At 41.4% G+C, this 60,948-nt stretch overlaps 1 protein-coding gene across 1 annotated transcript; it reads left to right on the top strand.

The window, feature by feature from the left end:
• Positions 1–238: 238 nt before the first annotated feature.
• On the top strand, positions 239–31,054 carry INO80C (INO80 complex subunit C). Its single transcript, XM_031052996.2, has 5 exons — positions 239–468; positions 20,863–20,973; positions 23,785–23,896; positions 25,589–25,656; positions 30,452–31,054. Exons 1-5 carry the CDS (start codon positions 331–333, stop codon positions 30,581–30,583), a joined length of 561 nt encoding a protein of 186 aa, XP_030908856.1. The 5' UTR covers positions 239–330; the 3' UTR covers positions 30,584–31,054.
• The last annotated feature ends 29,894 nt before the right edge of the window (positions 31,055–60,948 follow it).

Here is a 60,948-nt window from a genome sequence, read left to right as displayed (position 1 = left end):
GCAGAGGTTGGCCAGAGGCTGGGCAGTGTTTGAGGCCAGGTTCGACGGGGCTTGAAGCAAGCTGGCCTAGTGGAAGGTGTCTCTGCCCATGGCAGGGGGCGGGGGTGGAACTGGAAGATCTTAAGATCCTTTCCAACCCAAACCACCCTATGATCCCCTCACGACTAGCACCTTCCCTCACACAGCCCAGACGGGAACGGAAAGGCGAAGGTCGCGCAGCGGTTACTGCGCATGCGCGTCCCGCCGCCCGGTACAGGGAACCGGCAAGCTCTCTTTCTCGCTTCCTCCCCTCCGGTGCGCTCAAGCCGGGCGCGGAGGAGGGGGGAAGAAATGGCGAATGTGATCCCAGCGGCCGCCTCCTCTCCCGCCGGAGGCCCATCCCGTACCAAGAAGCGCCCGGCGAGCCCGGGCACAGGCGGCGGCCCAGCCAAGAAAAAGAAAGCGACAGCGGGGCCCGGAGGCTCGCAGGTACTGAAGCTCGGGGCTGGCAGGGCGCGTGCGCGGGGGCAGCCCTTCCCTGCTGTCCCCATCGCGCATGCTCCTGTGCGATTGGCGTGCTGCGAGCGGGGCGGTGCGGTCGTTACCCTATGCTGAGGGCATCGCTGGCGCTCTCGGTAGTGCCACGGGCCCCCTGTCTCGGCCTGGGCTGGCCGGCAGCTACCAAGGACCGCCGGCTGGATGTCTACCGTTCCGTTATGGCCGTTTGGGCGCCGAATTTGAGGCTGCTTTCATCCTCCTTTAGTGAGGAAGCTGTGTGCCCTCCGTCTACTAGAGCTAGGGACTAGCGCTCGAATGAGCTGCTAATTCTCGTGTGTGCAGCTCAAATACAGTTTTGTATTATGGCCTTCTCTTCGTTAATCTCAGTAGACCTAAGAGTTAAATGTGAAATGAAGATGTAACGTCAGAGCCTGAGTTTTGGGGAACAGGGTCAGCGGAGAGCTGTTAATGTGCGTTTCTCCAGACAACTACTCCTGCATTGTGACACCACCGTACAGCTCCACAGACCCATCCCCACCCGATGACAGCTGCCCCTTGATCATGACAGAGCACCTCATGCTCTAAAATAAGTCCAGGAAGAGGGTCAGAGTTAGTGTGTATATGGCAATTGTACAGACTTTAGATGCAGTATGTCTTGGATTACTTTTAGAAAGATTTTGGTAGCTAAAAAAAGGGGTTGGAAAGAAAGTGGTTGTTTTTTTCTTGTTATTCCTTCCAGAACGATTATTCTCAGTAATGTTTTATGAACTACACTAGTAATATACCTACAAATATGCCCAACTGCCACTTAGGTTGCTCATTTTCACATGAGCCGTCAGATCAGGGAAGCATTGTTGCATTTTTCATCAGGTCTCTCCAGCCAATTAGAAGCCATTGTGCACACACTGGAGCACAGGCACAAACCTTTCCTCATTCTGAATGATGCTCTTGTAACACTTGGTTTTCACCTTGTTACATAGTTCATAGTCTGATTTCCTTTCCTCCTGGGCTTATCCCTACTAGAAGACTTGTGAACGGTAGGGCTGAATTTAACTAACAAACTGCACTGCAACCGTGAAAAGTTACTGCCTGGCATGATCAGCGTTGACAACTTTTGAAGGTCTGCTAGGGATAACAGTCTGGATTTTCCAGTATGGAGAGGACTGCTGTGTACATGTGTGTGTGTCTGTGTATACAGATATAAAATATAATATATATAATTTAAATATTTAATATACAATATTTTATATTTTAAATAAACCCTCCAAACCCTTTAGCCTCTAAAACTGTCTTCTTAAGTTCACACCAAACTTAAGCTTGTGGACAGCTTCCAGTATTCTGAGACAATCCATGATTTCTTACTCAAGCTGGGTTTTGGTAGTGTGTGATAAACAGTTTTTGTAATTCTTCTCACAAGTGATTTCAGTGGGGAAAGGAGTTCAGAGTTATGTCTGAGTATGTGTTCACTGACTTCAGCAGTGCAGATCAACCCCTAAGGAAAAGGAAAAAAAATGAGCCTCAGGAATGGGGCACGAAACAGCTCGTTGATCTTCTAGTAATCACATTCAGTGTTGCTGACTAGCTCTGGAGCGAGCCAGTTCAAACAGAAATTAAATGGGGACTTTGCATTTTTTGAGTGAGAAGCATTGATCATTGCGCAATTTCTTCTGCAGAAATCTTCAAAAGTCCTTATAAAGTCCTTAGCTAATTGCTGAGTAATGTACTCTTTCTGGATAAGGAAACCTGTGACACAATGAAGCACTCAATAATTCTGGTCTGCTGAGCTGTTCAGAACATAGACAGTCAACAAGCACTTAACACTATTTTATAACTTACCCAATCTTTAGGTGGCCAAGCCAGTGAGGGACTAGGTCATCCATGAATTTTAAATACTTTTCCTAAATATGTTACATACCAAGTATCCAGTCATTGTGGGATTTTTTATTTTCTTTTATTTTTTTAACTCCAAACAAGGAGTCTAATAGGTACACACCTTTAATACATACCCCTTTCAGCACAGGTTTGCAAGTAGCACTTGTTAGTCCTCCGACTGTTAACTTTCCTAATTAACCCTTTTAATATTTTTTAATCTTTTTAATATTTTTTATATTTTTTAACCTTTTTAATATTTTAATATTAATTTCAGCCTGTCAGAAGACATATAAATTGTGCTATTGCTCAGCACCAAATGGTTTCTGTTAGAAATAAACTAACATTGTGAAACAGAGAAATAGTGAATTACTTCCTTGGCTGACTAGCAAACTGTAGGCAAGAGGATTCCTGTGGAGAGTTTTGTGACTAATTTCGAGGGTCAGCTTGGGATCTGGGGACTCAGATAATATTCTCATGATATTAACTGGTAACCTGTGCTGAGGACCTAGTGCCTGGCGTACGTGAAAATACACTTCACATTGTGCCAGCTGTGAACTTACCCACATCTGTGGTTCCATCACTGTGAAATTACACAAAAAGGGGCTTTTGTGAGTTTCACAAATCACACAGTTTGTTTTTCTTTCGCATGCTTTATGTCACAAGTGGCTCTCTCAGTGTTCGCCCTGAAAGACATGTTGGTCTGGTAAAGCTGTAGATTTCAAAAATGTGTTTATTTTTTTATATATAACAAATTTGCTTAAGTATAGCCATGTAATCAAGTAGTTTGTGTAACTGTGTGTATCCTATAAGAAGCTGCAATTATCACACAGCATACAAATTTTTATAAACCCAATTTTGATTATGTTTCTCCAACAGATGAATTGCTACTTTCTCTAAGATACACTTTAGGAATGTTACCAAAAAACATTCTTCATCATTCGTATGAGTTACCAACCCAAAGGTATTGAGTCATGTTTGTTTTGGAAGCATATTGCACACAGGCCTTGTCAGTCATGTCTGCAGAAGGAGACACATGCTTTTTGGATATAATGCCTGTATTTGCCAAATGTAAAATCAAAAGCGAGTTTACAGGAAAGCATGATTGCAAATTGATTACATCATTTTCATTAGCATTACAGAATTATTCCTCCCATGCAGTTGTGTCACTGAAAAATACCTCAGTCTTTCCTGCAGGAGAAGATTTTAATGTTGAGGATTAGTATATATATATACTAAATGGTAATATTCCTGTATCAAAAACAATGCTGTTGAGTTGTTTATGTAGCACCCTTCAGTTAGAGGTCCTTGTCCAATGGTTCCCAACAGCTGCTGTGCTGGCTCAGCTCTGTCTCTGGCTCTTGTGCAGACTTGTCTCCCGGTCTCCTGTCTTTTTGATTACTATCACTTAACTTGGGACAGAATCTTGACACAGATCTTAAAATGCCAGCAATTCTTCTACTTTAATGTTCACACCATGGCTTTTATAGATTGTACAGCAACAGGAACCTTTTCAGAGTATATGCCACATCATGATGTAATTGATGAAACAGAATGCTTGCCCATGACAGACAGCAAGCTTTAAAGATAAAATTTGCAGTGAGATAAGACAGTGATTTGGAAAAAAAAAGAGGTCTCTTGATTTTGTTGGATGACAATTAAAGAGAGAAAATATGCTAAGTACTATAGTAAATATATATCTACTTGCATGATTTATGAAACAGCTTCAGAGTTCCGTGATGAAATGAGTGTCTCACTTTGAGAATGACACCATGTTTCATTTTACCTTTTGAATTGATATAATCTACCCTGTGGACTATGGAAATGCACAAAGAATACCTTCTGCTTCATTCTTCTCCGTCACTGTAGCAAGGGCAGGTGTTGGTACCATTTAGAAAACAAATTCTGAACTTGCAATGGGATTTAAGAGTTAAATTATCAAATATGCTGATTTTATCTGTAATTGTGAATATTGCAGTAGTACTACTGGTGACCTTCCATTTTATGTATCTGCTCGTGTGTATACTTAACACTTTATGTATTTCTTGTTGTATGCTTAAAAAACAGAAGCTATACAGCAATACTGGAAAATAAAGTCAAAATGGTTTTAAGTTATTGTCCTCTAAAATAAGCTTCTCTCAGTCACCACATGAAAATAAAAGGAGCTTAGAAATCCATTTTTATTTTAAATGTAACTGAACAATGAAGTTTTATGTCATAAACTGAAGAGTAGAGTTCAACAAGAATAATGAAATACATAGGCATTAAGCAAGGTTACTGTTAGGTATTCAAAAGCTGTCTGCCAAGACAGAGAGCTTACCCTAGTACATAAACAGCATGCAGTTGGACTGCAAACCATCAGTAAGTTTAATCAATTCTCCTCCTGTGCTGGTTTAACAAGCCTGTCCCTGTAAGTAGGAAACCATCAAACCGATTTAAAAAGAACTTCATTTTAAGGAGTCCATTTGATCTGGCTGTAATTTCCTGAAAAATGAGGTTAGGGGGAATGAGTGTAACTACAGAATCAGTGAGTACCACTACAGCTGCTGAGCTGAACTGCTGCTCTCACCATGTTCTGGGACAAGTACCTCCTCTTGTGCATCACAGTATAATAACTTTCCAATCTGAAATTAAAAATTGCCTGCTTAAGAATTCAGACCTTCTTTATTCCAATCATTATAACACTAAACCTATTCTAATTATTCTAACACTATTCCATATAAGACTGTCTGTAACAGAAAAGCATGATTTTACTTTGTAGTTGGAAATTTAATAAGTTGTGTTTCTTCCCAATCCACCTTCCTTGGAAGAGACATCAGGACGCTGATACAGCATGATAGTAAGCATATATAAGTGCATAAGTATTTGCCAGTTTATTAAAAAGCTACCATGTCATTATACTCTAGACTTCTATACTTCTATACACTACACTTCTTAGTTTTTTTAAACATCTCACAGCCCTTAAGGTTATGACAGTAACAGAAAATATATGAATTTAACCAATGCAGCAGTGCCAGTCTGAAGCTACTGCTTGCCTGGAATGATATCTTTCATAGGTGTAATGTGCTCCCAGGGGATGTTAACTCAAACCTAATTAAATTTACTTAAATGACACTTTCATTGGATAAAGTACAGATATCATAATACAGTGCAGTTGCTTGGTAGTTACTGATAAGAACTGCTGAGGTGAGCCCTTCAAGTTCAGCTGCTTACACACTTACATCCCAAGAGACTTGTCTCTGACAAAACTAGCAGCCAGTTTAGAACAAATTGCCATGTCTTAACAAGAGTTTTAGCAGGTAGTGTTTAAATTGGGGCATCTATCCCACAGATGGGTAACATACTCTGGCATCACGCTGCATGTCACCAGACCACAGAGCACAGAAAATCCTCCAGACTTGCAGTTCTCTGAATGTAGACTCAGAGGGTCATCACTTGGTCTCCTAATTCCTTCAAACAAGACCAGAAAGATACTTTCTGCAACAGAGCAGATAGTGAACAGCTGAAATATTAAGCGTCTTTTCTTCCATGGGTTTTTGTACTCTTCCAAAAACCAGTTTATATTTAGGCAGCCCACTAATGAGAGTCAGGATTATCCTCAGGTACCAGCTTTTGTATCTTGCACGTTTGAAATCAAACCTGTTAACGAACCAGAATCTCTTGAGTCCCTGATGGGGGAAAATGACAATTAAAAGACAATTAACAGATTTCATAGGGAAATCTGGTAAAATGTATGTGTGCCCTAAGTTTACCTTTATTTTAAAAAAAGGGAACTGCTGTTATAGAGAAGTCCAGATTGAAAGAGAAACTGTCAACACTGAGAGCTAAGAATTTACTTTGCTTGTCATTTATCACATACTGAAGACTTTAGATGATCTGTAATCATGAAAGTATGTGAATTTCCAAAACAGACTATGCCAGGCTCAGAGAATTACCAACCCCCCAACCAAATGTGATTAGATTTTAGATTTAGAGTAAACACAGATGTGTTCTGTTGTAGAAAGGCAAAAGCGTATGTCTATTGACTTCTACTTTGGGTGTCAATATGTTGGTGTCATGAGGGTTTTTACCCTTCTCCCCTTATCCTAGTAGAGAATTTTATTTTTTCCTTTAGCTAACAGAAAATAGAGAGTTCGACTTTTAAGTGATCGCACATAATTTCAGGATTCATAATAAACATGCAAGAAACTTAGGAGAGATAATAAAGATGGTTTACTGGTTCTATCATAAGGAGATAAAATAGGATGGGTTTTTTTTTGTGAAGTACTATACACATGTACTTTAGCATGAGAATTTGAGGCATAGTGCTCCTAAAAAGCAATCTCAGAATCCACTTAGCACATAAAAAGGCTCAGATTGACAAAAGAAAACTTGGAATAAATTAACTGTCTAGATATTGCAGATCTGAAGAGGTGTCAGACTGTGTTTATGTTTTTGTAAAGTGTAATGCTTATGTTAGGTAATAACTCCAGTTCTTGCTTTAGCAAGGCATTAGTAGTTCCGTAAATATATTAGTTTTGGATTAGAAAGGCTAATAGAAATATTAATTTGGTAGCCTGGAATGGTTTTAAACACATTTTTAACATTCCAAGAAAACAGAATGGTGAGATTGGCTATTTATGTAGACCTGCAGAAGAGCTATTGAAAGTTGTGACACTCCGTGTTGTGAAATATGCTTGATCCTCACAGAATTCATATCCATGAGCAGCATGTCTTGTCTCACTGTAAAGCATACCTGCAACTTCAAGAGGCTCAATTAGGCAATCTATAGAGTTCCAGTCTCCTGTCTTCTTCACTCTTACCCACCTTCACTAGTCTCAGCTGCATGCTCACAGCCAGCTCTGGTACTCACCAGATCTGCTCAGCCACTGATGGAGGGCAACTTCACACCTCTCCCAGGAAGCTGCATTGTCTCCTGCTGCTCTGTTGAACCCCACTGAATCACAAGGAGGTCTAACAGGTGTTGTAGGTAGTACAAGGAAGTAACAGGACCATGTGACAAGGAAAACCATTTCTCTACTACAGGCAACTTACTCTTCACTGCGATTTCATTAGTTTACTGTAGAAAAAGAAATGAGTCAATCTCTAAGTACCTGAACTGATTCTACAAACACCAGCAAGCCCTGTGAGATGCCACCAAAATAATCTAGCAGGAAATCCTATGGACTAGTCCTTCTTCTCCCCGAAGATTCAGGCAACTCTTTCCACTTAGGAAAGAACCATGAACATCTATCAGCCTTCTTGAAAATAGGTACTAAATTCCCTCTTTCAAAAATAGACCAGAAGGCACGCTTCTGGCACCGATACTTGCTTTTTATATCATGTATCCTTACGAGTGTTTGCTGTGTCCTCCACTTCAAGTTAGTCCTGTTCATGCCACTGCTTGAGGGCATTCCAGATCTCTTTTTGCCCCATGTGTACCCTAACCACCAGACGGAAGACAGTCTGGCATGGTGGGAGGGGAGCGTGGAAATGTTTTCTCGTATACAGCTAAGGATGGAAGTTCTGTCCGTTTCAAAGAGAATGACTCGTTAGTGTGGTATTGAACACCTATTGAACTGCTGTAGTTGTCAGAATAGTCTGCTTATGTATTTTAGACATTTATTTCTGTAGCACATTTTATCTAATAATTTTAATGCCAAATACACAGTTGTGCAAAGAGGGATCAGAAATATTTTCCATCCAAAACTGTAGCCAAAAAGCTACATATTCATGCCATCTAATAACACGCATTTATGTTGTAATGAAAATGCATCACTGTTAATTCAACAAATTTGAAATGGATAGAAGGAAACTATTTTGTGAGTAATAATGTAATTTAGCAGAGTCTATCATGCTGGGAGGGGTGAGTATCTATAGTTATGTTGTTTGTAACAATCCTGCTCTAGAAGAGCTGTTCTTGCTGATTATAAGACCCTGCTGTGGACAAGGAGCATTTAGGGAAAAAAAATCTTCACTCTGAGGATGGTGAGGCACTGAACAGGCTGCCCAGAGAAATTGTGGCTGCTCCATCCCTGGAAAAGTTCAAGCATGGCAGGGGGGTGGAACTATGTGGTCTTTAAGTGCCCTTGCAACCCAAACCAGCCTATGTTTCTATATGTCCTTAAATTTCATTAAACAGACAGAATGTTGCACTACCATGTGCTTCCTTGCACAACCTGCCAATATGTGAATTACATAAAAACTGATATAACTTATAAAACCCAAACCCAACTAATTTTGCAAATATACACAGACCTAGAGGTGAAAGCATCTATACAATTTTAAGCAAGTTAGTTGTTTTACTTTTCTACTCTTACAGTAGTGTTGGCATGCTTGTAGCATTGCTTACTCCTATGTTCATAAGGATGCAGTGTGCTAACAACTGCCTTGTTTACTGCTTCCTCAGATTTATGCTTTTCTGAGTTAGTGAAAGAATGAGAAGAAGGGTGGAGAAGGTTGAGAAGCTTATAGTTTCTGCATAAATTACACAAGATTTACAGGTATGGATAGTGTCATTTAAGTGGTACAGATGGAAAAATAATACAAGCTTGCAAGCATAGAAGTCTTTTTTTTTTTTTAATCTGAAAATGAAACAGCAACTTCCCAAGCTAAAAACAGAACTACTACTTAGCGTTTGTTTAGGTGTGTATCACGTAGACCAACTTTGAAGAAAAGGTTAGTGGTATTCCAGAAGTACAGGAATGTTAATCAGGGGAGAGAGTATTATGAAAATGCTCATCATCTAGGAGAAAGGAGCAGGGAGTAAAAACCCCATTGAAAGCTTCATGAAAGTTATGTAAAATAAAAAGTCTTTCTCTTTAGTCAGTAGTGTATTGATATGCAGTCCATCCAGAAGCTTCTCTTAATTTTCCAGGTAAACAGGTGCATTTAATAAAAGGTGACCCATCTACCTAGAAACTTTGTTACATTTATGCCCTGAAACCATCAGGACTACTGCAAAATACAGCTGAAATGGAACATGCAGAAATTAGGGCAGTAATTAACGTGAGTTATATGACTGCTCATGACCAGAAGAGCTTTTTGTTAATAAACCCAGTATTTTCTATTTTATAGGATATTGATTTCTAACTAGGGAGATGGAGAGTTGCCCAGAGAGCTGTGGAATCTCTGTCCTTGGAGGTGTTAAAAAGACCTGCTGGGACAAAGCCCTAAGCAGCCTCCTCCAAGGTCAGTTCTGATCATACTTTGAATAGGAAGTGGGCTAGTGACCTCCAAAGACACCTTCCAGCCACAATGATTCAGTGTTACCATGTCTCATTTCAGATGTCTGATTTATGTGATTAAGATGGGTGCGTCCTCTCCCTAGACAAGCAGTCAGGCACTCCTGCAGTAATAAAGCCCCAAATTCAATGGCTACATTCAGACAGTATGTAATTCTCCCTACACTGTAACAATGCTTCTGTTTTAGTAGAAAACTAAATAGTTTCTAATAATAGAAACTTCTTTCCCTGGAAGAACAGCATGATGTTCTTACAGCAAAATTAACTCTTAAAATCAACATATTTGAATAGGAGAACTTCATTTTTCCTTGATATATGCACAGTGTGTTCAGGCTTCTCAAACCAAGTGGTTTGCTGGGAAGTCCTTATTCCTTAAGTTGCTTATCTTTGTTTACACAGTCTAGAACAAGCAATGCAAGTTTGAGTCTCACATTAACAACTTTAAACTTTCTCAAGTCAGAAATTCCTTTTTCTCCTTAATTTTATTTGTTGCAGCCGGAATTGCCTTTTGTTGCAGCCTCAGAATTGCCCTTTTTACCCTCCTCCTTTCCATCTGTCCCAAAGTTATTTTATTTGCTAAATAATTCATTGAGGGAAACTTCTTTAAAAACCCTGTTAAAGCTATCACAAAATATTCAAATACTATGTTTCCCTCTCACCTACAACTGAGGATATGATACCAAAACTTCACTAATTCTAATGTAGTGGAAAAGTCAAGTCTTCTAATAGTTCTGTTCTAAGTCCAGCAAAAAAGGCAGTTGGGATACAAACTGATACGCAAAACACTGAACACACTTTTCAGATGTGCTGCAGTTTCTGAACTTCATTATATAGTATCAGGGCAAAATGTCTGGCCACGGAACTTACACAAGGTGATTAACCAGACACCTACTTGTACAAATGTTTCTGCAGAAATATTTCAGAAATGTGCTTTGAAATTAGTATCACTATACAACTCTGTCCCCCCTTTTCCTCCTGAGCAACCTCAAAATAGTCTACAATAGATACCTCTATTACCTTATTTTCATCTAAATTAGAATTTGCCACTCTTTATTTTGGTTCAGTCATCAGTTTTTTTCATTATCCAGTTAAATGTAGGTATCCATAGGATAGTGGACCTACAGTTTTGCTGACTTCAGGAGACTTGGTGTGCTATTCAAAACTCAATGGTTTTGTTGAGTTTGCTAGGTGAAGGAAAGTGAATGTAGTAGTGAGGGCATGCCAGACTTTTTTTGTGCCATGATGGGAGACAAACAGTAAAGATGACATTTGTAGTCTGAATATTTTTTAAAACTAAAGTCTAGTTTATTTTCTTGTCCTCTTTCAAAGACCTTTGGGGCATCTTATACAATTACTGCTCTCTGATATGTGATGCCTTTGATAACTTTTTGAAGATTTGCTGAGAGAACAGGTTTATTCTGAGTTGCTTTAGAAGTGAAATGTTCCATATGTCAGTGTACCTAACATTTATCTTTCTGACATGGTTTTTGGTCATGGCAGTCTTAGGTACCTGTACAAAAATGGAAAAACCTTCTGAGCAACTTTCAACTGCAATGCTAAGCCCTTGCAGTACAACTGCCAGTGTTAACTAATGCATAATGGCAGCACTAGGTGTAGTTAACAGAAACATAATAGAAATAGAATTTTTATCTACTTAAAATGACAATTAAGACAGAAGGAAGTGTTAAAATTTGCAAATGCTAAATGTACATTTGCAAATGCTAAAGTTAAGTTCTGTTTTCTATATCAGTTTACCAGTTCATAACATCCAAATGTAAAATTTGACTGTACTAATTCAGGTCTATTTTTCCTAAGAAAAAATAGGTAAAACAGGAGCACTGGAAGAAAGATACACCCTGTCTTTACTCAAAACTAATTGCTTTCCTTGAAGAGATGTTTTTTATGTTTTTGTTTGTTACTCAAATGTTGTTTCCTGTCAAAATGGTTAACATTTTACAGACTAAATTATAGAATCAGGAAACTGAGTATTTTTTTCAGAATGGAGTTGCTTTTGTTTCAGCCAGAGGAGAGGATATCTTTTTGCTTTCCTTGTTCCTGGTTCAGGCACGTTCAGATGAATGGACTTGGATCCTTCTCCTGGGTTGGCTGTTGTTCGACAGAAGGATTTTGATATACTCCCTGAGCAGCATTACAATGTTAACAGCACACGATCATGTTGTAATCCTCCAGTCTTTTCTCCAGAAATACTTTGACCTTAACTATTCTATATCAAATGATGTATTTTAAACTTTAAGATGCAGTTTAACCAAAGTCCTTGACTGAACTGAATTTTTCTGATAAAGAACGTGCTGATAGCTTGTATAAAAATTCAACTGTGATTTACTCTGGTCTTTTTTTGCCAGTATGCTTCCATCAATTTTCAGTCTTAAGGCCCATCAGTTTAGAAGACTTTTTTTCTCTTGGGTAATCAAAATATTTTGTTAGCTGGGCTCAGTTTTACCCTTTGTGAAAGTATGAACTAGCATGTGCTTTTTCATTGCATATATACTGAAATTGTTAGCTCCAGAGCTGCTTCAATGTGCCATTCAGCTCATGAATTCGTCCAAGTTACAATTTTATTAATAAAGAAAACTGTCAAATGTTATAAACAAGGAATAGTCCCAGTCCACCAAAAGAAATCTAAAAGTGAGAGATCGTTTGCAATTATTTAAGCAGAAGGGAGTTTTGTGGCAAATGCAAATTAAACCAAGCTTTTCTGGGATAGTGAGAAGCTATTCACAGTTGTGTCCCAATTACATTTTATTTGAGGCTTTTCCCCATAGAAAATAGTAATTTTTTTTTCCCTTGAAATATCTGTAAGTTATAAAACTTTGTCTATCACAGTTTTTAAATGGAAAAACATGTTTGGCATCTGAAATCTCTTGAGAAGAAATCAAAGCGTTTTACTGAAGCTTGTTAGTATCCTTCTCTGTTTGAAAGTTTAATAATTCTGAAGAGAACAAAGTAAACTTGAGTTTTTCTGGATTATTATTTTTTTTTTCTTAATTGAGCAGTATACCAGTAAGAAGGGAGTTCCTGTGTCATGAAATTCCTAGGTCTTTTTCCCCTAGGTTTTGAAGAAATGTTTGAGAGCTGGGGAATGTAATTAAAATCTTATTCTCCCTTTAGGCTGCATTTTTAATTTTGAATTCAGACCCTCACACAGTGTAATAGAGCTTTGCTTTAGGGTGTTTTATACCTCTATCAAAGTGTCTGAAGTAATTAGTATTTTATACATTTTGGTAAGTATTTTGCCACTGGACGCACCAGTGTGTGGGAATGATAATGGTTTGAAGCTCTGGCAGTGACAGGACCCTAAATGAGAATGTCGCCTTTTAATCAAGAGCACTTGGAGTCTATGGTATTGAAATGCCCTACAGAGAACATAGAAAAGCCATCCATCACTTTGTGACAGTCTAATCTTTTAGTGCATGAGTAAAATTTTATTCAGCCTTTCTAAGGCAGTTGGAATGTAAGATGTTTTTGCTTACCTCAGAACAGCAGTGTAAAAGTTCGAAAGCATAATGTACAGATTGCTTTCTGGACATCGTATGTGTCTTTATGCATTATCTTTATTTAGATTGCGGTCAAAGCGTTTTCCATGTCCTGCTTCAAACATCTCCTCCCTCCCTGTAATACACCCAACAGATGAGATTATGTCTAAACTTTGGTCATATATTTGGAGCTAATTTGCATAGTTGATTAACTCTTAATGCTCAGTGGAAATACTCAGCAAGTTAGAGGGAAAGAACTGCTGCTTTAGGAAGGGCAGATTTTGTAAGTCTCGCACAGAAAAGTGGTTTTACACATGTGTCAGAAGTCCTCTGGGGAATGCTTGGAAGAAGCTGAAGTACATTTAGCAACACACACATGGAATTATAAACTATTATTGTAATAATTCAGTGATCTGTTTCGAGCTTTGTGTTGTTATGTTTGTTTTCAACAGCCCTCCCTCAGCTTTCTTTGTAAGTGAAAGGAGCAGCATTTGAGAACAATGTCATAATTTTTATAAGCAAAAATATTTTTGATGTTAGGCATTTGGGAGATTAACTTTTGACGTCAATGGAAGCAGAAACCTGATCCAGGAACCCTGTCTTTTAAGATGAGTTGGCAATGACGAAACGATGAAATCCATTGACTTAAATGGATTTCCTCCGATTTACACTGTATGCATGCTTATCTTGCCCACCCTACTAGCTGCTTGAAATCAAGAACATTGATCTGCATATTATACTTAATGTCTTTTTTCAGGTGGCTACTACTCAGGTGTTTTGGTTAGTAAATTGAATTTTTCAGTATGCTGTGGAACAGAATTTGCAGTGAATATGCAAGTTTAGGGGTTTGTTCCTTTCATTTAAACATTTTCAAGCTGAAATAATATTTTTTTTTTTAATCCCAAAATAAGGCAGGGCCTTCTGTGAAGGGTGAATGTTCCTAAAATGCTACCATGTACCAGAGTGCTGAGAGAGAAAAAGCGGGGGAAATTATATTGGGCTTCATTTTAGTGAGTGGAAAGGAAGAGAGAAAAAGGTTTTCCTGCTGTATCCAAGAACCAGTAAAATGCAACCAGATGGGGAAGACATGTTCATACATGTTACAGAATAAGTCTTCCCAGCAAACCTTCCTTTCACCAACATGGAGAGAGTTAATCTTGTTCAAGAAAGTGCTATTTCTTCAGTCTTGCCTCCTTACCTTCAGTGAGTGTGCTTTCAGAAATACACTATGCTAATAACACTGGTGATGAGAAATTTTTTAGCCATCATATTTGCTTCAGCTTAAGCATCTCTAAGTCTGACACCTTTCTATGTGAATTTTTCCCAGTGATGTGAAGAGCTGCATTTTTGTCTGCTAGAGTGTACGTGTTCAAGTTGTAAGGGCTCCTGTCATCATGCAAAGTTAAATGAATTAAATATTCAGAATGTGCAAGCACCTATGCCAGGCTTGTTATACAGTCAAAGTTACTATATTAATCAAGTGGTGAATATATGTTCCAGTATGAGCAATATTAGCTGGGACTCTGTTAAAAAGCTGACATTCAAAGTCTACTCCAATTTTGAAAGTCTGCTCGTATCATTGCTGCTGTCATCTAGTGACATTCGTGCTATGTTTGCACATGGCATTTTCACTCACTGCAATTGGCTGCTAGTGAAAATACAGGTATTATCCATTGATTTTATAAATTACCATTTCCTTTCCTGGCTGCATGCCAGAGCTTCATCAGGATGTCACAGAACTTACAGCTAAAAGCTGAGAAAGTTGCTACAAGTTGGATATTGCTGCATTAGACGTAACCTACTACAGGAGTAATTAGACATATGCCATTAATGAGGCTGAGTTAAAATAACTGTGTCAATGAAATGAAGAATGTCATTGTAGTATTCTTGTAATTATGAAAATCAGCTGCCAAAAGTAAGTAGAAATAATTTAAAGTAGTTACTGAATTTCACATACAAAAGTTGGAGACAAGTGGGTTCCTCAGCAAGCCAAACTGGGATCTTGGGGCAAAGTTGCCACCAAGTGTGAGGGCTTGACTTAGAACCAGGATGCTTTTCTTACTTTTCAGTGGTCACATACAACCTCCTAATCATCACTGTAAGACATAGCAAGTGTATCAGAAATACTGAATACAGAAGCAAAACCAAACCAAAACCCTGCGTATGTAGTCACCTTCATCTACAACTGCTGTACTCAATATAGTGTTAAAACTCACTACTGACTGGTTTCCAGAAAACAAAACAGAGAAAATAAATACTTACAGTACTGGTTTTGTTCCTTTAAACTAGAAACTCCCTTTCCAGTTCTTCCAGAATTTATTTATGCATTTAAGTTTTCCTTTACCAACACACTGTTCAGTTTACCTTCTATTTGTAAATCCTGTTTTGCCATGTAAAACCATAACATCTACCAAAAAGAGCCTCTGACAAGCATAGTGTACTTTAAGTGATGTGCAAATGCATTCTTTTTTTATGCCATTGCATGCATGCTATGTAGTAGTAGGATGCCAGAAATGCACAAATTTACATCTCTGAGTTTTATATTTCGTATTTTTATGGTTTTGATACATTGTAAAATCCGATTAGTCTAAAACAATAAAAAAAAGGCTATAATCCAAAAGTAAACAGGTAAGAAATAATACTTCAGCATGTATTAGTTACTCAGTTATGCAGCTTTAACTCTTGCTGGGGAAAAAAAAAATCCATGGAAAAAAGTGAATGATGAATCAGACAAGCAGTTTCATAATCAGCTAATTCAACCTGGTATTTAGTCCCATCACAGACACCCATCCCAAACCCCACAGTGCTGATTCCACCTAGAAATAGCCAAAACAAAGAATTCAGCTTCCATGGTCTACAAGTTTTGCTTGTCCTCTCCCTAAATAAAACCAGACAGATGGAGCAATATTTGGAAATCCTGTGAAAACTGATACATCTGCGGTAGGGAATTTGGAACAGACTATATTTAGAAAAACTAATAGATCCACCAAAACCTAAGATTGAAAGTAGTACGTGAATAGGCCGCCTCGCAGTGTGTTTTCTCCCACTACAGAAAGCATATACAATAGGGTCCAAACGAAGCTCATTCCTGGGGTTTGGCTTTATTCAAAAGAAACCAGTGTTAAGGTAGCTAAGCTTTAGCTCAGGTCTCTTTCCCAGACGTGGCAGGTCTTATAACAAACCTCTCAGGACAACCAAGTGTTTGCTACAGGTCTTCACTCCCTCCAATTGTTGCTGTCTCTTCACCAAGTGAAGTCCTCAGCCAGCTTCCTTCCCTGATGACTGTCACCCAGGCCTACTGGATAACAGGGAGGACAGTGTCCCACCCACCAGGATACGCTGAGTACTTGATACGCGGTCTTGGGAAATTAAATGCAAAAAAGAAGCAGCTCCCATCACTGTTGCTCCTGTTAATCCCAGGAGTGGTAGAGGTTGCTAGTCTGTCACACTGTGGTTGTAGGTAAAATTCAGGTAAAGCACATAAACTCAGCTTTATAGAGGGAATAAAAGTGCACACATGGTCCTATAAGAAGCCTTTGACCTGCTGTCTACAAATTTAAAATATGCCATTGCAGTCAAGGTTGCTCTGCACCTGGCTAAATAGGATGCTGGGAGAAGGAGAACAGTGAGAGGTAGCACAGGAAGAGGTAGTAGCATGGATTTCTGTGGAGGTTAACAGCCAGAGGAAGGAAATGATGAATTTACTGATGGCTTAGCTGTAGTCTTTACTGTAGTGTTTTTATTGTTATTTGGAGTAAAACTAGCATAAGCTGTACTGAATTCACACCTTCATTTGCCAGTGCAGATGTACCCTGTAAATGTAATGCCGCTCTAAAGTCCTTGTTGTAATCTTCAACAGCCTATGGAGAAAAATACTGCCTAGTAACTATTGTAGCACAAATTCCCCATATCCCTAGTTACATAAACCACCATTTAAAAGGCACAATTTAGTTACAAAGTGCCCATGAAAAGCTGCTTCACTTACTCTTTCCTTGCGGTGTATACTGAGCTCCCCATAAGAGACATTTACATGACAAGATCAGTTAAAAGGAAACTTTAAGGAAACTATTAAGAGTTTCATCCCATGGTTACACTTTCTTTCTAGCCCTCCTGCAAAGCTTTTGGGATTATCGTAGGACACTGGGAGTGAGTAAGTTAGATAAGAGACTGGCCAGGTACAGAAAATGTGCTGGGGACTGGTTGTGAGTTTGGCAGGAAGGGGAAATTGCCCCACACGTGACTGGGGGTTACGGCACACATTGAGCTGTGCATGTTCCCTGGTGACAGGCGCTTCCTCACTGTGCTCACGAAACCGCCATCACTTCACAGGACTACAAAAGGGAGTTGAATTAATTCCTGTTTGTTTGCCCTGACACATGTCAGCGAAGAATGAAATATCTTCCAAACTAAATGACCAAGCACATTTGGGAGAGATTTGTTCAACTAGTGTTAAAAAGCTAAATGTTACCTTTACTGTATTGCAATTGTTCACTGAGCAATCTTCTTTCAGGCTGTAAATAATGTTTGGTATTATCACTGTATTACTGACTTTCAGGAAATGGGGTTTGCAGTACAAAGGTAGATCCATACTGGTTAAAATTAATTTGGCATATCCTCCCCCCCCCCCTTCTGCCTTTAAAAAACTTTCAAAAATCAAACTGAAACATTAAATGGTGTTTCTTTGCTTTAAATACGAGCATTTTTAAACACAGGCTGGATGGAGTTATAGATTGTCAAGACACTTTCAGTTTGTGGCTATAAGACTGCTGAGTCTTACTGGCTGAGACTTCTGCAGGCTGCATGGAAAGAGCATCCCAAGCTCTGCACTTACCAGAGTTCACTTTGTGCAGTAGCACATTATTTGGGAAGCAGTGCTTCTACTGCATTCTTTAACGTTTTTCCAGGAAGAAAAGCACATTAGCTGTGTACCTTTCTTCCATAGTGCTACTGCTGAAATCAGAGTTTTCATACAAGCGGTGCTGAATGAGGGAACTGGCATGCCTCTACAATATGTCTGTATCTCAGTTCCCAGCATTTAACTGGGACCATGGTATTCAGTCTTACTTGTTTGCCAGTCTGTCACAGGGCTCTCAAGTCATGGTATCAATTGCCTACCACTATGGTATGCAAGCTGCTCTACAGTTCTGCACACCAGCCTGCACCTTTTGCCTTGAAGAGGAAACCACTGCTGTCAAATTGTCCATGACAGATACAGAAGATGCTGCTGGCATTATGTTTCAGTGGGACTGGAGGATGACTTGCGTGTTCATGTGGCCCTGAAAAGCAGCAGCTGCTGCTCCGGATCCTGCTGCCTCTGCCACTGTGCAAGGAATACAGGCACAAACAAAATTAACATCTGGTCTGTAATGTGAGTTATCCCAGCTCTTAGCAGCACTAATACCTGAAATCCCTCAGGGGTTGGTCTGGAAAATAAACGATGTGTAGAATTTTCAGTCAGGAATTGTCCTGCCAGGAACTGTTCCTTACTTTCCTTCCCAATGTGCCAGCAAGACAAATGCTGAATCCACACAGAAAAAAAACATCGAAGACAGTGAGTGGAATATGTCAGTGTACCCAGCTGTAGAAATCAAGAACTGTATGTGTAAGGAACCTTCCTCCCCTTTATAACTATTTTCATTTGCTCTGTCTCGAAAAACTAGGTGCTGTTTTGAGATGTTGAAATGCTAGTCAAAACCCAACAACAGAATACTTAGGAGAAGATCATTGAAAAGGCAATGTTTTTCTTCCTGGAAAAACATTAAAGAATGGAGTAGAAGCACTGCTTCCTAAATAATGTGCTACTGCACAAAGCGAACTCTGGTAAGTACAGAGCTTGGGATCCTCTTTCCGTGCAGCCTGCAGAACTCTCGGCCGATATCCTTGGCAGTGTTATAGCCACAAACTGAAAGTGTCTTGACAATCTATAACTCCTTCCAGCCTGTGTTTAAGTAATTAATTAAAAAACTGAAGGATTGCATTTAAAACTGACCAAATTGTACCAAATAAAAGGCAAGAATGCTTTGAAGAGTAACTAAGTGCTGATTCCTCCACTTAGAGATTTTATAGTGATAATGAGCCATATCAGAGGTAATTTAGTCCTCAAAAATAGTCTTATATCTTAAGCCTTATCTTTCTTAAGATTGTCTTTAATGTTTGCTACTGAAATCCAAAGTGTTGGAAGCATGCGTGTGCAAGATTATAGTTTGAAACCTAGCAACTCATTGTTCAAAGCTACTTTACTCAGGATTGCTGAAGGTATTTTCTCTGCTTATTATCACGCAATGCACATATTTCTAAACATCCATCTGCATTTCTTCTGTTTCTTTGACAGCCACTGCCTTTTAATGTTGTCCTCAGGAAGGAAAGAGTTGAGTTTGAGCTACAGACTTCAGTGTTCCTTCCACTGATATTGTTACAGCAGCATCCCCTGTACTGTGAGCTTACAGAGGGCTGACTTGTTTTGGAAATAGATCATCATATATTTTATTTTAATAAGACTCTATAAACATGACTATTTTGCTTGAATACTTCCTTATACCATACTGTGAATATTTAAGACCTCTCTTTGCTGTGTTAAAAGCAGGCACTGTTGAATAACCAATGTATTTCCCCAAAGAAGAGTTCAATTTGCCTAGTTCCTAATCCTGCAATTACTTATGCATGTACTTAAGAATACAAACACTTCCCTTGTAATCACATGGGGAAGAATATGCTGAATTATGGTCTTTGCTGTATAGTCTCAGTTTCTAGAGGTGCTCCCATAATTTAGTAATAAGAATGGTCCTTTTTTTCTCCTACTTAAAGGAGTATTGTATCAACACAGAAGGATTTGCAGTGCAGGTTTCCACAGGAAAGCGTTGGTTATTTTTTGTTCTAAGAATTATCTGTCTGAAAGTGAAGAAACATTTTAACCACCCATTCAGTAAATATTGATTTAGCTTTTAGCCAGGCTTTGTGTTCTTCAAGAAGAAAGAACCAAGATATGAAATCCTATTGCCTGAACTGCCAAACTTAATGGCGAAATTCTCATTAGCTTCCGTATAGGTCAGGATTTGATGAGGAACATTTATGTATGTCACAGAGGCCAGTTCTGGTAGTGTGGAGACTTACAAGGTGCTCAGAAAATAAAACCCAACATAAACTCAGACATGCAGAACTATCAGAAATTGGTTAGACCACCACACAAATTTTTAGCTTCCCAGTCACACACACACACCTTCCCTGTTCTTCCTGCTGAATAAATAAACCACAAAGAAACGCCTAGAAAACACCAACTAGTACCCAAGTCGATTTTGTGAGGCTTGTATATAAAACTAATATATATATACTATTTTTTTTTCTCTCAATCCTCATTCAGGCATGATTGAAGCCAAGGATGGAGAATAAACTGATTAATCAATTCTTTCTTCAGAAGCGTAAAAAAAACCTTATAAATAAGTTTTATATATTGCTATTAATGCTCTAATATTGAGCATTCTGAAATAGATCTGGTGTACATTTCTGCTGTTTCAGGTTTCCCATGCTGTCTTGCATTATGTAGAGTTGGCTTTCATTAATACTGAAATCTGATGCTGTTTTTACATAGTAGGCTTTGGCCACTCTATTCCCTTCCTCCCTTTCTATGTCAGTTGTAAACTGCTTGGCAAATACTCTGTTTCATGCTTCTCCACTGCTGGTATACAGCATCTTTAAAGATTCAGAAGAGGTAGGAAGACTAAAAAGACAACAGGTAGGTAATACAGCAGATGGCTCTGTCTCCAGTTAAGCTTGCTCAGAGTAACAAGTATTTTTTTCTTCAGAGTGCAGGTGGAGAGGCCATGAATGAAAACAAGTTTCTGAACACAGACTCCGGCACAGGATCAGTGGAAACAATTGTCAAGCCGTTACCATTTAAAGATCCAAACTTCATTGTAAGCATATGATTTTAACAACTTGAAATTATAAACTCTTCAAATAAACCATTAACTAGGATTCTATTTAATCGTATTGCTAATGTAAATATGAAGAAAGTCAGCTTAACAGCCAAATAAAAGGTTGACAGTTTTTAAGAAATTCACCTCAAGCCCATGCCACACTATGGTCCAAAGCTCATGGTGTGGTATCTCACAAACTTCCACAGCTAGAGTTGTGGTAGTTTGTGGGATAACATTCACTGCTGTGAATGTAGGAATCCCATCTCCCAGTTACTAGCCAAGGCTGGCTGCAATGCAAAATGAAATCAGACAGAGAGTCATTAGCAAATAGCATTTTGGTCCTCTCCTGGTCCCTGAAACTCTTTAACAGACCTGTGGTGTCTGTTCTTCCAGTAATTGCTAGATTTAGAAGCAAAGGCTCCATGTTCCCCAGAAGCCCAGCCTGCTCGCTAGCAGAAGTCATGTAAACTCTGACAGCTGATGAACTACTGGCTTCTAAAACATTCTGAGCTTTAAACTGGGGGGGAAGGTGAAAGAAGACTACAGGTAGTAATGCTGTCACTACTGGGTTTTTTTTTAATATCTTTTTATCTCACTGTGCCAAGGCCAACTCATTGGCACACTGTACAACTGCTTTCTAGACAAGCAGACTTCTCAGACTGCTGGCCCTAAGCCAGTACTTAGAAAGAAGGATTTTATCCCAGATTTCATTGTGTATGAACAAGATACACTATCCCATAGCAGAAAACCTGAGTAATCAGGCATCACACAGCTCACTAAGCACAGGTTTGGCAGGGGATATAAAATTAATCTCTGACTTGCAAGTTTGTCCTCTGTCTGCTTTGCAGAAGACTTCTGTCACAAGAGGGGCATTCAAACAACCGTTTATTTTGCTCACTCTAATGCTCCAGTGAGTACCAGTGTCTTTGAGAAATGGGGCTTATTGGAAAAGCTACATTTGTGCCCAGAGGCATTCCATATAGCTTCCGTAAGGGATTTAAATAGCCGTGATGCCTTGTGCTTCTGTTCTTGGAGGGATGTCACCATTTCCAAAGAGGCAATACTAATGCCTGCGTGCTCAAAATAATAACGAATGTACAGGGCCTTTGGCAACTGCTGCAGAAATAATAGACAACCATAATAAAAAACATGAAATTGTCTTCTCCAATACTGTAACTAATTTGAGAAGAAATGTATTGAGTTTTAACTAGCTTTTTGTCAATATGAACTGGTGGTAACAATTTGGATGATGTTTTGCATCCTGCCAGCCTAACTTGCCTTTAAAGGAAGAAAATAAATCACATAATGTCTATCTCATAAACATACCCAAGTCTGAACCACTGCAGAGGATAGCCTTAAAAGCAGAGAAGAAAGCAATTACCTTATTCTAACCTGAATGGAATTTGCATCCCTTGGCAACGGGGATGGGGAAGGAGACCTTCCAACTATTGTGCAGAGCAGTGAGTAGCATCACCTGTCCTAGTTCCAGCTTTCCCTGAACTTCGCTAGTGCAAAGGTTGCTTAGTTCATTTGCACTTGGCAGTCATAGCCTTTTGACTGTAGGTATGTGAGGTAATACCCCAGTTCCTAGGAGGTATAAGTTCATATAAACCCATTAGTTGCTTTTGATAAACCAGATCACTAAAAAAAATCATTATGCAATGATTTGAGGGAATATTAATATGATGAATTTGAATTACTATTGTGGTATTACTATTTTCATTTCATATTCTAGCAGTCTCTATTTTACAATGATCCCTAGATTACTAAGATGTTACCCTCAGAGCAAACAATTGCAAGTACTTTCTATACTGGATATTCATTGCCAAAATGCAATATATCATCAGCTCATGAGCATCTTTTCTGGATATACCTTGCGTCTACAGAAAAAAGCTTTCTCATTGAATTCTTCCATCATCTTCAGCAGTTTAACAAGCTAATTTAGAAACCAATCACAGCAGAAGTGTTTTTGCAGAACTTTGCCGAGTTCTGATAAGACTGATGTGGCAGGTGGTAATTATTAACAGAAATAACAACAACTCCCCAGATGTAAGAACATTTTCTTTTCTGAAGTAAAGCTGTAAATCCGTGTCCTTTGATCATTTAGAAGTAGTACAGTATGTTGTGCAGCTTCTGTCTCTGGAGGGACATAAATAAATTACTCTGTAGCAATCACATTTGATAACTGAAACTACTATTATAGTACCTGTGGCAAGCTTTCCATTAGTGTACCTTTCAAAATGCAAAATTGTCTTGGCAGCCAACATTCTATTTATTACTCCTATTCTTCTGTCTTCTATCCTTTGAAAGAAAAATAAAATTTCCAGAAACTTTCTCATAATATTCATTACATTTTGCAAGATCAGTTGTGTTTTCTAATCTGTAAAAGGCCTAGAGCTGCCCTTGTAATATGCTGTAAAGAGAGAAAAAATTTAGCCATGTAATCACAACTTTAGATACAACTTCATAGTAATAAGTTCCAATAAAATGGGAAGTACATACAGAATCCTGTAATCTCAGGCTAAACCTGACTGCATTGATTTTCTATTTCCATGTAAAAAGGACATTTTCATTTCCTTCAGTTAATCGCAAGCATAGTAGCTTTGACACAGTCCAAAAAGCTTTGTTTTTCTTGCAGCCAGGATTAAAGTGTACAGTATCTTAGCCTGCTGATGAAATAAGTGAGGATAACAAATGGTTCATGACAAGATAAGACATATCAGAAGGACTATGAAATACAAGTGTCATGCTCTGAAATAACATTCTTCATTTATTTTTTTTCTCTAAACACCGTATCTTTAATTCTAGCACTCCGGCATTGGTGGAGCAGCAGCTGGCAAGAAGAACAGAACTTGGAAGAACCTAAAACAAATTCTTGCTTCTGAAAGGGCATTGCCATGGCAACTAAATGATCCTAGCTGTAAGCTGCTTAGATGCTTTGCATGTATTTATAAATAATAAAATCCACACAAATAACTTTCTTTAAAACAAACCTAAATTGTTTCATCAGTGCATGCAGTATCCTGCTTGAACAGGGTCCAGTAGTACATTTAAGACTGGTCTAATCACACTCATCAGCCCTACGTGGAAAGTAGGGGGAGGCATATAATTTGGAGTATTGTGACAAAGTTCAAATACATTCAGGGAGAGTTTAATAAAGGGAATGTATTTATCCAAAGCAGGTCAGAAACTTCTTATTCCCATCAGGTTTTGATCACCTCTTTACTGCTGAGGAGCCTTCTCCTCTGCATATAGCCCACATGTCTTCTGATGGGTGACTGCTGCTTGATTACCTGTATTTGAACAATTTTCAAATAGATTCTGGTAAGCCACATACCTGCAATAGCTTAGACTTCAGCCCAAGGCTCCTATCCAGCTCCTTATCCTAGATTCTTGGGAGGTTTAAATCCTACATCCCCTGTTTAGTTCAGCACAGCTGAAACTACACTGCTAGCAGTCCTGATTAGAAGCTCCAACTGATGCACATCTACAGCAGTAGAGTTACAGCAGTGGTCTTAATCTAGATAGACTTCAAATCTACTCATAAAGTAGGATATGACTGAACACAGCTAGAGGAGGAATGTGATCCTCAGATTCTACTTGAGCAAGCGGAGGCATTTCAGAATTGAGCATATGCATACACTTTTTGTCAGACTTGGTGCTTTACCCAAAAATAGCTTGCCATTTTTTGAAGTGCTTTAGACACAACTGTTACAGAAAAATGCAAGCTACTGTGTGTTCCTGGCTATTGTAACTGACAATCTGCTGATGTTGCTATTTCTTGTTACGTTCTGTTTGCAACCATCAATCTACAGGATTTTTGAGAAGGAGGGAAAAGAAATTCAGTTGCATATTTAAAACCAGCTGTCTGTGGCATTAGTGTCGTTTGAATTATGAGATGATGAGTTAGAAATTTGGTATGCATGGAGCATTTGAATTGATCATAGTATCTGAATGAGGTGCAAGAGAGATCAGGAAGGAGGAAAGAAATGAATCAGGTACAAGATATTTTTGTAAACATCCAAAAATGGCTATTTAACTATTTAAACATATCAAATGTATTTGAAAATAGTTTATGAATGAGAGTTGCTATCTAAAGGGCACCAAAGAACAGCAATTTCCATCATTTAATTTAAACATTCAGACAATTTTCTAGGTCGTTGGCTGGGCTTAAAGTGGTACATGCTTAAAGATTTAACTGATTTAAAAGATTACTTTGCTTTTCTGGATTATGGTATTTCAGAGCTGCAATCTTGAGCGATGTTTTGTGGCCTTAACATACAGGATGCTTATGATAATGGCCTTTCTTTGCAAATAACTGACTGCAAAGGAATTCATTGAGACTTAAGTCAACACATTTCAAACAGGGGAAGGCAGTTCTGCTTATTAAACTTATACTTCAACAGGTGAACAGAACCAGGCTGTTCTGTACAGTGCTAACAGGCTAAATATCTTCTGCTTCTTATTTCTTTGCCTTAGTGTCGCTACTTAATAGAGACCTCAGATCTTAAAGGCAGCCTTTTAAAGAAGTATTGTTACCTATTTACATTATTTTGGGTTATGTTTCAAAATATACATAGCACACTGAATTTACCCCTTTGTTTCTCTCTAGATTTTAATATTGATGCTCCTCCTTCCTTTAAGCCTGCCAAGAAATATTCGGATATTTCAGGACTTCCGGTATGTATTTTGTTTTTCTCTTCAAAATTGGCATCTCACCTTCCACAATGAAATAAAGCTGGCGCTTGCTTTTGTAAAAGATGCACTTGCTGAGGTTCCTATTCAGCCTTGTGCTTAATAGCTGTCCAGTGATTTAGGGCCAAACCCCAAATACTGTCACTACATCACAAAATCCTTTGGTTGTTAATAGATGTCAGGACAGATTAAATCCCTTTTCCTGCCAGGAAATGGGTGATAGATGGCTCTCCTATCACACCATGTTCCCAGCTGCAGAGGCTGCATTGCTCCCCATCATTTCTGATTCTTTAGAGTGTTACAGGGAAAGCTGGTAGCCCACAGTCTCCATGAGTGCTAACTTTGTCAAGCTTTAACCACACAGACTGAAACTCGCCATGCTGAGAGTTTGCCTGAGGCTGATTTATTTCATTGTATCCTTTAGAAAAAAAGTTTTAAAAAGATGGCTAAGTGATTTACAAACATGAGATGAGGCAAAATCACATTGATTGGCTCAGGTTAAAAACCCCCAACCACTTGTTGTCATTGCTCTCAAACTTTCCCTCAAACAAATGAGCCTGAGACAGACACTTGGCATGGACTTTTGAGAATGTCAAATACTCCCATGCTTCAGAGCTGGAACTTGGATTTTGGCAGATAGCCTGTGTGTCACAGATGGGCTTTTTTACATGGTTTTGTTAAAGAAAAGAAAAAAAAAGGAAAAAATAAAAATAAAAGGAAAATGACCCAACCCACGTTTGACTTAGATATGATTTTCACATGCTTCAAAAGTCTCGGTAGTTACAATTTGGCACCTGAATTCCCCAAAGATTCTGTTGGCACAAAACAGGAGTAAAGACGTTGAATCCTTCCCAACAAAAATTTTGTATCTGCTGCAGACACTGTTCCTATGTGACATGAATAATTTAAATAATATGTAAAACAAAACAGGTGTTGGTAACAGCATATCTTTTCACTTCTCACCCTCAGCCCCCAGTGATTTATTTTGTAGAATCCTATGCATGTATTACAATTGAAATGAATGGGAATGTTGTATTTTGGACTACAAAAAGCGTTAAGTAATGCTTACACTAAATAACTCCAATAATGAAAACTTTGTCACATCAAAGAGTGTTAGACAGAATTTCTGGGTCCCTTCCCACAGTTTAATCTGTTTTTCATTCACAGGGCACTAGCCCATCTCACAGCATTGGTATCATCCCATAGAGATGCTTATAAAAGTGCACATTTATTAAGTTGATGCAGGTTAACACACCTTGCATTCTGTACACTGAATTAGGTGAAAAGCTCTGTTGGGAAAAAAAATAGGATGAGAACTTAATAAGGACTGCCTTATAGTGGGTACACGGTGGATACACCGTGCAAGGCATAAAGAATGGCTATAGCGCCGACTGCAATCCTCACATCCTAGCATTTGAGTTCTTGATCTGTAGCATATACTTTCTTTGACTTCTTTATTTTTCAAGTAACACATTTAAATGAGGCACCTAGGAGGTGGCATGTTTCCAGCCTGTGCCTTTGAGCATGATTTGGAAATGGAGCAGGTTGCTTGGATTGAGGCTGCTAACCCTCAGTGTTCAAGAGGGAATGGAAAAGCAACATCTCCCTTGCAGATGAACTAGCAGACGGCAAATGGAAGAGACTGCTAAAAAACTCAGGGAAAATAATTCCCTTGAGCCAGGCAGACTTACAGTCTTGTACTCTTAGGATACTCTTGCTTTGATGTAGTAGCAGCTTGTTTTCAGACTAGGAGCAGGGGTCAGCTGAATAATACTTGCGTAAGTACTCCTACTCTATAAGATGCAGTGCATGGAGGAAAAGAGATTAGATGGACATGTGAAACAACGAGCAGTTTTTACCAAAACAGCAAAACTTCTATACTGGGTCACTTAATGGTGTTTATCTGTTTCCTGTCCTCTCCCCTCAGATTTGCTTTGTAAGTATTAGTGGCATTACTAATACTAATTAGTGGCATAACCCCAGGTATTACTAGAATTGCTGCAACATCTGTGACCTACGGGGGGTTTATGTGGGGCAGAAGGCATAAGTGTGTAAGTCCCTTTCTCTATGGCATCTCCAAGGAACCAAATAATGCTTTCCAGCATTGGCCTTTGATGCATTTCAAAACTAGTCAGCCCTTGTACCTAGCAAGATGATGGTGCAGGTAGGTTATAGATGTGTGTGAAGACCGTATCCCTACCAGCTAAGGGTCAGTTTAGCCATAGAAAATAAGCCTTCCTCACAGTTCCTGATTTTTAATTTGTCAGCTTCTCCTTTCTATCATTGATTTATGTACTCTTAACTTCTCCAGCTCAGTATAAATACTCTCCTTCCTATATGAATCCATTCAGTGCTGCTTTTGTTTCCTTTTTTGTCTACTTTCCCCCCCCCGCTTAATTTTCCATCGTCTAATTGCACTGTGAGTCAAGTTTCCTATTTTACCTGGCCTGCAAGGTTTCTCCAGACTGTGATAAAAATACCATGTTTAAAAAAGATCTTTTTTATTAAGATAACTGAGACAGTGCGTCCTTTAAATTGCTAAGCTGGAAATGTTTCATAAGAAGCACTAGATATATTTTCAAGCTAATTCCCTAGCAGGCAGATATGTGGGATAATAGAATACTTTAGAAATATAGTGTAAGAAAAGTGTCCCTTTATTTTCTGTGTAAAATCTGGAAAGATTTGTGTAAGAATGTATTTTCTGTGGGAATGCTGGATTCCCCATGGGTGGAAAAAAAATAGTAAAATAAATCCATTAGCATTACCTAATACTGGAAGAATGAAATGGCCTAACATGCACAAAAAAAAGGAAGTGTACTAAAACACTCTTGTCAGTATACCTGCAGTTATATTAAACCCCACAATTAAATTCTACTGATCCTCTTCTCTTTCTGTGTGTAACACAGCTGGAATTAAATTTACTAACGGCCTGAGCAGAGCTGCTGGTTTATATTTGTAAGGCAACCTAGAATTCAAAAGCTATTATGTACTATATTGACAATGCAAAATAGAACTATTCTTTCAAAATTTGCAAGATGAGCATTTAGATATTTTAACATGCAAAACAGAGTAATTTATTGTAAAGCAGATAAAAAAACCTCAAACAACCAAACAGTCAGATGTTTATATTTCTCTTCCTTTTTTGAAAATGGATCAGCCTTGTTACTATAGAAACAAATCGAGATAACTTATTTATTGTATTTGGAGAGCGTGTATCTGTGGCCTTTGACTCGGTTTCTAAACACAGCAGATGTTTTTTTTCTTTGCAAAATCACCTCTCTAAACTGTTGTAATTATTGCTGAAGTAGCAGTAAACTTTGTTTTTAGACTGAAGTCATGGCATAAATGAGTAGTTAGGATACATTAAGGTGTGCAAACAGTACAGCCCGATGTGAAGTATTAGAATAGTGAAGAGTTCTGCCATAATATTTTTAACCTAGATTGATGTGCAGTACAAATTGCAGATGTTGCTTGGCTGGTTTATTACAGATTCATGCACATTTGAAAAGCAGTCTGCTTGTTAGGTTTTTCTTACAAAAGGGCAGAATTAAAGTGAGAAATAAAGATAAATTTATATATGAATTTATACACAGTAACATCAAGTTACCGTCAGGAATAAATTCATTCCTAATGCCCTAACTTTGTTTGAAAATTAATTGAGCACTTTTGACTGTTAGCTCACTACATTTATTTAACCTGGTGGCATTTCTTTGTAAAGGAACAAGCTACAAATAACACTTAATTTACTGCTAAGTCTTATCAGGGTAGATGATTAACTGGATTGTTACCATGGTCAACAGATCCTTTCCAACATAAAAGTGGCAGAGGGCTCTGCACTTGCGAAGCGAACGCTCTGGCTCTTCCTGGCCTTTTCTTTTCTAGTAGCAATGTCTTAAGGGATATAAACTGCCTGTGCCTTGCAGCCTGCTACTATGTCCTGATAAAGAAAGTTACAGAAGACACTTCGAGAACCTTGGCAGGCACTTGGCAATCCAGTGCTGAACAGGCAGTGATTGCCCTGAAGGCTGAAGGTGGAGAGGCAATACTCTGAAGCTGCCTTCTTGCAGCCCAGCCTTCTGTGCTGCCCTGGAGCTCAAGGTTTCTGTAGCAACATGGAATGGGAGAGGATGAAGGAAACTGGCACTGCTTCCAGGCACCCAGGGTCCAAATATAGCAGGGGATACAAGCGTAGCCCAGGGTGAGCTGGCTAGGCTGCTATTCTGAAAGCAGGCATCTGTAGCAAAGCACTATAAACTGAGTTCAAATTTCTTATCAGTTCAGTCACAGAACCGTAAGCTGAGACTCCCTTGCTTTAACAGCCACTTTAAAGTAAATTAAAAGCTAAGTTGTATGCAGGAAGAGAAAATCAGTCCAAAGCTATCGGAGCACCCATAATTCAGCCTCTTTGTGGGTAATTTATTGGCAGTAGCCTGACTCTTTGGAGAGCTGCCTTGAGAGAGACTGCACAAGGCACAGAGTTGCTAGGGTGAGTTTAGAAAGTTGAGGAATTTCTTTTACACAGTGTTTTGTATGAAACTATTTCAGCTCTCTGTTATGTTTAATGCATTTCTAATGTGATTTTATAGGGGTCTGTTAACATCTCTTAAGTTCTGACACGAGGAGAAAGAAAAAAGTACAAACCCTTGGTCACATGGTAGAACAGCAGTGCTGTTACTGGGAAAAGAAACTCATTATTTTGTAGTCTTATAATTAGCTACTTTTTAATATTCTGTTTTGAGCTTTTGTTTGAATAGTGCCTCTTCCTTTGTTTCTTTTTCAGGCAAATTACACAGATCCCCAGAGCAAGCTAAGATTTAGTACTATTGAAGAATTTGCCTACATTCGGATGCTCCCTTCAGATGTGGTTACAGGATACCTGGCTTTAAGGAAAGCAACAAGTATTGTTTCCTGAAAAGACCAAATATTGTTGTGGATTCCTTGTGAACAGTGCTAATTTTGCAAATCATGGTGGAAACTGGCTGCGGGACTGAGGTTCCTTAAAAAACTATCCATGGATTTTTACATCTGGAAATAGTTGATACGTGGATTTGAAGAACATATGGGTTTAATTTTGACAAATGCTGATATTTGTTAGTTTGCCAATTTGTAAGCAATTTGGTTTGGTGAACAGCATAACTTAGACCTTAAGGGTATGTATGTGCACCATAATGTCTGAGTTTTATTCATTTCTGTAGAGAGGGGATTTCATCTCCACCCTGTATATTTTATGTACTGCTCTGGCCCAGAAGAAACAGTCATTTGAGTTAAGGAAAAGGTACCAAGATACCCAACTTCTAAACCTGCCTTGCCAGATGCACTTGCCACTTGGCTGTGAAAAAGGTTGTCCCATTTGTAAAATAAAGGTAAAATATTTAGTAAGTGATGCTATTGTGATGACTGTTTATGGTACTGAGCACTGTGGAAATGAACAGCCTCACCAAATATTTGTGTTTAAGAACTGTCACAACCGTAGACTCTTGTTTTAATCTGGAATCCCAAGTTCAGGCTCAACCACCCCTATCCTCCAACCACACAACCTTCACACCCATACTCCACCAACTGCCCTGTAGCTGTGGCACTTGCCTCTCTTATCTCTCTGAGCCAGTGGGTGTTAGTCAGAAAAGCTACTAGGCAAGTTACCACTTGCTGTGGGAATGCTTTCTTCCCATATGCAAAACTGCCAAGTGGAAGTTGTCCAGTAGTTTGTCAGTCCTGAACTGCCCTGGTCACTGAGGAGGTGAGACACTGATCATGGGACAACATTCCTGTCTCACCCAGGCTCCACCATGGACATTGGGATCTTGTTCAAGGCCCCTCTTCTCTCTGATTGCACAAGCAGCATTCAGTGGTAACTGATTAGTGTCTAAGCTACACTTTGAATGTACTTTTCTATAGACATGATAACTATTAGACTAGATTTCTTTCTCTCATTGAAAGAAAAATATATATAGGGTGTTATTAATGGTAGTTTCATTTCAGTTCCAAAACAGGAAAAAAACAATAATGGAACACATTGTGTAATGAAAGTCTGTGGGACTCATTCCTCAGTTTTTGTGATCTAATATTTACAAACCCAAAGTAATTTAAAAGGTCTTTGACATGCTTACAATAGATCCTTCAAAGTCCTGGATACCAGATAATGCTACAACTGTATCACAGAACAAAAAAGAATAAGACAGGATATCTCTCTTCATGCCAGTAAGCATCCAAACCACATTCTCTTTGCATCCGAGTTTTAGAATGGATTTTTAACTTACTTCATGTACTGAAGATATGTTTATAAGATAAGCTTAACACTGATAAGAAAACACATAGAACTGCTGTAAGATCATTTATGCTTTAAACAGGCAGCAGCTCAGAAAATAGCATTTCACCAGCTTGTTCTCTCCCACAAATATTTTTAACGTTCTTTGGGAATGACTGTTTAGGAACCCAGACTCCCTCACCATCAGAAGTGCTCTGTGAACTTCTGTGCTGTGTATTAAGATGTTGCTTCTCAGCTAATTTCTACAGTGTGGTGTTTATGCATTCCCTTTTCAAAACCTAAGTGTCTTACTGAGAAAATGGGCATCAGGAAAGTTAATACAGCTTAGATTTGGCAAAAAGTGACTTGCCTCTCAGTGCTCTCTATCCATACCACGGCTTCTACATTCCCTTTTCTTTTGTTCCTTGTTTTTTGCTTTGTTAGCTACTGGCCCTTTTTTCTTAGTGATATCTCAACTTTTACTCATTAGGCTGTGCAGTAGTCAAGCCAAGACTGGTGAGTCAGCCACCAGCACCATTCAGCATTACGTTGGTCAACAACAGTTTACTGTGTGAAGCAATCAAAATGAATTTGTTTTAGCAGGAAGCTGAGGACAGAAGAGATCTAGCGGCAAACATGTACAACGTTGTTCATTCCTACTAGGCTCTCTTTGGGAACAGCATGTGGACCTGCTGCCCTCATCAGTGCTTCTATGAAAGAACTGAGCAATACCTCCCTTGCTGTATGTAAAATATGGATAGGTGAAGAGCTCGTCTGTGTCATGGAGTAATTTTAACCCATGTTTTATTGACAGCTTTAGAAGAAGTGAAAACTGAGAAGTACATTTATATTTAAAAGTACTTACAGGATGCTATCAAGTTAAACACAAGTAAGTTGAATTAAATTGAAAGGAGGACAAAAGAAGGGCATTTTAAAAGACAAGCAGCAACAAATACCATTTCAGATTTGGGGAGAATATATTTTGACTAATAGTACTGTCACATCTGTAAAGCAGAAAGCCAACAGTCAGGGTGAGGACTAATTTGTTCGAGTACAGCTGTTACTATCTGTGAAGTACCACCTGAATGCATTATTTAATACAGACCACAGATGGCTTCAGCCTCACGTGCATCTGCATTAATATGTTCTCCTGTCATCCCCCTTCATTACCCTTATAACAGCTTACAGCGTACCAGTTGCTAAGCTCCCACAGCAATCTCACTGACATTAATGGGAAGTGAGCTTCTCCAGCAACTCGTGAGGTACAGTCCAATTGGCAAAGCTTTACCCTTAGTCTTTTTGTCAGGTAAAAAGCATATTTTCCTTGCCTTATCTGTCTTACCCCTCAGAAAGAATGAGGATGTTCACCAGAGGCCAAGCTCCTGTTTTCCTGTGCAGCTACCTGCCCTGCTCACTGCTGGAGATAAGGAGTCGCCTCCAGCTTGCTGTGGGGTTGTCTGTTGTGCTGTTGTGCTGTATTGGTTTTAAAGACTGCAGTAACTTGTATTTACCTCGTGCTTGCTCTGGATGTACTAAAGTGCCTGGTACAGCCAAAGCCCTGGTGCTGCTGTGCTGCAGCTGTGGCAGGGACTGGGCAGTGTGGGGCTGTAGGACTGCAGTGCCAGCTGCCCCAAGGAAGGGGTGTGCTGGGGGCAATAACAAGAATGAAGCTCTCAACAGCTGCAGCTGCTGCCTCCATCCTTCAGATCCTCTGTAGTGGATGGGACAGCAGGATGCTGGAGCTCCAGGGCTCTTGCCCTGATTATTCCCTGCTGGTTCATAATGACAGGTCTGTGCCAGTGGAAACTTCCTGTCCCAGCCCTTCCCTCAGGGGCATCTGTACTAGGAATGACCTTGGCCTTATGTCCTGGAAAGCAGCAAAATTCAATTTAGAAAGGCCTTGGGACAGCTCATTTCAGAGCCCATGCATTTCGCTGTCCTTTATTTCCCAGCTTTCTCTCATCATAGCATTCTGGATCCCTACAGAGTTGCTATATATGGGCTTTCACAGAGGACAGGAGTAGCATGTACATATGGGGAGATGTGCCTTAATCTCCTTTAACAGAGGACTGTAAGCATCAAACCCCACCAGAGCACAAGGAAATGAAGGTAAGCAAAAGGGAGGGCTTCTTATTGGTGAAGAGTACCGAAGTAAACTTAACTAGTATAGGCTAAAAAGATTTTTGTCGATTCACCTCTCTTCAGAAGAAAGCTCAGGCTCCTGCAGGATTACAGTCTTTTTTCCTGAAGGGCTAAGTAGTCTTTAATAAATTAGTACGATAATTTATTACCAGAAACGGGTTTTAAGGCCTCTTACAATCTGACAATGTACGTGCTTTACATATTTGAGACAAAATGGCACATAGATTTTCTTTGTGAATCACTTCAGGGCAGTGACTTTCACAGACTTCACAGATGTCACATTCCGGGAGAAAACCCCTGACTTGGTGCTCTTTTAAACAAGAAAAGTCAAGTGGCATCTGTGTTGTTACTGAACCCTTCAGTTGTAGCAAGATGATGACACCACTAATATTAGAAGGCACAGAAACCCTTTCGTAGTTTTCTCATTTGAGTATGTGTGCCCCAACAAAAAAACACTTCCTGTTGGAGAGTGGAGGGGTGGGACATAATCAAATAATACATCTTCAGGTAAGAGAAACATTTTATTTAACTCATTTGGTATCTGTAGAGATTGCTGGACTTGGTCTTTTATTATCTGAGAAGCTTAAAAAAATCCAGTCTTTTCAGATGATTACACTCCTGTAAATCACAGCCTACGGACAGCAATAGCAGTAATCTCTTGGGAGAATAACAACAACACTGTTTACTGGGAAGTAGTGCTTGTGTAATTGTATACAGTTTATGACCTATGAGATCACATGTGTTAAGTACAGAACGTTGCTTTCTTTGACCCTACAGCCTAAAATCAATAATCTGTACATAAAAATGGTAGTACTAGTGGACTAGACAATAAATTGGATTGGGGCTGGCTGTGGTTACTGTTTACCAGTGTGTTCTCTGGGCAAGAACTCCTCCCATCTGCTTGCACACTGACTGCTGCAGCTCTGTTCCTTGACTCCAGTACACCAGCACAACACTTCAGAAAACTGCATCTAGTTCATGGACTATCTGAAGTCTTCTCCAATGTCCCAAATCTGGGATGCAACAATTATTCTTCCCTCAGGTGAAGAAATCATGCACAGCACATATGAACAATGCCCCTTTTCTCTGCTGGTCTGAAATCCAAAGCATACTTTGTATTAAAGGAGGATAGGTGCCCCTTACATGGGTATTTGTGTTTCAGCACCGGACATGGAGAAGAAAGTTCTCAGCATCAGGTTTTAGAAGGACTGAAGGCAGCTGCCTACCCATGCATGGGAAGAAAGCATTTCCTGCCTCATCCCATGAAAACAGATTGGTATCCTTATGCATTTGGTGCATCCCTATAGATCTGAAAATCTACTGCAATAAACCCTTATGAGAGGAGATACAGGCCTGGTCTGCTTGGTCAAGAGTTGGTGGGCACTGGACACGGAGTAAGGAAGGGTAATGGGGAATTTTAGGGAACTATAGCAAATAGTTTGAATTTTGGCTGTGATCCCATTTATACCCTGAGGGACAGCAGATTTACAAGACAGCTTCTCTTGGTTCTCTTCTCCCAGAAGGAGGAGATGACTTTAAGAGAACACCAAAAGCATGAACACACATTGCCTACACACTGTGTGTCAGGTCACTAGTTTCACAACTAATGCATCAAGACGACATAAAGGGGACAGAAGTAGGACCTTTTAATATAATTGTCTGTTGGCCCAAATCTTCTGTCATCTTCCAGCTTGCACAATTTGGATGCTGGTAAACCCTGCATGCTCACAGAAGGGCATGAAGGAGTGACCCCACGCACACAGGAGTGTTCCTGGGGTCTGACCTCCATCCAAGCAGTTAGAGCAGTTAACTGTGTGAAACCCTCAGGCCACGGCTGCTCACCAAGACAGTAGAGGGCTGGCTGTACAGCACGTACCCCCCCTGTCCTGTGTCTACAGCTGCACCCTTCACCAAGTGGCTAGGCAAACATGGTGGGGATGAATATGTGCAGGCAATCTCGTGGGAGTCTGCCTTCCAGCTCAGGCATCCACTTTCAAACAAGTGGGAACAGCCAGCAGCCTCTACGAGCGCATCTGAATATCAGTTCTTGCATGAGGAACAACAGAGGTAGCGTGGGGTCTGATAATAACCTTAATAAAGAGAAAATCTTGGGAATTTCAACAAGAGCTGCACTTAGGCTAAGATGAGAGGACTGAAAGTGGGACTGCAGAACCAATTGCCCAACATTGTATGGCTATGCTGAAGAGAAATAATTTATAAACCACTCTGCGGGTGATTCTTAATCCTCTGAAATAACATGATGGTGGTTTTATATTTGGAATAAAGACCATAAAGAGAGCATAACTCACTGCTTCAAATTGTTCCTTTCCAGAAGGTATGTCATAGCTGGTGATGTGGAGTTGATGGCTACCATCAGTCTTGTGTGCACAAGTGACAGCAGCTAATAGGCATAAGCCTTGTTTTCCTATTAAATGGGCTTTTGTTACTGAAGACGATGGGAAAGCACAATCAACCAAATATTTCTGGCCTCTAACAACCAATAATTTGTTTGTTACCCTTCATCTCTTGTATCAGGCTGTACAAAACCAGAGGACTAAGAAATAAGTAACAGCAATTTCTTTCCAGTGTTACATGAGCCCTTCCCAAGAGCTTTGTAAATTGAGAGTTATTACCACCATTTTAGTGAAGTATGAGTTGTTCCACATCACTACCGTGGTTTGCCCCCATGCTTCCTGAAACTTCGGGAAATGGCACATCAAACACCACTGTGAACCCTCCCTACCCCCAGCAAACAGTTCAATTCAGCAGCTGTTTCCACACCCTTATAATTTTCCTAATAATGCATTGGAAGCCAAATTCTCTGTGGACCTTGAGATGTCCTTCCGAAGGATCACACTGGGACAGAGCATGCAAAAGCCATTCTTCCTGTATGTTTCCTGTACTCAATGCCACTGGGACACGCAGATCTCTTCAGAGCCTTTGGGCAGTGACTCTCACCCCAGTGTCTGTTTATATCTTTCATAAAAAATATGCATGAGCATGGCTGGGTTTTGGAACAAACATCTGAATCCTGCTCTGTAACCTTTCACACACGGGCTCTGCTTACTGTGCTTAACAGCGTCTCAATTAATTCCTCCAACTCTACAAATCATGGAATTGCACCCACTGCAAAACAGTCACACAGACCTGGTAGTTCTGCCACTCTCCAGAGAATGAGAGAGGTGCTTTGTGTCTGTTAGGTAAAAGAGTAGACTGAGGCCATATCAAAAGGCTGAGGGGAAGCATCCCCACACTGGGTAGTTGGATAAGGAGAGCAGGAACTGCAGCAGCATCCTGTACTGGCTGCATTTCAATAGCCTACAATAGCCTTTTTGCAGCATGTGATCTGGAAGAGCACTGCATCTGCTCCTGCAGGACAGAACATGGGCAGGCTGCTCAGCTCTGTTGAGGCTGACATGTCTTTGGGCACGCTCAAAGGCAAAGCTTCAGATGTCTGGGTAATCATCCAGGATGAAGCCAGCAGCTGTGAGGCTATGGAGGACTGCAGGTTTGAGCATAGACTACTGAACTCAGTTCAGATCTCTTTTGGGGATCTGCTCCGCTCTGAAGACCTGGGAATGAGTTTTACCAACTCTGGAATTTGACTCAACACTCATATCATATGACCAGCTCACAAAACATGTGCTTCTTGTCACCAGAAGGTACCTGGAGTTGCTCCTGGTACTGGATCTGAAGTGGTGACAGCATGAGCATTAGAAGAGGAAAATTAACCAAGGGCAGGCAAGGGGCCCTCTTACTCTCCCAGAACTGCTCTGCCTTTCAGGCCACATCTCTATTACTTTCATGACCTATTTAGTGCTGTCCTCTACCGTCAGTTTTTCCAAACTTGAGAAAGACACTGGACAAGGTTAAAAACCCTGTCCTAAACCCCACATCTCTAAGCACTTTTCAAAAGACATAACCAGGATCCAGCAGTTACAGGTGTCCTGAAAGTCTTCCTTTGCACCTCTGCATCACTTTAGGTGGCAAAGTTTTGGTAGGAGGTGGGCTGCAGGGGTGGTCTCTATGGGAAGATGTTCAGGGGGTATAGGACGCATAAGAATTACAGATACAGTTTCCTGACCCCCTAAAGATGAGTATTTGATGATGCATTGGTTTTTGGGTCATGCTGAAGGATGGGCTTTATTTTGTCCTAAATAGCACATACAAGTTTGACCAAGTAGTAATTATATCTGAGCCACTAAGAAATAATCTCCAAGGCATAATTAGTAACAGCACCTTCCCTTGGAGATTTGGTTCCCTTCACCCTCCGCTTCCCTTCTCTGCTCCAAAAATACTCAACAAGCAAACAACCAAAACCCTGCAAACAACCACAGCCCTGTGATATTCATCTTAAACATGAGACTGAAAAATATATGACCAAGTTAATCAAAGGAAGGCGTTCATATGAAATCAGTAGAATTCACCTGCAGATCTGCAGATACTGCTTACTGAAAACAGAAAAGAAGCACTACAAGAAGAAAAATTCTAAGTGGAAAAGCAAGAAGAAAAGCTGAAACCACAAGAGGAAAGTTAATGGCCCATGTTGCAGAAAAGGCAGCCTTCTGCAAAGGATAATCAAAACGCCAGGGTGGGCCAAAGCTAGAAGCATCCTTTACAGCAGGTCTTCTGTCAAAAGGGCCATTGAAGCAAAGCTTAAAATGGAATGAGCTCACCAGAAAATCAAAAACAGCCTGACATGAGGCCAGCCAGATATCCTTATGTACAAACCCTTTTCCATCAGCAAGCATATGTCTGTTTTTCAAACTGTAGGGCTACTCAAAGCTCCCAGTTACCACTTGAGAAACTTAAAACAATTAAAAAGACACACACCCCCTAAAACCATTCAGATTTCAGTCAAGCAAGCATGTGGGCACTTCTGTCTTAATACTGTCTCTCTCCTGCCAACTCATCTAGATTAGGGGTATATATCACACTGTAACTCTATCTACAAACCCTGAGTGTAAATAAATGTACAAACCTTTAAGGTAAATATATGCACTGGAAAGATTTTGCCAGGAACTCAGTGTGTGTGAGCACTTCAGGCTTATCTCTGGGTAGTGACTCCCACTTGATTCAGCTAATGCAAATTCTCATCAAGACAAGCCCACATCCAAGCCCTCATGGCAGGCACCAACCTGCATGTCATGGCCTCAGGCTCCTGTTAGGAAGCAGGGCTGGGGATGGCACGGTGATCTCCATCACAGGAATGCCAGGATTTACTAGGAGATCTCTTTATTTTTCTTGGCTCAGGCTTTATATACATCTCTGTACAGAACACACCCCACACGTGTGTGTTTTAAATGGTGCTCTTATAAAAACAGCACAACTGGAAAAACCATTGCACCTGCATACACATGAGGCGCACCTTATAAATACTTTATTGTAGTCAAGCAAATCCTAAGGGATAAACTTCGATTTTGTTTGCTGAAACAGAAAACCTGAAATTAATAACAAACCACTAGGAGCTATTCAACAGATTGTCTATTGCAGGAAGTCTTGCCAGGACGCTCAAGTGGTTTACAGCCATCTCAGATATCTGGGGAAGAGTGAAATGGGTCTAATGTTTTTGAAGTTCAGTAGGGTTTTGAGAAATCCAGACATCTGCATTTTAATCTTTGGAAAATCCTGAGATCAGCAAGACTATCGTCTGCCGGATTTAACCACAAGTTGGGCCCACCTCTTAGCAAGTCTAGAAGTCCTATGATTGCTGTAAAAAAAAAACCCCAACAAACTCTTTATTTCTAATATGCACACATAATGATGAGGTTTGTGCTGCAAAACATTTATCTTTAAATGACAGGGTAAGAACATGATAATTCATACTTTCTGCATAACCAAGTTAGCTGGAGGTGTCTTTGCTCCTGATTTAAATAGCTGCAGCTTTTCACCTGCTTCTTTGTCTGCAATGTGTTTATTGCAGCTGTGTGTGCCAGCAACACAAAAAGGGGTAAGAGCAGCTCTGCAGCAAGACTCAAAGACTTACAAAGCACTCCTCCTGCCTTTAGATGGTCCCATTACCCAGCTGCCATCACCTCTACCTTTCACATGGTTAGTTGGGTTTTTTTAACAGAGGGTATATGGTTTGACCAAAAGGTTCCATGTGTGCACACCAGCACTTTCTGCTGACAGGCACACCTTTGAACGTTTCACTTTTCCTCTCCCATTACTTGTCCTTCCATATTTGCAAGTCAGGAAAGATCTGAATGCAGGCCCAACTTTTCATGACAGTTGAGATTTTGAGTTGAGTGGGACATTGAAATAGCTCCAACCCATCAGCAGGGGCCTCCAAATAAAAATGTACTAACACAATGACTTCTCTTTTGATGTAAAATGAATCATGTCAAGTGCTCAGATTTACACATTCCTCCATATGTACTAAGCTACACCACCTTAACTGCTTTACACATTTCTAGTATTTACTTTGGCTTCCTACATCCTCTGTTAATCAAGACTTATTTTTCCATGACACAGGCAGCTATCCTAAACTTTCTCAAGAAGCTGATATGACACAATCCCCTTTGGAAAATGCAATAAAATATGGGCGCACACCCAGTGCTATATCTACAGTAATTAGAGTCACTGCTAATTAGAAGTGAAAATAGTGTATTGTGCTGTACAGTGCACTGGTGCTGTGGCAGCAATAGTGCATTGCTTCATAAGCAAGAGCAAAAAAATGCCATTAGAGCCATTTATGCCACTTGTCTCCAACAAGGACACTAATTCCAGGTTATTTGGAACAAAGAACACAGTGTGTTTTGCTCTTTTTTCATCTTTCTGCTTCTAGACTAGGCAAATTAACATTGCTTTCTTACCACAAACCTCTGGAGAGACTGTGCTTTAAAAAGCTTTTCAAACACTCACACTGAAAAGCAGTCAGCCAGCTACTGAGCTTTGCAGGAAGGAGGTAGCTTCTCTGTTCATGCACCCACCTTGAAAACAAGCTGTCTTTCAGGGAGCCAACATGGGTAAGCAGTGGTAGGCAGAAGTACTGAAAACCTTCTCCCCTCCACCCAGAACCAGTGTAGCTCATTTAAACTGCCATTTTACACAAGTCACAGTGATCTTGGATGAAGACTTCCACACTCCTTCAGGGTGCCCTATTATTATAACCACCTATATGTTGATTTAGACAAGTAGAGAGGCATGTCATCCCTCTTCCCTCCCACTCCAAATAGCGGGAATGCAAAGGCCAGCTCCTATCCCAGACAGCTCACGGCTACAGTGCTTCATGATTGAGGCTGCTTAAAACTGTAATGATGGGAACCCCACCACAGAAGAAATGTGTGTGCACTGCTAAGAGTGAGAAATAAAGGAAAGAAATGTGGCTGTCATCCTATCTGCAACTTATTTCTATAAAGCAAATTCATTTATTATATTAACCTTTATATTTTTAGACCTTTTTCCACGGTGGCCAAGTTTTAGTGGAGAAAAGCTTTAGTTTAGTTTCTGAGAAAAGAACCAGAGTTTTGGTGCCTCAGCAGGGCGTGGGGAAGACCTGGGAAAATAACTAACTTCTGCAATAAGCTTGCTCATGACTGACCTCTAAGCCCTCTGCAAGCCCAGCAGCTGGGTAGCCCAGGAGCTGAACCTGGTGTGGTGTGACACGTCTATCTGAACTTCCCAGGGCACACAGATGCTGGCCTTGATAGCAGCCAAACAGATAGGTTTCCGGGGAAAAACTGCCACCCTCCCCCTCTTCCGTGCCTCCTGCCATCAAGCACAGGAACGAGCCATCTGCTGCCATTAACTCACAGGAGCGATGCCTACATCCAAGCCGGTCACAGCGTGTGCTCTCTGCAGTGCTATCCGCTTTCCGCTCCAAGCCGTGACGCACCGCGACATTCCCTCCGGCCGGGGACTCCAGGAAGTGAGCTGTTTGACTTGGACACAGGCACAGTGACACAGACACAGGTGGCTCCATCTATTGCGACACGGGGTCAAGCCTGCTGCAAAGGGCCCTACTTTCCTCGGTTGTTTCCCTAGGGACCAGGAAGCAGGGTGAAAATCCGGGCCCTCCCTGGAATTAAACTATAATAAAAGTTCATTGCATGAGTACCTGTGCAGCTCCCTGGTGTTTCTTGATAAATCAGCCCAGGCATCAATAATGGGGAGAGGCACGATCTCACTTCTGTACTGCATTTGGGAAAAATTACAACCCAAACTTGGAAGCTAGTCTGTGGCTGATAAGTGTTTCCAGGGCATACTTGTCCAAAATCCCACTCCCAGCCAACTTCAACTGTGAGACATTTGGTCTGGTGCAGAGCTGGATGGGTACCCATCCTCTGTGGTAGGAAGTTGCTTTTGAAGTAGGTGGCTGAAAGATGTATTTGCTAGGATGAGGGACGTCTCAGGATGCATGCACTTTTGATGTTAAATTCCTCTTCCTCAGCTGTATTTTTCACCTCTTGCTGCCCAGAGAGGTGGTGAAGGCACCACCCCTGGAGACACTCAAGTCCAGGCTGGATGTGGTTCTGGGCAGCCTGATCTAGTTGAAGATGTCCCTGCTCACTGAAGGAGGGTTGGAACAGATGATCTTTGAAGGTCTCTTCCAAACCAAACTATTCTATGATCCTGTGATTTTCTGTGTAGCACACAGTTTAATGTGTTTGCTGCTTTTAGCTGGTAGTATTTTCCTCCAGGGGGAGAAAGAGTAAACTTTTTAAATGTATATGAGGGTAAAAGAAAATCCAGAAGTCAAGCTCTCTCTCAATGATAGCAGGTCCTTCTTCTGTTCAGTCTACATGTCTTGTTGCTTTTTGTCATTTTATCCTGAATAAAATTAGATGGAGACCTCTACCACCAGGATTGAAACAAGAGATTCATTGGCTGACTTGTCCGGGATGTCAGATGTCACTCTGAACATTGACTCTGCAGTGACAGCATTGTTTGGTTAGGGTGCAGGAGGGAGATGCTCTGATGAAAAATTGTATCTCAGAAACAAAAAGCACACTTATTCCTAATGGCAAGTAGGGTAGGTGAGGCTGCAGTGGTCACTTCCCTCCCCTTTCTGTCTGTAAACTCCTTGGCCATCAAAAATGGTGATTCACAACTTGGAGTTCGTGTCCCCCTCACCACCTCTCTTTTTTCACCACTGGCCTGGCAGTGGAAAGGCTTTCCACATGATCCCCAAGCCAAATCCTGTTGGAACTTCAGTTGTCTCATGGTGCTTTCATCCCAAATAGCTCAGCTGCTAAGCTGGCTACTGCTATTAGGATATGTTTACATTTTCTGCTGCCTGAAGAGAATATATTTCTTGGTAGGAATTGTGAATCTGGGACTGGAAGCAAGACTGTGGCATAAAGGACAGAAAGCCCAGTAACGCATGATTCGTTTGCTAAAGGTTTCATTTGCAATGCTCTTCTGGAGATAAAGCAAATTCACTGTCAAGTACAGGAACCGAAGTATTCAGCAAGAGTAATCTGTGTACTTGATACTTCTTCTGACCACAAATGGATAACATTTTTTGCAGCCTTTTTTTATAACCATGTCATGAATAGGTTCAATAAAAGCAATTTTTTGCCTAGGGGTTGCTAATGGTACCAATACCTCCAAGCATTTTTGTTCAGGATTGAAATACACTATGTGACTGGTCACCCATGTTAAACAATATGGTTTCTATTCCTTAACCAGATTCTTAAAGAGGCCAGGACTATCTGAAAATGATCAAAAAAGCACTGAAAGGGGATATAGGGAGAGAGGCAAAATTAGAAAATTCAGCAATCTTCTCTCCTCTTCCAAAAGAAAATACCACATATAAGGCTGTACATGTGCAGTCCAGACTTTGAAATACCCACTTTCTTTCTTTACTTGCAGATATATCTGTCTGGATGGTATTTTACTCAGGACAGCTACTCCGAATCCTGCCTTGTGCATCTGTGCTTTGATTTTTCTATAGCAAAAGGTGCAGACAGGTCTCAGTTTGGCTCAGTTTACTGCTTTCAAACCTAAATGCCAACTTGAAGGTTCACAGAGATAGTTTCTTTCATACAGCACATATATTATTTCACATATTTAGTGGTTCTATGAATGGGTCATGCCTGCTTTATATCAAGGTGCAGCTGGCTAAGTACAGTGCCCCATGTGTGTAAAGGGCACAAGATCATCGAGGAGCCTGTGAATCTTCTAGGTTCCTGGGAACTTCAGGCCTAAGAGAGCTAAAAGTCCTCCTCTATTGCTCACTTTTTGCTGCCACATAGAACCATGAGGAGATGGAAGGAATTGAGGCCCTTTGATGCTGTGTCCAGAGAGACATCTCCAGACTGGTGAGAAAGACACAGGGCCTGTGCCCTCTGCCTCTGGAGGTTTCTGTCCTTGGTGTTTTGCTGCTGAAGAGCATGTGTTGAATGCTCGAGGGAGAGGAGACCTACCCCATGCTTTTAGGTAGAGGACCTCTCTCTTTTTCTCCTCCACAACCTTATCCTGCTTTTGTACACACTGGTACTCAGGCTAACAAGTTTTAAAACACATTTTAAAATGCATCTATTAGATAGCAAGAGTAATGCCCAAATTCAAGCAATAGCTATGTCAATGAACTGAACTGTCAGCCTGTCCCCAAAACCTTATCAAAACAAACTGCTTGTTGTCTGCGGCCTGAGGTAACTTTATATTTCATTTTGTAATACGAGCTGTGTGACTTTTCATGCTAGAGACTGCCTAGGATGTTTAAATTCACAGCTTCCATTAGTCTAAATCCACCACTTAGAAAGAAAGAAAAAAGGCACCTATATTTTGAATGTTAAGGCCTTCACTCTGCATTTATGACCATTGAATGTGTTGTTTCTTAACTCTGATGTAATATAAGTACTTGGCATTCATAAAGATATTGGTTTCAAAGTCTCTGAAAAAGTCTGCAGCATGTACATAAGCAGCTAGCAGTGCTGTATGGCATCAAGTTTCCTTTAACTTCACAGAACAGATAAGGAGGATTCATTTTAATAGAACACCTAGAAAGACATTACTGTTATTACTGGTCTTTAAATGGTTGTTTGCTCTCAGTGCTGACTATAGTTATACTGTGTCAAGCTCAGTGAGTACAGATAACGTTTAAAAGTCTACGTTTCACGTATTTAAGCTTGCAGAAGCTTACTTAAAAAATTATATTAGGCTCTTATTTTAGCCACTCTTAGCTTTATATTTTTTACAGTGGAAACAGTTTTACACCTTTAGTATAAAGTCTCCTCAAAGCTGCTGCAGAACTTCAGCAGCAAGGATAATACGTGCAACCTCTCAGAAACCAAGGCAAACAAGAAACAAAGGAGAAAATATGCAGTACAGAGAGGCAAATACAGAAATACATAACCTTGCCAAACCTTGACTTATGTAACTGGCTGTTTGAGAGCACTTCATGGGTTGGAAAGAGATGGAATGCGAAATGCTAAATCCTGTCTGCCTCTCCTACTTATACAGGCAATCTTCAAGGGGGGCTCCGGTGATTTAAGTACTGTGTTGCATAAATGCAACTGGAAGTTTAAACACCCCATGTGGGTTTCAAACCCTCCATCACAACCTCTACAATGTTCTAAATGGTTTCTCAGATAAATGGTATGGTCATCCTAGAACATTATATCATTTAAAGTTACACATTTTAAATGAGTATTTGGTTAAAAACTCAAATAAAATCTCTTTTGCATACCAGGTAATAGAATACATGGATTAAACTCTTTAAAAATTGTGAATGAAGAAGAAACCAGTAAGAGTGCACATTATCTGTGCCACAAATTCAATGACAATACAAAATGTGACATAGAATGGAAACCATTAGCAAAATACATTTACTGGGCACCAAAGCAGAAAATATGTTATCATTTGCTTGAACCAGCCTAAATAAATATCTGCCAAAGAATAAAACAATTTACAAGGAGACCTTCCTCTCTGTAATGGGGCTATGTGTTTAACAATCTTTTTTCTTCATACTGGGTCTGAATTGGGTCACATACATTCCCCTTAAGATGACATTTTAGCACCTATTTATAGAATCTCATCCTGTCTGCCACATCTTGTTTCAATTAAAATTTGATCTTGAAACAAGGCAGAAGGATGGAGGTGGGTGGACCCTGTGGTACTGGCTATTGGTGAACTATTACAAGTTTATACTGCACTTTGAATGAAAGGGAAGGCTTGCAGGGAAATCACCGGTCAGGAACACTGCCCCAGAATAGCCTCCTGCTGCAGCAGGACAGTCCAAGACACCTCCTATCATGCTACTGGCCACTGTGATCCTTTACAGGAACACTCAGCTTTGCCAGCCCTGCTGTTTATGCACCTTTTGCCTTTTTATGCCATGCTTCTTGCCCCATTTCTCTGGGCTTTTTCATAGTGTGAGACCACTTTCTAGGTTAGAACAAGCTTTCACATTTCAGACTTTTATATAAGCAAGGATCTTTGTAGATTCCTCTTTCAAACCTTCCTCTGGGACATAGGTAAGTTCTTCCAAGTCTTGATGAACTCAGGAATCCTGTCTGTCTTTAATCAACTTCTGCATCCCTCCCTTCCACCTCAGCAACTCCGGTTCACCTTTCCCATCCCTGGTGATCTCAGCCTTCATAGTATTTACTGCCACTTCGCCTTTCCACAGGTCTCCTGCCTGCAGCATTACCTCTGGCTGCATCCCAAGTCACCTACATCCTTCCTGAGGAGGAATGAGCTCTATTCCACATTTCTGGCTGGTTCAGAGTGGTGGGTCTGAACATAAGCAGGGTAAGAAATGAGGGAAAACTGGGAGAGGAAAGACAGAAAGAAAGGTCGAAAGACCTAAAGAAATAATCTGTGAGTGTATAGCTGTTGCACTCCTCTTGCAAAATAAAGCAGGCTGCATATGGTGCAGTTCAGACTTTAAAAGAGCTGTGCTTTTCTAAGGGCAGAGAGATCTGCCTCAGGGCAGCTGGAAACTCCCTCTGGTCGACCTTCATTCACACACATCTAGGCAGAGCCTTAGTATCTAGCGACTCTTTGCCCTCTGAAATGAGAGTGGAATCAGCCAGCTGGTTCAAAACCTGCTGGAGAAATGGTAGAGCAAACTTCCACAGTATCTATGTAAAACCTCCAGCACTGTAGCTGCCTCTACCTTTGCCCAGCATTAATGTGAAAAGCAGCACAAGTCAAGAGCATTGCCCTGGGCTGCCAGAACACAATCCTGGTCTTGAAACCACAGCTGCACCTCATCACAGCAGAGCTTCCAAAGCACACAACACAAACTTCATACCTGGCCTGAAGAACAGAGAGATGCTTTGGGCATCTCCGCCCTCAGTCCCCGCGGTCCAGCTGCCCCAGGCCACACACCTCTCCTTGGCATGTCCTACCTTCCAAGGTCACAGCAGCCCCAAGTCGTCCTCCCTGCTCCTGCATCCCCCATGTGTGTGGTCTCCCCATCCTGACTCTCATAACAGTGCCCATCCACACGTTGACCCGAGCCTCTGGTGTCCCCCTTCTGCCTCTTCCATTACCCCAGACTGCTGTATTCCCTCATGCGTGCACACACACACACTCTCACATTTCCTTCCTCCATTCTTCTGTCTCTGAAGTTAGACAATTTTAATGTTTTTATGTTAATTGCTTTTGAATAACAGCCTTTGTGGAAAACAAAAGGTTTCCCAGAGCACTGGTTTCTTTGGAAACGTTCCCATGGCCAACTACAAGCTGAAATAATAACAATAATAGGAAAATTTCCACAGAAGTATATACAAGTTGTGGGTTTCTCTTTGGTTGTTTGGAATTTGGTTTAGTTTTTGACATTTTCAGGCCAGCTTTGCCCTCCAGCCTCCCCATCCCTCACTCAGCCAGGAGAAAGGCATAAAGTGGAGTCTCATTGCAGCCTGCTTCAATACAAAGAGAGGCAGCAACTCTGTTTACTGAGGGCACCCTTGGTGCATTGGGGCAAGGAGCTGTGTGGAAAGGCTGTCTGGCTGGTATTCCTCTGTTGTTAAAGAGCACAGGAAATGATGGTCAGTTCTAAACCGGAAAAATGTGCAAGTAAGCTTCGGCTAACCGCAAGGAACTGAAGTACACAGCAAGAATTACAATGCTTATGGCAGGAGGGGAAATCTGACAACTTCTGATTCATGGGCTGTTAAAGGTTATGGTGCTGCCATATGCCATTATGGTAATGAAACCACAGTTTTAAACACTAAGCAGGTAGCTGCTTCAGCAAATAAATGCAGGGTTCGCTCTATTTCATGTGTTTGTATGGGAGGTGATAGTGAAATTAGGCTTGTCCCAAAGAGCCAGTGACCCTTTACAGATGGGAAAAGGGGTTGTGAGGGCCAACTCACATGCAGAGTGGTACAGCCCCTCACTAGCTTGCCTAGGGCCAAGCCTGTTGAATACAAGCCGAGCGTGCATGTGGAGTACAAGCATGCTAAAGTCTGCCTTAATCATGCTCCCATCCCCATGGTCTTCTGTAGAGTTCTAATGTTCCCTTCTACCATTAGAAAGCGAGGGTTCAAGACAGCATACGAACACTGGGACAAACTGAGCCAGTGCCTACCTTACAGCCATTGAGAATGGGTGAAAGACTAACAACAACACAAATGCAAACCTACCTTTTTGCTTTTTTGTCTGATAGCCACAAACTCCAAGATTTCCCTCTCTGTTGCTTTTTTGCTCAGCTTGTCCCATCTTCCTGTTACACTCCATTCCACTGGCTGCTTAAAAAAGTAGTTTAAAAGGTGCTGTAAAGGCAGGCATATGTTACACACTATCATGTTTCAGCGTAGGATTTTTCTCACAGCATGCACGTAATGTTTGTTAACTACTAAAATATCACAAAAAGTACCACCATCTCATATGGTGAGTTGGCAAAAAAAGAGGAAAATCAGATCAAATCCTAGCTTCCACCAGTGACTGGCACGCTTGGGGGCTTGGCAAGGAAAGCCACTGCTGAACCATCTTCTGCCAGCAGAGATTTCCCCTGTGGCAGCACTGTCACATCTGTGCCTGGGGATGTCTGTGCCTGGGGCTGCCAGCAAAGAGTGGGGAAAGGGAAGGGTGTTTTGCTTGTGGCCCACCTTTGTACCAATGACACCGTGGCATGTGTAGGATGGAGGAAGATAAAGGTGAGACTTGGTGCTTTTTACCTTCTGAGAGGGCTAAAGGGCTTCACAAAGGTTTTCCCCACATACTGCCACAGGGAGGGTGCTGTCAAGGATATTGATGGGGTCCTCCACCCAGCTTTTCTCATGACCAATTCCTTTAAATCCCAGAGGACATGAAAAGGGGACGCAAGGAAAGGACAGGAAAGGAACACTTGCAAGTTAAAAGAGAGAGAAACCCAGCAAGAAACAGCTCTTAAAATATAAGCCCCCAAAGGCTGCAGGTGCTCGTTTCCTCCAGGTTTAAAGCAAAGTTGCAAGAAGCATGCTGTCGATGCTTGCAGGGGTTCTTGGAGCCAGCTGGAGACCATCAGGTATTCCCAGCCTAACCTATCAGCTTGAGGACAAAAACCTGGAGACATGTTTTTACCCCTTTAAAACAGCATTTCCTGTGTTCAGGATAGCCTTGCTCTGCCTGCTAAGTAAAAGTTTCATGAGGTTTGTGCAGCTGCCTATGTTGATTCTACCTGCAGCGGTAAAGCAGCCTTCCTCCTGAGCCAGGTGAAAATACGGTTGCTGAAATGGGGATCCATACAAACAGCATTTTGAGACTGAGCCAGGTGTTAGAAAGGAGTTTGTATTTCTTCAGGCACACATTGCTTGCACTATGTTAAAAATGAGACAAACAGCTTGCTTTGAGCCCACCGTGCTTGTTTCCTACTTACTGCCTGTGCATGCATGCAGTGTTGAGCCACTGAAAGGATGGTAAGATGCAGAAGGATCACACCATTTCAATGCTGCTTGAAATTGTTTTATGTCAGCTCAGGCCCTGCTCTCTTCTAATATGTGCAGCTCTGCAGCCAAAAGCTGGCTCTGGAAGCCTTCAGTAGAAAATTCTTTGCCCAGATCTACTCATCTATGCAGTCTCTGCTTATTCCAGCAGAGGTTTGGCATGGGTGGCCAGAGATGACATAGGGTCTGGTGCTGGTATTGCAGCAGGCCACTTACACAGACACCAAGGTCCACATTCCCAAAGGCACTCAGATATTGCATTTCATACACCTGCAGCCACAGGGATCAGCTTCCTGACTGCCATGGACTCTTGTCCCTACAGTGGCTTTCTCCTTTCAGATTCTAGCAAACAGGGAGCTGGTATCAATCTGTATCTGAATTTTATGTCCCTGAGTACCATATAAAGGGAGGTCCCCCGTATGCGACAGGTAAGTGGAAATAGGAAGGATCAACCGTGAAGACAAATACTGGTGAGCCTGAGGTTATGAGCCTACAGTTGCTGAGCAAAAAACATTTATTCCTTCAGAGATGGGAAAATAAACAGAAAAATCAATACACTGTGCCTCTGTGCTGCATATATCCAGATGAAAACTATTAAAATGCATCTCACTGCCTGTCATGCAGACTTAACGAAGCATAAATGAACTCTGCTACTCTATTATACTGCAGGCGTGGAGGAGGGATGTATTAATGTCAAACACTGGAATGGGTGAAGTAGCCAGTCTGGTTTTGCAGGCCAGCATGAAGCAATACAAGACAAGTGTCAGCCACGTGTACACACTGCTGCAGAGCACAGGCTGCCTCTTGGCTGAGCCAAGGTTCGGTGTCAAGAAAGCACAGAGGAACAGGCTGCTCCTTCAGACGAATCTGCACAGTGGCAATGTATGCCCACTGCAAGGCAGAGAAATGTGGAAAGTGGTGAGCATGCCTGAAGATGTGTAGAGATTCACAGCAGAGTCTTCAATGTGATGATCTCCATCACCATAGGATTCTGCTCTTAATCACCCTACTTGCCAAGAGAAGCTATAACCAACTCGAGTTATTTCAGTTGGGGCTCCCTAGATGCTGTCAGCAAACTGTTTGAAGTTCTTGCAATTGAGGGATAAGCAGCTTTTACAGAGAAAAAGCTGGCACTTCAGAATTTTTAAAAAACTAAATTCAGACATCAAGAAGGGAAGTCTTTAAAAGCTGCCACTGATGCAGATTTTGTGTAAGGAATGATTGCTTTTCCCTCAAAAGGCAGAAAGGTAAAGAAAAGCACTCTTCCCTCCCTGTGTGCTGAAAACAGCTATGGGCTAAACGTGTCACTTCATACTCAGTTTAAAAAAGAAAAAAGAAGGCAAATGCAAAAATACAGAAATATGTTGGATGACATACAGGTTGGCAATACTCTCTACTACTGACTGTTATATACAGCCAGTAATGAACGCACAGCTCCCTGATTGCTGAATCGTCTTGGTGGTAACACCACCTTTTTTCCTTCATGTTATATTTCCTTCCCTTTGTTGCCCCCACCACTGCACACACAGCAGTGAGCTCCCCACAGCAGGGGCCAGACCTGACAGTGCATGTTGTCTAGCTCGCTTGAGCTAGGTAGGCACTAAAGGGATTGTGTTAATCCTTCAAGCAGGTTATTTTACTGGGGACAGCTTTGGACATCCACACAACAGTGGTCTTTTAACTATTTGTTACAGACAGCATGAAGAGTGCCACCGTGACCAGCTCTCCTGCATGCTCTCAAATGCTAGAAGTGCCAAGTGTCCACCCTATGCAGTTACACTACTGTAGCTGAACTAGAAATCAATCCATTATTGATCCAGGGAAAACCCAAATCTTTTCAAGGACACACATGAGTCATGTTCCCCCTGTGTGCTATGTATGTATAGTGGTGTTTCATTTACTGCACTTTCACTTAGTATTGCCAGCATTCATATGTTACAACCAGGAAAACTGAGGGAGGAAGTCTGGAAACTTCTTTTATCTCATGGGTTTAAGAAAAAACCCTCTTAAACAGCACATCAGTTACTGTATTGAACAACAGGCTAATAAATTCTAGTATTGCATATGCTATATAGTAAAAGTTAACAATCCCTTATTCTTTAGATTAAGTGTCTTCCCTCACAAAGCACACCCTGAAGGGCTCAGCAACAATATTTTTATCATCTATCTAGGTACTTATATGGCTCCCATCACTGCTGTACCTGCTTTTATAGTAGCTGTGAAATATGGAGTCATAGAATCTGATATGGAATCAGAACCAGGAAATGTTGTTTGTCCAGCTACTATACAAGCCAACAAAGGGAACAAAACAAGAATCTCAGTGCACTCCAAGCTCTTTTCATGATACTGGACCACTTGACTTCTAATTTATCGATCACAAATTGTTGTTGTTAAGATTAAGTATGAGCATTGCCTCATGCCAGAAAGAAAGCCACCACTTCTCGAGAGACTGAGAGATGAGCTACAGAGAAAGGAAGAGTATGATTCCCATTTCTTCTCCTATGAAACTCTCAAAACACAGAATATTTGTTTTGCTGACAACGATCAATTCACATCAGTGACTCAACTTTGCTTCTGTAAGAAAACAGGAAAGAAGAACAGAAAAATACACACAAGCAAGTGCCCATACATGCCATCTGTTATGACCTGCCTCTCAGAGCAAAATGGTATGATCTCCTCAGAGAAGACCTGCTTCATTTTGATCCAACCGTCATTAGCATGTTCACAAAGTAAATACAAGAGACAGCTCTGGGCACTGTTTTGTACTTCTGCAGGGATATGATTGATAGTACAAGGCAGTTTACTGTGGAAGAATCAAGACTGTGAGAACATAAAGCTTTCATACACCTTTTCTTCTTGTGAATGTGGCTTACCTCTAGTAATGAGCATGGCCAGGTATTTTGATCTCATACAGAAGCAGGATCAGGGGTTTCACTTCTGAGGAAAGAGCCATTCAGGAGATCAGGCTGAAGCAGGCAATGCCCAGGGCTGACGTACAGGACTGCCAGCAGCAGCAATGCAGCAGTGACCTGCTACTGGGAGTGCAGGGAGGCACACACGGATCCCAAGCTGGGAGACCTGGTGTACAATATGACAAGCACCCCTGGAGCTGAGGACAAACTGGGTGAGGGGTAAAGCAGGCTGGTGTTTAGAAGGACGTCCCTTGGGCATAGGGAGTAGTATGTGCAAGAGAGGAGAGAAGTTGGTTGGAATATAGACATGATTTAAAATAACTTGTGAACACTCTGGCTGCCTAAGGAAAACAGTTGCCATGTGTTTGTAGATGCATTCAGACTTTCCCCTGGGAAAGGTTCCACTGAACCTCTACAGCAGGAAGGTTGTAGCTGGCGGCTGTCTGACCAGTAGGTCAATGGAAATGCAGGAAGTTCCCCTTCAAGTTTCACTTCACTTAGCTACAGGCGAGTCCCACAGCCAACATTGCTCTGTCAAGGATCTGTCTTGGCTTTCATAAGAGTCTCAGACAAACTCTTAGTCTGCAAGACACAAGTCTAGACAGCAAGACAGAGAAAATGTGAGGTTTCAGCTGGGAGGTGTGCAGCAGACAGCATCGTGGCTGGCCAGAAACATGCACAGAAGCGAATGTGTGGCTTGAGACAGAAACTGTTTGTGAAGTCAGTGCTGGGTTTAGGTCTCTATTTCAGATAAAAATATCTCTCATATGCTGTAGTGAGCTCCAGGGCGACCAGCCTGTGCATGAAATCTGCATTGTGCAATTAAAAGAGACCAGAACCTTCTTCGTTCATTCATTGAAATGTCAAGGAGCAAGCTGCAAAATAGGTGTTTCTTCACAGAAAAGACATCTCTCTGAGGCTGCCACTTCAAAGATGTTGAAGTGACACATGGAAAGCACCTGCAGTGGTGTCTGTTCTCTGTTTCTGAGGCAGGGGCACAGGGGGAGAGAAAGGGTGGCCAGATGCCATTTTGAAAGCAGCTTTCCTGTGTCTGATGATATCAGGCTCTGGACCACCCTCGGGTGTAGGTGATGCTCTTGCTGACAGACCTCACTGAAGGGTAAAGCCAGGGAAGGAGGCACAGGTACTGCAGCACCCTGGATCACACAGAATCAAGCACTCAGGTTGGGGGAGCATGTCAGAAGAGGTCCAGAGCCACTGTGGCTGTCACGGTTCCCTCTTCTGGGGAGCTAGGTCCCACCTCTGCTCCAGGGCTTCCAGGAATGCCCTGCACAAGCAAGGAGGCAATCCACACAGTTTACACAGGCCCGTAACTTCTTCACCATTAATGCTTACTATTCCTTGGCTTGGTTTTGAGGCTGTATTGCAGCACCCTAGGCAGATGTAGTGATACCTTCTCTGAGACTCTGTAAGGACCTGTGTACTAACCCCATTCACCCCCAGCTCTGAAAACAGCAGCTTCTGGGTGGGTTTGATGGGGAAGGAGGAGCTGGAAAAGTAGATCTCCACTGCAAGGTGTCTGCATGGTGGCAAAAAGGGAGCTCATGAGGTGTCTGGGGCTCTGGAGCTGGTGAGGCGCAGGTCATCGCTTCTAGGCTAGTTCTAGTAGACTAGACTGTCAAAGCTAGAGTCTGCTTTGGAAGCAGTGAGCCACGAACTCTCTCCTGCCCCTCACTGGGTCCGGTAGCTGCCTTAGCCAAGCTGACCAGGAACAGTCTTCTTCTGACCTCAGGTCTCACTCTAAGTGGCAAAAAGGACATCAGGTGACAGCAGTACCTGCTTCTGTTAAGGCATGTGTCAGAAGAAGGAAATCCAGTGGAAGTCTCTCTCCTGCCACAGGATGCTGATTCCTCTCCTCACTAGAGAATTCAGGGAGGAAAAAAAGATCAGAACAGTCTGGCTAAGCCTGTGTGTATTTTTACCACAAACACCTTCTGTTCTGGCCTATGCAGTTGCTTTCACAGCTGGAAAGGGAATATTTTTTACCTTAAATAAAAGGAAAAAAAGGCTGGATTCTTTTCAGTGTGCTCTGGGGAGCATCAGGAAGCCACATGAAACTTAAATGCTCTCTATCACACCTCTGGCACCTCTCCACAGCTCCCTGGGTGTCACTGCAAATTAAGTTATGTTGGCCACACTTACAATATTTTGCTGAACATAACTCATCAAAGGTAAACACATGGAAAAACTTTGGCTTTGGTTGCAATTAATGGAGATGTCTTGATGACAAAACCACATGTTCCCTCAGGGCTGGCCCTGGGCATTTTGCATGAGTGTGTTTGCACCAGGTTCACAATTTCGAAGTGACCCTCAAAAACCACTTTCCACTGCCTGCCTTAAAGGCTGGATGGGAAGATCTAAGGGGAAGGTGAAACCTTTTGCAGCAGAGGTTCTGCTTTAATAGTAGGAGATAGAAGACTCATACCCTGTATAAGGACTAGGCACAGAAAGCAGGGAGCAGAAAGCAGGTTCCCATTCCCTATAAAACTCTCCTCCTATTGAACATTTCCCGTGATGATGTCCCACTGGAGCAGCTAATCCCTGCAGCAAGCCAGGTGACCAGCATGGTCCTTCCAGCCAGATTCCCTTCACCAGCTCTTCCCATATACAGCCCAGCCCCTCAGCCTGCCTTCCTTCAGAGGCACTGTGCAGCTGCCAGAGAAGTTTGTCTGGGTTCTGTTTCATCCAAAGCAGGCCCCCCTGAAAGGCAGTAACTTGCCCTCATAACCCCAGCCCCAGGAGCATCCCAGGTCAGAGCATGCACAGGACCCCTTGGCAAGGAGGGGCTCTGAAGAAATGACATGGCTTATTCCTGAAGGAAGAAGGTGAGGAGGGGAGAGATGTGGTCATGGCTATGGAGATTCAAAGAGAAGACTTCCTTCCCCATGCAGATGGATGGTTAACATGGCTTGCATTAAGTGAGGGCCGGGTGGCTGAGCACCTTACACTGTTTTCCTCCTTTTCACACTCCCATTTTTAAGAGAGAAGTGTGTATATACTTCAACAGTGACATTTTAATATGCTGGGTCTGACCTGACCTTACACCAGCACAACTTTGACTTCATTGACATACATTTCTATTTACACTGGATGAAGAAAAACCAGAATCAGTTTCTACCATGGCAGCACTACAAAGATGAGAAGAAAAAGGACTGTGAGTGCCGTAAGACTAAGTTGTCATAGCAGCATAATTGCATTTGAGTCTACTTTGTACAAAAACAGACTGCCAGAACTTCATTTTCAAGGGAGAATCTCTGTCGGAAAAAAAAAGGAAGTGCTGCGCTGCTCTGCCTAAATTGTATTAGACAGCAAACAGCAAGCTGGATCTGCATCTCCCTGCAAATGAATCTCCTTGGATGAAACCAGCCTGGCCGTTTTCATCTGTTGTGAATTCAGAAAGAGATGACATGTAACACTTCTTCACAGAGTTTGAGGAAAGTATATCAAATTGTAAGCTACAGTGCATAACAGCCTATTAATTATAGATGCAAACAGTGTTTTCCAGAGGTTACATTGTCACTGAATTAAAATTTAACAGATGATGGATTGGTTAGGTTGCCTTCTTGTTGAATAAGTCATTTCAGTAGCCATGTAAACACGGCTTCATCAACCATCAGCATCCAGTCCCTTGTAGATGCACCAATTGTGTAAAAACCCCAGAATGCCCAGAGAAAGACAAATCAAAGCAAAACACACCTTAATTAGTTATTCTCTGATATGCTAGCTGCTCAGTTCACGTTTTCATGGAATACTTCAAAGCAACATTCCTTGTGGATGCCCGGTCTGTCAGTTCTCCTGGCAGACTATCCTAAGTTGGGGTACTTTCCCGTTGCTGCATGGCCATATTCACACCACACTGGCAGCATTTCATAGCTGTTAGGAACCTAACTTTATCCCACACATCTGCATGAATATCTCTCCAGCAATGGCTGCTGGGGTGGAGGTTGCAAGCAGCACATTCTCTTTTCTCTGAAGGACCTCACTCCCTCCTGTACCGATGAGTAACCCTGAGTCAGTGGGGCAGGACAATGGATGCTTGCTGCTGTCAGGGCAATTCCCTTCAACAGTTTTATTCAAGTTTATGTATTGCATGATTAACTTGCAAACTGGTTTTGAGAAATGGACAGTAAGAAATGCAAAAAGTAAACAGTGAACATGCTCCAGATGGCACAGGATTACTAACCTGAGACAGGCAGACACACGATTTCTGCAACAACCTGGAGCAGCTACAGAGCAAGGCAATACCATACAGACAAAGTTTTAGGTTGAAGGTCGCAGAAGTGAGATGTGCCAGAGAGTGTCAGCAGGAAAGCAGACTTGCTAGGAGAGCATTTATTATAGCTAACCAAAATTTTTATGTACAGTAAAGGTGAAGACCTCAGTAAACCTTCCCCCCCCCCCCTCGTTTGACACAGTTATTTCTTGTTTTCAAATGTAAGGACCTTTTTTCTTGATGTTTTTTGTAATCTGTATGCTTTTGCTTGTGAGGAAAATACCTTAAGAAAATGTATAATTCATGTGGTGTCTGAAAACAGTACCTATCCTATGCTGAAATAACATTTCTGAACCATAAGCAGCTTCATTCATCTCCAGAAGACATTCATGCTGAAGCTTCACTGTGACCATTTGAATGTCTCCATCCTTAAATATCTTGCAGCCACTCAAAGCTCACATCCAAGAGAGAAGTTTCCTACTAATCCTTCTTCCTATATCAATAGCTGTGGCTACATTTCTGGACAGCCAATATTGCTATATTTTATTTTCATGGTATAAGTAAACACTAGATAAAAGAAAACACTGTCAGTTGACTCTTGAATTCTACCAGTCTGGGAAAATATTCTGTCATAGGCAGATTTCCTGTTAGATTCTGAAACACTTTCCAGATAAACATTCACTTTATAGCACATCTTATGGGCTCCTACTTTTGTTATTCATGTAGTTGTGCAATCATTAACATTATCTAGATGATCTGGATGATGATTATCTAGATTTACTAGGTGATCTTTAAGGTTCCTTCCATACCAAACCGTTCTATGACTCTCTGATCAACCTCTGAGTTAAAATTTCTCTTCTTAGGAGTGACATTCAAAAAAAAAACCCTGTAAAAGCCAAGCTTTAGCTCTATCTTTTCTGTATGTTTATGGGTTTTGTTTGGTTTGGGATTTTAACAGAACATGGAAATGAAGCTTCCTAATTGTTAGGCTGGATGTTGTGCTGCGGTGGAGTAGGGTGGTATTAAGAAGACAACACCGGCAGCCAGCTCAGCTGCCAAAAGAAAGCAAGACCTAGCTTTCATCCATTCAGTTCCTTTTTCTAAACTGCTGTAAGCCCAAGCTCCTCTCAAGAGCTGATGGAAACCTTGGGATGTCCTTGGGGCCCCAATGGTGTGAGGAGACCCTGCAGCACCCATGCACCCACCACCCTGTGTCGTGGTGTCCCTGAGAGCACAGTGGGCGGAGGGAGGTGGTGGCACCACATCAGAAAAACAAAACAGATGACAGAGAGAAACTCCTCTTTAGATCAAAGCAAGTGCTCCCATCTGTGGCAAAGGCTGTTCCTATTCCTTCCTTGTGTTTTCAAGGAATTTCTCTGATCATGTTCCTTCTTTCTTCTAAATGTTTTGCAGCCTGAGAAAACACAGTGAAACCAACAGCCATGCACCCTAGCAAGAAACAACAGCTCCCCCTTCATATCACAGGGGCAGCAGAAAAGCCACTGGCCTCAGGCAGGAGCCAAAGCACAGCCTCCTCCCATGCAGGAGGGCTCTAATACATCTAACTCCCCAAGCCCACAGCTGCACATCCCAAGCGGTGACATGGAGACAAGGCAGTGCTATTTAGAGCTCCTAATTGAGATCACCACCCTGCATCCGAGCCTGTAACGATTACTGAGTCTCCCAATGAGATGTGTCTGCTCACAGAGCTGCTGCAGGGGAGTCCTGGGATGATCCAGTGCTGTCACAATACCCTACTTTCCCCCCAGCCTAGATCTGCTTCTAGGTCCAAGGACGCAGCTCAACCTCCATGTCTTCACGTTCACTTTGTCCTTTTCTCTTATGATCTTGCTCCCGCCCCTGCAACTTTGTCCTGCCTATAATTGTATTGTTGCAGCACCTCAACACATTAGATTATGAAACTGGCTCAGCTGGAATCAAACACAATATGATTTCCTTGTTATCTTTCAGACAGATCAGTTTCCCAACTTGGTCCATTGGATGGCCACAGGAATACTTCTACTAGTATTAGCATGGGGTTACTCTGGGATCAGGAACAAGGAGCTATGGGCCAGTGGTTTGGTTTAAGACAGAACAACTCCTCAAAACAGGTTTCAAAGATGTCCATCTCTGCACCAGTGCCTGCACAGTGGAGGAAGCAGGAATACAAGGAGTCAAGGGAGGAAGAAAGCCTGGCCAGCAGGCTGGGCTTGGATTGACTTAATTACACCAACTCGAGTTACCAAGGGAAAAAAACAAAAAAGAGACTTACCAGTTGCTTACATTTATTCTGTTTACTGGAAAAATCACTTAAAAAGATTGGATAGCTGGACACCCACCAGTGAACATGAACATGTAAACCTTTTGGGGCTTTCTTTGCTGTTGTTTTGTCAGAACTGATAAAGAACCCGAGGCTTGTCTACCTACATTTACACCACCTGATATAACAGAAGATGCTACACCTTCTTACAAAGGTGGTCACTGTGTAACTATTCACACTGATGGAGAGGACAGAGAGCCCAGTTTTGCTTGTGGGCAGAAAGACTGTTCCTGGCTTAAGGGGTTCAGGACCTAAATAGGCTAGGAGAGGGAGGTCAGGAAAATTATACTGGATATCAGACTCCAGAGAAGAACAACAGCAATTAAAGACTTAACTGAAAGAAATGGCCAGAGTACCATCCAAAGCTGTAATTGCTCATCATTCAGCTAGTTTAATGATAGAGGTTTGACAGACGGACCGGGGAGGAGAGGTGCTGCCAATCGCACCTTTAGCTAAACGCACTGTGTCAGGGCTAACTGCAGCTGGCTGTTACTACACTGATCCGTGGCATGGAAACGGCAGAGAGCAAACACAGCAGCCTCCCAAACACTGATCATTAGTGGAACTCAGGGAGGAACGAACAGAGGAATGTCCATGCTTCCAGAGCTTTCTGAGAGTCCCACAGAAAGCTGATCCTTATTTCTCACAATCTGAATTGGATCTTGAAATAACTAAAATACACCCAGTTTACCAAATGTCCTCTATTAGTGTAGTTAATTCTGAGTCTCCTGGGTTTTTCCAAGTCAAACAAGCTCTGACATCTGCTCGCAATAAAAGCAGATGACAGTGCTTCTACACATATGGCACGAGCTGACTCCCCTTTAGAATAAAAGCACCCCCCTGCCCATTAAATGAAGCATAAATTTTCACTTGCTTGATACATACATCAGTAGGTGTTAACTCAGAGATCTGAAACAAAACAGACTGAAGATGATCTTTTAATAGCCTGTGCTATTAGAAGTGGGGTGCTTGCCTGCTATGCCTAAGTATCCAGGTGAGTAGAACGTGCCCTGCTCCACAGCAGACAAACCCACACAGCAGCTAGGTAGATTTCAGGTGCTGTAAGTGGTACAGAGCGGAGCGCAGTTATTACCAGCCAGCTTCACCCTGCCCGATGATGAGTTAACATGCCATTCTCCCTCTGCTGTCAAAGCCTTTGTCATGGTAATGGCCCGTTTCCTCTTTTTGTTAATATCTCTGTCAAGAGAATGAAGCAGCAGAATTGGAACTGCCATGGTGTGTGATAGCACCGCTCTGCTCAGGTTCCGCTGGCAGCCTGCTGTGTTTTGATTAACTGGATGTTCCTCTAAAATTCGCATGAAATTATTTTTCCATGGAAGCGCAGGGTGATGAACAGGAAGGACTGGCTGGGGTAGAGCTGGGGTCGGCTGCCTGGTCACTTGGGCTGCAGCCATTTACCAGTGAGAGGAGAAATTGCTCTTGTCCTTGCAGGTCAGTCCTAGTTTCTACTCACCTCTCCGAAGAAAAGCCTGTCAATAAATGTAACTTGTGCTTGCAGATATGTGAAAGGCAATTTGGAATGAATCCCAGAAGCCTTGAAGTTTTACAAAATCTTTAGATACCTGGCAGGCAAACTCAGCGTA

The sequence above is a fragment of the Melopsittacus undulatus genome, chromosome 1 (genome assembly GCF_012275295.1).
Source record: "Melopsittacus undulatus isolate bMelUnd1 chromosome 1, bMelUnd1.mat.Z, whole genome shotgun sequence".
NCBI lineage: Eukaryota > Metazoa > Chordata > Aves > Psittaciformes > Psittaculidae > Melopsittacus > Melopsittacus undulatus.
The sequence above is the reverse complement of the archived record's forward strand: the minus strand, read 5'-3'. Positions and strand labels throughout refer to the sequence as shown.

Coding starts and splice junctions, on each gene's coding strand:
- INO80C (XM_031052996.2), top strand. CDS start 331: ATGGCGAATGTGATCCCAGCGGCCGCCTCCTCTCCCGCCGGAGGCCCA. Junction 20,974..23,784: donor TTAAAGATCCAAACTTCATT/GTAAGCATATGA, acceptor CTTTAATTCTAG/CACTCCGGCATTGGTGGAGC. Junction 23,897..25,588: donor GCAACTAAATGATCCTAGCT/GTAAGCTGCTTA, acceptor GTTTCTCTCTAG/ATTTTAATATTGATGCTCCT.